Source organism: Talpa europaea, assembly GCF_964194135.1.
Source record: "Talpa europaea genome assembly, chromosome: 9".
Taxonomy (NCBI): Eukaryota; Metazoa; Chordata; class Mammalia; order Eulipotyphla; family Talpidae; genus Talpa; species Talpa europaea.
Window position 1 is genome coordinate 114,315,596 of NC_140076.1, and position 70,391 is coordinate 114,385,986.

The 70,391-nt window shown below is 52.7% G+C and overlaps 3 protein-coding genes across 3 annotated transcripts; 2 read left to right on the forward strand and 1 right to left on the reverse strand.

The window, feature by feature from the left end:
• Nucleotides 1-589: 589 nt before the first annotated feature.
• LOC311176369 (uncharacterized protein) lies at nucleotides 590-793 on the forward strand (the record flags this gene model as incomplete). The annotated part of the gene is made up of 1 exon (XM_084241830.1): nucleotides 590-793. The coding sequence occupies one exon, from the start codon at nucleotides 590-592 to the stop codon at nucleotides 791-793; it is 204 nt and encodes a 67-aa protein (XP_084097956.1).
• Nucleotides 794-833: 40 nt separating this feature from the next.
• Nucleotides 834-13,043, forward strand: BCL9 (BCL9 transcription coactivator; the record flags this gene model as incomplete). The annotated part of the gene is made up of 7 exons (XM_084243981.1): nucleotides 834-886; nucleotides 1,783-2,099; nucleotides 3,201-3,390; nucleotides 4,267-4,366; nucleotides 6,868-9,112; nucleotides 10,349-10,609; nucleotides 11,926-13,043. The coding sequence occupies 7 exons, from the start codon at nucleotides 834-836 to the stop codon at nucleotides 13,041-13,043; spliced, it is 4,284 nt and encodes a 1,427-aa protein (XP_084100107.1).
• A 15,634-nt stretch (nucleotides 13,044-28,677) lies between these two features.
• On the reverse strand, nucleotides 28,678-44,849 carry ACP6 (acid phosphatase 6, lysophosphatidic; the record flags this gene model as incomplete). The annotated part of the gene is made up of 10 exons (XM_084243373.1): nucleotides 28,678-28,821; nucleotides 29,286-29,451; nucleotides 30,550-30,645; nucleotides 32,559-32,659; nucleotides 33,605-33,737; nucleotides 34,540-34,627; nucleotides 37,376-37,452; nucleotides 37,784-37,914; nucleotides 38,002-38,130; nucleotides 44,652-44,849. 10 exons carry the CDS (start codon nucleotides 44,847-44,849, stop codon nucleotides 28,678-28,680), a joined length of 1,263 nt encoding a protein of 420 aa, XP_084099499.1.
• Nucleotides 44,850-70,391: the final 25,542 nt, after the last annotated feature.

The following is a 70,391-nucleotide window of genomic DNA, read 5'->3' on the forward strand; positions in this document are numbered from 1 at the left end:
TGCATGCGCGCTTGGCGTAATTTAATAGGAAGATCATGGAAATTGGGGCAGGACCAATTCTGTCTGGTGTGGACTCAGTTGATTTCAGAAGTGCTTCCTTTAATGTCTCCCCACCCCACGTCCCTGCAAATACAAACATAGATGAATTGGATGCATGGTTTGAAATGAGAAGGGTTTGTCACACGAGTGTGCCCTTGTTTGCAATCAGAGGTGGAGCCCCACACAGTTGCTGTGGATTTGGAGACCCCAGTGGTTTCAGAGCATTGTTCTGAAAAAAGAAACACCCAGGTTTTCGAGGAGTTTGTGTTTAGGCGTAGAGAACTGGGAGAGTCGATGGCTGAAGATAAGAACGTCTGTCTCTTCTGCTTACACACGCCTGGGACGGGATGCCTGGGTGGGAGGCTGTGCCTGGGCAGAAAGTCTTAGTCACTCTTCAGCTGCTTTAGCACCAGAGCCCTTGGCCAGCATGTGGACGCCGAGGACGGCGCTCGCTGCCGGTGCCTGGACGCTGGCGGGGCTGTAAGGGCGTCCCGTCTCTGATCTCGCTCCCGGCCCCTCTGGGCGGCCTGTTCCGCAGTGTGCCCTGGAGATGCGAGATCTTCCTTCGGCGGCAGGAGGCGCACACCCGGAGGATGCTGGAGCTGCGAGGAGAAAGGACCCACTCCCACAGCAGAGAAAAACAAAGAGGAAAAAGGCGCACCGGCGGCCAGCGCTAAGGGACGCGCCCAGCGCGGTGGGCCCCACCGCTGCCCTCAGCAGCTGCCTCTGCTGCTGCCCGAGAGGAACTCGGTGAGCCCGTCCCGTCTGTGACTGCAAGCTCAGGATTCCAATCAATGCATTCCAGTAACCCTAAAGTGAGGAACTCTCCGTCGGGAAACACACAGAGGTGAGGAAGGGTCTGGCCCGGGGCTGCCCGCGGGGGTCCTGGGTGCACCGGCAACGCTTCTGGGTGGAACAGTCCCATGGATCAGCAGCAGAGGAGACCCCGGTGGGGAAAAGAAGCAAAGCAGACGATAGGAGCACGATGGTGAACAGCTGTGGAGCCCGGGCGGCGTTTCCACCAGGCTCGCCTGTGCTCCTCCTCGGCCCCCGCTCCCCGGCCCGCCCTGCCATGCCCCTCCTCGCCGGTGCACAGGGATGGGGCCTGGGCGACCCCTGGCCAGTGTGCTGGCCTTGGCAGGGGAGGACGCTGAGCCCCGAGGACTCCCGCCGGGAGCTCTCCCCTGCTGCACGTGCTTCAGGTGATATTTGGAGAGAAGTTCTCCTGTGCCCCCGGGCAGTGGCTGGCGTGGCTGGCGTGGCTGCCGTGACGCACCTGCTGGAGGCCTGGCCTCCTGGAGGGCGCCCTGGACCTGCCCGTCTGCAGGGGCCTCCCCCCTCCCCTGTGCCCGCTCGGTTTCCCAGCCCGAGCCGGGCTCTGTCACAGCTGTTCCTCCAGCAGTGGGGCCGAGGGGGGTGGCCAGGATTTTGATCTTAACGATGCCTGTTTGTTTACTCTGAGCTAGTCTGAGTGTGAGAGTTGCTTCTCTGTGTACATAGAAACCGTTGTCCTTTATTGACAGAAGCCCTAGAGATGGGTCCCCATGTGACTCTAGGGTTCCTGGCCTTGGCGGCCGCTCTGCCGGAGCCTCCTCCCTGCCGAGGGCGAGGGCATGTGAGCGGGGCGGGGGACAGGCCGGGGCGGAGGTGAAATGTGGGGAGTCACTCAGTCCTCACGGGCTCCTCCCCCCCGTGCTGGCCGCGTCCACTGCCTGAGCTGCCCTTGTTGTCTGTCTCTTCCAGTAGCCCCAAGTCAAAGCAGGAGGTGATGGTCCGTCCCCCCACAGTGATGTCCCCATCTGGAAACCCCCAGCTGGATTCCAAATTCTCCAATCAGGGTAAACAGGGGGGCTCAGCCAGCCAATCCCAGCCCTCCCCCTGTGACTCCAAGAGCGGGGGCCACACCCCTAAAGCCCTCCCTGGCCCAGGTGGGAGCATGGGGCTGAAGAATGGGGCTGGAAATGGTGCCAAGGGCAAGGGGAAAAGGGAGCGAAGTATTTCCGCCGACTCCTTTGAGCAGAGAGACCCCGGGACTCCCAACGATGACTCTGACCTGAAAGGTATGTCCGCGCGATCGCCGAGACTCGGAGGGCAGTGGTGTCCCCGCGGGGAGGCCTTGGGCATGCGGTGGCCGCCGCGGCACCCGGCAGCGGCCGCGTGGGGGCGCAGGCGGCGGTTTGGGCTGGAGTGAGTTCTCTCCCCCTTCCGCTAGCTGAGCGTGCTGGGGACCCCTGCTCGTGGAGCTCCTGCTCTCGGGGGCGCCTTAGGGGTTGAGGTGGCCGCGCTGCCTCGTGGGTGTTTCTGGCCTCCGCGCTGTTCACACTTCAGCCAGTAGGTCCAGGTTGCCTGTGCCAGGCTCGAGCAGTTTTTCTGGCATCTTCTCCTCTCCATCTGATTCATCCTCCAAGGCCTGGGTTTTGTGCCCCCTGGCTGCCCCTTCGCAAAAGCCATAGACACAGACACCGCCTGGCTCTAGGCCAGGGTTGTCACGGCTGATGTCAGTGGCAGCGGTGACTCCGTGGGGTGAGATGGGTCGGGCACCAACATGGAGCACGCCAGGAAGAGGAGGGGCCGGTGGCTGTGGTTTGGGGCTTTTTCCTTTCTAGTATAAAACCAACAATCGTATCGCTGGCCCAGAACCTGAAGTTAGTACTCAGGGGGTGCAAGTGGCGTCCCCAGCACAATTAGAGCCGGAAACCCTATGATGGGTCCCACCGGCTCTGCCTCCCGGGCGCTGGCAGAGGCTGCCCTGAGTGCCAGCGCCGTGCTGGCTGCTCAGGGCCATGGTCAGCAAGAGGACACGGTGCTGTCCTCGAGGACTTGGGCGCACCTGGGCAGCACAGAACAGCTACAATAAAATTTGATAAATGCTAAACTAGGAGAAGTCGGGGCTGTGCTTTCCAGTTAGCTGGGGCACTGGTCCAGTCCGAAGGTTCCAGAAAGGTTTCCATGCAGGAGGGCGTGTGCTGCAGTATCTGGGATGCACGCTAGAGCAGTAAGGAGGCAGGCAGCGCTGTGTAACTGGCCACTTAGGGACAAGCATGTCTGCATGTTTGTGCTTCCTTGAGATTCTCAAGGTGGGTCTGTGTTGTGACACTGTCAGTGCTGGCAGAAGAAACAGTCATGTTCTTTCTGTGATGTGAGCCTTCTCATTCTTTTAGAATGTAATTCTGCTGACCACATAAAGTCCCAGGATTCCCAGCACACGCCACACTCGATGACCCCATCAAATGCTACAGTCCCCAGGCCTGCCACGCCCCCACACGGCCAGACTGCTGCCCCTGAGCCCCCGCCTGCTCAGAAGACCCCCGCCAAAGTGGTTTATGTGTTTTCTACTGAGATGGCCAACAAGTAAGTTGGGGGCGTGTCTTGCCGTTGACCTGTGTTTGGGCTCCTGTGTGGTCATCTCCTTGGAGACTGACCCTTCTGTCGCCCACTCGTGTTAGCGTCACTGGAACTGAACAGCACCGAGAGGTGAAATAAAATAAGATGCCTTCCCACCCCCACGCCCCAGAACCAGCCACGCACACCACTTCCTTGACTTTCCTTCCAGAGGTTTCTTGTGCTTCTGCAAATACACATGCGTATCTCTTTTACACACAGAAGGGATTGGGAACTCAGCACACACTCATCTGCCACTTAGTCGTCTTAATGACCTAAGCGATCCATGTCCATTTTCGAATAATGGTAATTATAAGATATAAATCACTAAAAAGAAAGACTCTGGAATCCAGCAGTGACTACTGTGAATCTTTTGGTATATATGTTTCTAAGTGGATGGATGAATTAATGGAGTTTTACTTATTTATCAAGAAGTGTGATAAATATACCTTCACACAGTTTCCTGACTCTTTTTTCACATATTTTACTTAAGATTCAAAGTGGATCCCGACAAGCCTCTGACTGTCAGTGGGTGTTGTGAGACTCCATGTTTTCTCTCCTGGGGTTGGGATTTCGAGCTGGGATTGGTTAGAGGGAGAAGGTCTTGTTTTAATGCCTCTTTGGGGTTTGCTGCTGGCTCTCGTGATTTCCGAAGTGTGCTGGTACAGGACAGACATAACCAATGCAGACCTGTTCCTCTTCCTTCCTTCCTTCCATTCTCCATTGCTGGTGGCTCTTTCTGCTTCTCCTTTTCTCATGTACGTTCACCCTGGGGCTAAAGTGCTTTGGAACCACTCCTCGTGGGGCAGGACGAGCCCATTTGTGTGCCCTCTCTTGTCTCGGCAGGGCTGCAGAAGCTGTGTTGAAGGGCCAGGTTGAAACGATTGTCTCTTTCCACATCCAGAACATCTCCAACAGCAAGGCTGAGAGAAGCACAGCCCCTCTGGTACGTGGTTCTGCAAATCGTGGTTTCGTGGCTCTGTGGTACTTGTGGAGGCGGGAGGTGGGGGACTATGTGGACAGGAGCAGTCTTGGTATTCCGAGTTGCATTCTAGGCATTTTCCTAGTTCTGGCATTGCGCGGTTTTAGATCCATCACACTTTTCCACTAGAGTGTTGGCAGACTGATGATGTCCTGGGGTAGGGGCAAAGGTACAAAATAAAAGAACTCTACAGACAACCAGCTCAGGGAAACTCTGAATTCAGATCCTGTCGACAGAGCAGGTTTTTCAAAATACTCTTGAGTTAGTTGAAGAGAAAAAAAGCACCAACTAAAAGCACAGCGCTGAAGTACATACTGGTACCACCGTGAGTGGTAGTGTGACCCTCTAGTGGCAGAGTCAGTGACCCTCAGAATTAGTCTTTCCAAAGTGAGAAGACCATTGAGTGCTTTTAATGGCTTACTATTCCAAAAATTCTAATAAACTCAGGTCTTTTCCTGTCTGGAATTTAAGCTTCTATAATAAAACTACACTAGAAAAAAATAGACATTGCTTTAAGACATGTCATGAACCAGATTGAATCAGAAGGTGTTTGTCGTGTGTAGTGTTGTCAAGGCCGTGTCCCAGATGCTGTGGGGGAACAACTCAGGCTCAGGGTACAGTCCCTGCTTCCAGGAAGCATAAAATCTAATGTCGGGCTGAGCCTTAAACATGGGAAAGTTTAATAACAATAAATGGCCAAAGTAACAGTCCACGATAAAACAGATGGTCCTTGGTCTGCTTTGTTTATCAATGAAGTTCATTTCCGTTGACGCAGTAGAGAGAGCTTTGCGCCCCTAGACGTAGAGACGGGATTTCTCATTCCTCATGTATTTCTACTGCTCATGGGGAGAGGATGGATGGCTCTAATATTTAACAGTGTGTGTTTATTTTAAACATCTACATGTTGAAAATGTATGTCGTCCTGGAATGTGCAGGGCACTTTGCAACTCAGACCAACAGTTTGTTGACTCACTGACAGCTCACGGTACAGTTGTCACCTCTGCCTTCTCTGGCTCTAAAATAAAATCCACACGGAGTTAAGGAGGGAACTGGGGCAGTCAAATCACAGTCGCTGCAAACCTAATGTCAAAGGGTGGCGCCGAACTGTTCCTTCCGTTGCAGGTACCTTGTGTGAAATCCACGCCCACCCCCAGCAAAACACACAAACCTGAACAACAAAACTGTGTTTTAAACAGCACTACAAAAAAAAAGTAAGATGACCTGCGTGCCCCAGTTAAGGAGGCTGGGACGTGGAAAGCACTGGCCATGTGCCACCACCCAGGTCGCTCGCTCTCAGCCACCCCCTTCTGTCCACAGACACGTGCTTAGAGGCCTCCTAGAGCAGCAAAGTGGGGCACTCAGAGGTACCCCCGGGGCTTATGCAGCATAGGCTGCTCCCATCAGAGCCCACGCAACGCCCCTCGCAGGTTTGCACGCAGACGGACATTCCTGAGCAGGCGGGGAGTTAGTGATTACATTGTAGGAGCAAGTGAGCACCCCGAAGGGACCCCGCAGTTCACTGGAGGCTCGAGAAAGATCTCTGGGAAGGAATTTGCAGATCAGGCTCCTGGGCCCTATAGTCCTCTCTGTTCCTCAGTATCAGCCGAGTTTAGATCCAGAACACAGAACATCGCCCTTCAAACACTCGCCGTGTTCTCGTCACCTGGTATAGGTGAGTGTGCTTTTCCCCAAGATCTGGTATAGCATCGGTTCTTAATAAATCATAAGACCCTCCACCAGCCCATAGAAAGGGCAGATCAAGAGACACCACGCGCTAGGTAGCCTCAGACTTCTCCACCGCGCTTCCTGCCCGCAGATTATCTTAGTATAGTTAATGCACAGGCTCTTATCTAATACGGAATCAGTGCACACATGGAAAACAGAAACCAGAGGGGTGTCAGGCCCCCTGGAAACTCAAGGACGGGTGCTCGGTGGTCCCCGTGCCAGAGCAGACCCCGCGGAGCCACCTGGCCTGCTGCTCGGCTGGCAGAGCCGCTAGTAACAGGCCTTTCTCTTGCGGTGGAAGACATCAGGCCTCTGACTGACAATGAGAAGTCTACGTACCTAGTTGTACATTCAGGGAAAAGAAAGAGGTGTTAGGCACAGCCTCCCACATAACAAGAAACTAATCTCTCCCTGAAGCAGAAACACATAGTAGACATGTGATAGCAAACCTGTTCCTCGAAATAGACACTCAGCTGCAGTCGCTCTGGCAGAGCGGCAGTCCCCTGGCACGCTACACGGCGTTGAAACCTGACCTCCTGTGAGGGAGAGGCAGCCATCTGACAGGACCGTGGAAGAGAGCTCAAGATGTCCGTGTGTCCACAGCGGGGCTGGCACCGGTGCTGCCTGCAGCAGGTGTCGGGCAGAGCTGCGACGGGACAGGCCCCTTGTAACACACCTTGCTCCCTTTCTCATCCCTCTGTTCAGTTTACCGATGACCTTCTCAATCTCGTTTTTCTCAGAACACACAGATACCTGCCCTGCGGAACGACCCCAAGCCTCTCCCGCAGCCGCCCCCAGCTGCCGCCAGCCAGGACCAGAATTCCGCCCAGAACACCAGGCTGCAGCCCACTCCACCCATTCCGGCACCAGCACCCAAGGCTGCCGCGCCCCCCCGGCCACTGGACCAGGACAGTCCCGGGGTAGAAAGCAAGCTGATCGCCTCGGTGGGCAGTCCTGCCAGCTCCACCCCGCTGCCCCCCGACGGTACAGGGCCCAACTCGACGCCCAACAACCGAGCGGTGACCCCTGTCTCCCAGGGGAGCAGCAGCTCTTCAGCAGATCCCAAAGCCCCCCCGCCTCCACCGGTGCCCAGCGGAGAGCCCCCCACGCTGGGCGAAAACCCCGACGGGCTCTCCCAGGAGCAGTTGGAGCACCGGGAGCGCTCCCTGCAGACGCTGCGGGATATCCAGCGCATGCTCTTCCCTGACGAGAAGGAGTTCACGGGAGGGCAAAGCGGGGGGCCCCAACAGAATCCTGGGGTGTTAGATGGACCGCAGAAAAAAACAGAAGGGCCGATACAGGCCATGATGGCTCAATCCCAAAGCCTCGGGAAGGGACCTGGGCCCCGGACAGACGTGGGAGCCCCGTTCGGCCCGCAAGGACACAGAGACGTGCCCTTCTCTCCAGACGAGATGGTTCCGCCTTCCTTGAACTCCCAGCCTGGGCCCATCGGCCCTGACCACCTGGACCACATGACCCCGGAGCAGATCGCCTGGCTGAAGCTGCAGCAGGAGTTCTATGAGGAGAAGCGGAGGAAGCAGGAGCAGGTGGTCGTGCAGCAGTGCGCCCTCCAGGACATGATGGTGCATCAGCACGGGCCCCGCGGCATGGTCCGGGGGCCGCCCCCGCCCTACCAGATGACCCCCAGTGAGGGCTGGGGGCCCGGGGGTGCAGAGCCGTTTGCCGATGGGCTCAACATGCCACACGCTTTGCCCCCGAGGGGCATGGCTCCTCACCCCAACATGCCGGGGAGCCAGATGCGCCTCCCGGGATTTGCGGGGATGATGAACTCTGACCTGGAGGGGCCGAACGTCCCCAACCCAGCGTCTAGACCAGGTCTTTCTGGAGTCAGTTGGCCAGACGATGTGCCAAAAATCCCAGATGGCCGAAGCTTCCCACCTGGCCAGGGTGTGTTCAGCGGCCCCGGCCGAGGGGAGCGCTTCCCCAACCCCCAAGGGCTGTCTGAAGAGATGTTCCAGCAGCAGCTGGCGGAGAAGCAGCTTGGGCTGCCCCCGGGGGTGAGCATGGAAGGGATCAGGCCCAGCCTGGAGATGAACAGGATGATCCCAGGGGCCCAGCGGCACCTGGAGCCCGGGAATAACCCCATCTTCCCGCGGGTACCAGTGGAGGGCCCTCTGAGTCCTTCCAGGGGCGACTTTCCTAAAGGGATGCCCCCCCAGATGGGCCCTGGTCGGGAGCTTGAGTTTGGGATGGTTCCCAGCGGGATGAAGGGGGAGGTCGGCCTCAACGTCAACATGGGGGCCAACTCTCAGATGATACCTCAGAAGATGAGAGAGGCCGGGGCGGGCCCTGAGGACATGATGAAGCTGCGCCCGGGTGGCGCGGACCTGCTGCCCACCCAGCAGAAGATGGTGCCCCTGCCGTTCGGAGAGCACCCTCAGCAGGAGTACAGCATGGGCCCCCGGCCGTTCCTCCCCATGTCTCAGGGCCCAGGCAGCGGCGGCGGCGGCGTGCGGAACCTCAGAGAGCCCTTGGGGCCCGACCAAAGGACTAACAGCCGGCTCAGTCATATGCCACCACTACCTCTCAACCCTTCCAGCAACCCCACCAGCCTCAACACAGCTCCTCCGGTGCAGCGGGGCCTGGGGCGCAAGCCCCTGGATATATCCGTGGCCGGCAGCCAGGTGCACTCCCCAGGCATCAACCCTCTGAAGTCTCCCACGATGCGCCAGGTCCAGTCGCCCATGCTGGGCTCGCCCTCGGGGAACCTCAAGTCCCCCCAGACTCCATCGCAGCTGGCAGGCATGCTGGCAGGCCCAGCTGCTGCTGCTTCCATTAAGTCCCCTCCTGTTTTGGGGTCTGCTGCTGCTTCGCCTGTTCACCTCAAGTCTCCATCACTTCCTGCCCCGTCACCTGGATGGACCTCCTCTCCAAAACCTCCTCTCCAGAGTCCCGGGATCCCTCCAAACCATAAAGCACCCCTTCCCATGGCCTCCCCAGCCATGCTGGGGAGTGTGGAGTCAGGTCAGTATGTGGGTCCTCACGGGCGGATTTGACAGCTGGAGAGCGCAGAGTTGGGTTTCCTTGCTCTAAGGAAACAGGCGTCCTAGCGGGTCAGGTACCCAGAGGGGCTGGCCTTGGCGGAGATAGACATGCTTGTGACAGGGTGCGCGCTCGTGCTTCCGTGGGGTCAGCACAAGCGTCCACTCCTGGCAGGCATCCCCTCCTGAGACGCAGGGACTCAGTGCAGAATGTGATTGTCAGATCGGGCTGTTAGGAGGAGGCAGAAGAGTGAGAAACGTGTCATTTCGCGGAATAATTTACATTTGCACAGTGAACTCATATTGGGGGAAGTAAAAGATCTTAAGAGTGAATAAACGTGCCGTCTTTAAACCCTAGACCCACCCATGGCAAGGAGCTGCCCTCGCGTCCAGAGATTCTGAGTGTGACCCTCAGTGACGGGGGGTGTGGGGACTGCTGAGCCTTGAGTGGGTCTCGTAATACATGTGGGTCGTAAACAGTCACCAAACCTCCTCCTCGGTAGACTGCTGTTCTCACAGATCAGCTCCAATTTATTAGTATTTTCTACCTAGGAGTAGCTCTTGCTGATGATGGTGGTTTTGTAAATAGGACCAGAGGTGGCCGGTGGAAGATGAGCACTGAGGTGTAAATACCAGGTCTGCGCTGTCTCCACTTCAGAAAGACTAGAATCAGAATAAAAAGGAGACTCATCCCACCCAGCTGAAGTGCCCGCTCTGTCGGGTAGCAGCTCACGAAGGCAGTTCAGCAGATCAGCCCCCTCAGACCATGTCAGAGCAGACCTTGCTGGTGGAAATTCATCCAGGCATGTGTGGGGTGACCCGGGAGCAGCTGGGCCTGGGCCCTAGTGGGGCTTGCTGGCATCCGCACTCCAGGCTCGTAGTCTAACTTGTGGTTGGCGTGGGAGTGACCCACTCAGTTCGCATTATTTTCAGCAAAATAATTGTTGGTAAACCCCGTTTTTCCCAAGCCTGGACTAAACATTTCCAACGCGTTCTTGGCGTGTTGTCTTCCCACCGGCTGATCCGTCACCCCCGGTCAGTCCGCCATCTCCCTCTGCTGGGCTGGGAGACTGACGGCGCATGGCCTGGGCCTCAGGACACTGTCCTGTTACCTGGCTCCTTCCTGGCCTTGCTACTTCATAATCGAGGGCCCGTCGCCTTCAAGAGCAATCTCATTTGCTGCCTGTTTTTTTTTTCTAATTTTGCTGTCTTCTCCTAGGTGGCCCCCCGCCGCCTACCGCCAGCCAGTCTGCCTCTGTGAATATCCCCGGAAGTCTTCCCTCCAGTACGCCGTACACCATGCCTCCAGAGCCGACCCTCTCCCAGAACCCGCTCTCTATCATGATGTCTCGAATGTCCAAGTTTGCGATGCCCAGTTCCACCCCATTGTACCACGATGCCATCAAGACTGTGGCCAGCTCCGATGACGACTCCCCGCCAGCTCGTTCTCCCAACTTGCCATCGATGAATAATATGCCAGGTAAGAGGTCAGACGTGGACGTGGGGGGCAGGACGTGGGGCTGGTGCTGCGGGCGAGGACTGGCGCGTGTCTCTGACTGCACCTGCGTGGACGGAAGCCCCGCGCCGGACATGTGCTAACTAGGGGGAAATAAGGGTTTTTATTACCTTGATTTATTCATAGTATTTGTGTATAAGGAAACCGGTTTCCTTATAGAAATTTTTAGCCAGGATGGGGGGTCTTCCTGGAGCCATACTGAAAGCAATTTCTTTTTAAACACACTGACTGGAATGTCTTCAGTTTTCAAGTATTTTTCTGGAAGGGCAGCCTCAAACCACGGGCAGCCACAGGATTTCAGACCGTGGAAAGCGCCTGTTTCCTAGAGAAGCTTTCTTTTTTATTTTTTAAATTTTTTATTTTTATATTCCCCATACATTTGCACCCCCCTTACTTTGACCCCAATCCCTTTTTTCCCCCACCCCCCATAGTGTGTCTCTGGTTTATAGTTGTTTGTTGATTTTGATTTTTTCTTTCTTATAGTTATTCTTTTTTTAGAGAAGCTTTCTTAGGACTAGAAAGATAATAAAATTCCCCCCTTCCCTTCAGAGGACTCTTGCACGCCTGTACTCACCTCCTCCCCCAGGTGAGTGGGTCCTCGCAGCCGCAGGTGTGTCCCAGCGCCGCCCTGACCATCAGGGACGCTCTGCGCCGAGCAGACATGACGCGCTCCGTGACAGCACCGCGCCCTGCGCGTGCCCAGGGCGTCCGCAGAGACCGGCCAGCTGAATGCCCCAGAGACGAGTCCCGCGTGCTCTTTCCCATCACCAGTCACCGGCGCTCGTGGTCGTGCAGCCTGGGGTCTGAGGCGCTGTCTCTGCTGGCAGCATGAACGGGTGATGCTGACTGCCAGCTGCAGGCAGCCTGCCTGTCTTCCTCTTTACTCTTCCTGATTCTTGGGTGTGCCGGACTACGAGTTCCGTCCCCTTTCTCCAAAAGGACCATGCTTGGGTCACTCCCTTGCTTTCCTGTATGTTAAATGTCCCCAGTGAAGAAAACTAAACTCATTTTTGCGTGAACTTTGACTTTTCACACAGGAGCCTTAGCTGTCTCCTGTGCGCTCCTGTCACGCAGCTCACCACTCTCTAGCGTATTAGCTCATAGAGCTGTCGGATCATGGGCCCCAAAATGTTCCATGCTCCTGTTGAGGACGGGGAGTGTGTGCGCCACTCTTCCCAGCGTAATACCTGCACGTTTGGTGCAGTTTCTGCGTTAATTTAACTTACTACGGTTTCTTTGAGTGCTTTTGGTTGATTCCTTTGATATCTTTATTTTTCCAGGAATGGGCATTAATACACAGAATCCTCGAATTTCAGGTCCAAACCCCGTGGTTCCGATGCCAACCCTCAGCCCAATGGGAATGACCCAGCCTCTTTCACACTCCAATCAGATGCCCTCTCCGAATGCCATGGGACCCAACATCCCTCCGCATGGCGTCCCGATGGGGCCTGGCTTGATGTCACACAATCCTCTCCTAGGGCACGGCTCCCAGGAGCCTCCGATGGCACCTCAAGGACGGATGGGCTTCCCCCAGGGCTTCCCTCCCGTGCAGTCTCCTCCGCAGCAGGTTCCATTTCCTCACAATGGCCCCAGTGGGGGACAGGGCAACTTCCCAGGAGCCATGGGTTTCCCAGGAGAAGGCCCGCTTGGCCGCCCCAGCAACCTGCCCCAAAGTTCAGCAGATGCAGCACTTTGCAAGCCTGGAGGCCCCGGGGGTCCCGAATCCTTCGCTGTCTTGGGGAACAGCATGCCTTCGGTGTTTACAGACCCAGATCTGCAGGAGGTCATCCGACCTGGAGCCACCGGGATTCCCGAGTTTGATCTGTCTCGCATCATCCCGTCAGAGAAGCCTAGCCAGACACTGCAATATTTCCCTCGGGGGGAAGTCCCGGGCCGGAAACAGCCCCAGGGGCCTGGGCCTGGGTTTCCGCACATGCAGGGGATGATGGGCGAACAGGCCCCCAGGATGGGACTAGCACTGCCCGGCATGGGAGGGCCAGGGTCAGTGGGCACTCCGGACATACCTCTCGGTACAGCGCCATCCATGCCGGGTCACAATCCAATGAGACCACCAGCCTTTCTCCAGCAAGGCATGATGGGCCCTCACCATCGGATGATGTCACCAGCACAGTCCGCAGTGCCCGGCCAGCCCGCCCTGATGAGCAATCCGGCCGCGGCCGTGGGCATGATCCCTGGCAAGGATCGGGGGCCTGCGGGGCTCTACACCCACCCGGGCCCGGTGGGCTCCCCGGGCATGATGATGTCCATGCAGGGCATGATGGGCCCCCAACAGAACATCATGATGCCCCCGCAGATGAGGCCCCGGGGCCTGGCCACCGACGTGGGCATGGGTGGGTTCAGCCAAGGGCCTGGCAACCCAGGAAACATGATGTTTTAAGCTGCTAAGAGTGGATGTGCCGATCAGCCTCGTCGCGAAGAGATTCCAGGCCCCGCGAGCCGCCGGGAGGGCTCGGCGCGGTCACGCAATAGGAGGACGGAGACCGAGGGCGGCTTCGGGGGAGGGGACTCGAGAATGTATGGATTTACCTGAAAGCAGATATTCATTTAATCAACAGGTGTGTTTTTTTTAAGATTTATTTTTTAAAGATTATTTTTGTGGACTCGGGCACCCGCGAAGGCGCTCCCTGTATGTTTACGTCCCGGACTGGCTTCTCCCAGGATTCGGTTCTGGTTTCGTTCTTTGCTTTGGGCTTTATTTTTGTGTGTACTGTACTATATTGTAAAAGGGATTTTAGCAGAGACTTTAGTCTTTGGGACAAGAGGAGGACAGGAATGCTGGGCTGTTTACTTTAGGTGGAGAATCCATCTTCAGACCTTTGGACTATTTTCTTTCGACTCCAGTGTATAGAAAAACCAAACTACGACCTCAGAGCAGAGTATTAATGAAAAGCACAAAAAAGGAACTAAGTTCAGCGAGGGGGTGGGGGGCGGGGGATTTTTCTTTCTAAAATGATGACACTTAGGACGTTTGTTTTCAGTTCAGGCCTCCTCGGCGCCTGCTCCCAGCCCCACAGCCACCGCCACGTTTTCTCTCATTTTCCCTCCCCCGCCCCTTGGTCACGCGTGTTTCTCCCCTGGTGCCCCACACTGGTGACCCCCCAACCCGACTCCCCCCTCCTTTTCTTTTTGGCAGCTGCAATACACGGTGTCACGTTGGGGAGCTGAGTCTGCGGGAGCCTCGCCCTGCCCCGAGCCATGTGCGCTTCCCCGTCTCTCCCCGACGCCCTTCCCGGCCCGCCTTGTTTTCTGTTCTTTAATTAGGAATTCCCAAGTGGACTTTATTAATGTGGGAGTGGAACAGACGCTAAAAGCTATCCAGGATTTTGTTTTCGTTTTTAATTTTGTGGTTCCTCCCCTCTCCTCCCCCCCATGCGTAAAACGTTCTGTGTAACCTCCATTAAATTTGGTACAAAACCACTCACCAGAAAGCTGTGGTGTCAGAAAAATAAAATATATTGTTTCTTACAAAACTGAACCGCCTCTCTCGTTCGTGCGGATTCCCGTTTGCTTAGTGCTGGGCCTTGCAGCCGCCACGTGACCCAGAAAACGCGTCTCAGCCATGGAGTTGATCGTCGGGAGGGCAGGAGGGGGAACCCATGAAAGCGCCTTTGCAGGTGAAACGGCCCCTCTGCTGAGGAGTCGCCACGGTGCCGACTTGCCCAGCGCTGCCCCCGACTCAGTCCTGGAGTCAGAGCCGTCGGTAGGAAAGCAGTCCTGGCCCGCTGCTTCAGGGGCAGCTAATGGTCTTAGCTCGGACTTTCTGTGAGAGTCAGTTTAATGGTGTGAAGTTAGAAGACCAACAGTACAGTTTTAGTGCCTCGGATAAACTATGAAATGTCCCTGGATCTTGTTAAAGTAAAATCTCGTGAAATCGTGGTTTGCCACTCTGATGGGTCGGGCCGGCTCCGCGGGGCCTGCCCCTGTCCCGTCCACATCCCCTGTGTGTGTCCGCCAGCAGGTGTGCACAGGACTAGCTGTGTCTTTGTGCAGTTAAACTTGCCCGTGTGTGTGTGGGGGGGGGGGCAGGTGTTGTAGCTGAGCGAGGGGGTGTCTGTGGGCACGTTGTCCTCAGGAGAGAGAAGGGAAACCAGGAGCTCAGGTAGGTGCAGAGTCATCTGGACGCAGACTTGCACGAAGCCGGCTCCACCATCAGTCTCAACCTGCGACTCCCAGTGAGAGGTGTTCTTGGGAGCTGCTTTCTCCACCCCCAGCAGCCCAGGCTTCCGGTAACAGCACCGTGAGAAAACTGAGCCCCTTTAGGACTTCTGGGTCGTGGAGAAATTAAGAGAATAAAATGAGGATTTTGTTTCACAAACTTAGCCACGTGCCTGGGTTCTCTGAAGCCTACAGAGAGCAGGGGCTGAGCCCTGGCATTTGCCCACAGCTCTAGTCCCAGTGTTGTGGGCCCGTCTCGTTGCGTCTGCCCCAAGTGTGGAGCCCAGGCAAGAAAGCTCAGAGCAGGTGCCCAGTTCCAGGTGGCTGAAGACCCTGCTGGGGGAGCCGAGACTGGGAGCCGGGAGCCGCCAGGGTTCAGGGCCCTGGGCACGGTGAGCCCCGGCAGTGGCGCCTCGCCCAGGACACCTGCTGGAGAGCGAGTAGCGTTGCAACCGGCCTACCTGTTCAGAGTCTTGAGTTTTGACAAGTTCCTTTCTTTTGTCTTCGCTTATTTACATACCAGCACGTGCCGTCACGATGATAGCTGCGACATCGAGTTTATGTGGGGTTTAAACACAACTTTCTAATTTACAAAGGTTGCTAGGAAGTCACATTTGGAGAGACTGGCTATTACCATAGCCTGGAGATAGTAATGCAAGATTTTTAAAGATCAAGATAAGGTTACGATAAAGACGTTTTGTGTCAACATCATCCTGTGGAAACCCTGGCAGTCCCCACCCCCGAAATTTTGGGATCGAATGGTGGAGGTGCAATAATGACGTGTTAGTTCCAGGGGTAATGGTGGGGTGTGGGTCAGAGCATCCCCACCCCCGAAATTTTGGGATCGAATGGCGGAGGTGCAATAATGACGTGTTAGTTCCAGGGGTAATGGTGGGGTGTGGGTCAGAGCATCCCCACCCCCGAAATTTTGGGATCGAATGGCGGAGGTGCAATAATGACGTGTTAGTTCCAGGGGTAATGGTGGGGTGTGGGTCAGAGCAGTATTTCTTAAGGACTAATGAGGAGTATGTGGTATTTCCCCTAAATCAATAGGAAATAAGATCATTTACTGTTTAAAGGAACTGGCACATAGGAATGGAAAAAATCATAATTGTTGGGGTTTTATGGCGGGCAAGGCATGAGAAAATACAGCTTTTAAGACAAGTTTATATATCTGAAAGCTACTCCTTAAAAACTTCCATCCAAAATCCACCCTAGCCCGCTGCCCTCTGCGCCTCTCATAATCACAAGACAACCGTGGTCTTCAGGGCGGCCTCAGAGGCGGGGCAGCCTGTGTGTTTGTAGGGGGAAGGGGCTGCATTTCTGTTTTGTACTGCACCCCAGAAATGACAGAGCCAGTCCTGTGTGAACAAGAAAAATCACAGCAGCTCCACAGTGGACCTGGAGTCGTGGTCTCTCGCTTTAGTCTTAACTTTCTCCTTGGCCAGCAGGGACCTCAGACAAGGTGATGGCTGTGTTCTTTTAAACTACCTGCACTTGAGTCATTTTCCTTCCCTTTTCTTTTCCAGTCTTTCAAGGTGCTGGCAGGAGAGGGGAGCTGTATTCAACCCCAGGACTCATTTATTCAGTAGCCATTTAGAGCGCAGCCCTGTGTGTGAAGCCTGAGCTCGGGCTGGGTGGGGAAGTGCACTTGGAAGTGGGGCACTTGCTGGACAAAGGGGTGTTGCTCAGTGAGGCTGGGACAGCCAGAGGCGAGGGCAGCAGCCTCAACAGACAGGTGAGTTGTGAATTTAGGCTTGGAGGGAGGAGCCCCCGGCTGGAGGGTGGCGGTAGGTGTCTGAACAGGGGAAGTGGGAGCAGGGAAGGCCTCTTGAAGTGCGGTGAGCACTTTGAAGGCGGTGGAAGAAGGAAATGAGGCAAGAGGGTAGGTCCTGGAGAACTGGGTGTGGCCCACGGAAGAGTCTGAACTTCAAAGTTTTAGGCAAGGGAATCAGGGGATCAAATTTCCTCTTCAAAAAGATTCCAGGGGTGAAGGCAGGAGGATGAGAGCCCCACAGGAAGACAGCCTGCAAACAGGGGCTTGTAGTCTGCCAAACCCTTACACTCAGCTCAGCTCTTCTGCTTAAAAAAAGCGTCAAGTTTCACTTACAACAGGAATACAGGGGAAGCAACTACGACATCAGTGTAACAAAATAATAATAACAGTACAAAACACGGCAAAGCAAAAACAGACAATTACAAACCAGAGACATGCTGCAGGGGAGGGAGGGAGGCGCACAGGGGACTGAGGTGATGGTGCACGGGCGCCTGGGGAAGGAAACTCTATGGGGTTTTCTTTTTTTTTTTTTTTTTTTGTTTATACATGCACTGGGTACAGTCAGAAGCGCGGGAGGGTGAGAGAATTCACCAGAGCCAGAGCGGGGAGCAGAGCAGGCAGAAGGACCGAAGTACACTGCTGAGGGGAGCAGCGGGCAGCAGGAGAGGTCTGCGCACCGTGTGGGACCCTCCTCCGGTGGCCGGGGAGCAGCCGGGGATCGAACCGGTGCTGCAGAGGCTGCGGGCAGCTTCGCAACCCAGCGCTCAACCGCTGCGCCACCGGGGAGGCCCTCTATGGGGTTTTCTATTGAGGAAACTCAATCTGAGGGGGTGGGGGGAGGCAAATAATGTCTAAACAAATTTTTAAAATGATAAATGTTAAAATGAAAACAAATAAATAAATTATAACAATAAAATAAAATTCCTTTTGTAATTTGACAAACAAAAAAAAAGGCAAGTTGTATTCTATTGCCCAGGCTATTTAAATGACCACAGGCTCGCTGCCACCTTCTCTCCTCTGGCACTAATCAGTCATTATTTTCAAAGTCACCCACACTTATATTTAAGGAAAGTCCTGGAATCTTAATTTGGTGGTAAAATCTTAATGACACACCTTACAGCAAACAGTTTAGAAAGTACAAAATCCAGTCTGTGGCCAAACACTTGAGACTGGCGGGAGACCTATCACAAGTCAGGCTGCCTCTGCGCTTGGCTGACACGTCACGGTCACCGTGCCCAGCCTGTGGCAGGGGATAAAGCCCACGCTCCTGGTCAACTCCACGGGGGCTGCGGGGCGTGAGGTGGCACCTGTGGTAAAGCTGGCGGCAGGACACGGGGAGGAACAGCACCCAGGAGGAAACAGAGGTTGTGGGGAGCAGGTGAAACAGCCAGGCTGGAGCACAGGAGCACCCCTAGGGGGACAGCTTCCCACACAGAGCACAGAACAGCAGCATGCAAAATTGCAAAGAGGGAAAGAAGAAAATCGCCAAAAGTCAAGAAAGAGAATTCTGGTTTGGGGCTTCGGAAGTATTTTACAGGTGAATCTGGAAGGGGCTGCAGAATGGACTGCAGCAAGGGGCAGGCAAAGCCGGGAGCGCTGACCTGTGGTGTGGACGGTCCCCCGCAGCCCAGGAGGCCAGGCCACGGTGCGAGGGGGAGTGGGGGGCTGGGAGCACCACAACCGTGAAGGAAGAACCGCCAAGACGCCGTTTGACTTGGAGAGCAGGACCGGGAAGCCTCAGCTGGTGCGAGGAGAAGCTGACGGAAAGTAAAAGTGTGGTGGACAGAACCAACCGGCCGCCGAACCCTGTGCTCAGGCCGCCATAACAGGAGCCCATCCTATCTATTTCTGTCGTTAAGTTCGAATATTTAGAAAACAAGAAAACGCTGGCTCACAATGAACCAGGCCTTGCTGAGTTATGTTGTCGACCGCACTTGTGCCCTTCAGATAAGCACAGAAGGGCCGCCCTGCTTCACAGTCAGCCTCCAGACAGAAGACAGCATGGCGCTGCTCCTGATTCCCTCCGCGCTGGGCTAAAGCCTCTGCTCCCTCCCTTGGACCTGGTTGTGGGTTCCCGAACCACCCTCGGAGTTCTTACCTGTTCTATGTCAGTTTATCCCTACCTTGAATGTTGGTCACCACAGAGCACAGCAAGTCTGAACACAGCTCCATTAGCAGGTGAAATTTTACTTGTTTTTTCTGCTGTGGGGTTATATTAGAATTTTAGGAAATAGAAACCCCAAAGATAATAAAGTGGTATTATAATGATCAGACTTGCTAAGAGACTAGATCTTAATTATAGCAACTGAAAAAGAAATAATTATGTGATGTGATGGAGGTGCTAATTATCACTACAATGGCAGTCATATTATAATAGATAAATGGATCCTATCAACATGTCATATACCTTAAATTTACACAGTGTTATATGGCAATAAAAATGTGTCAATACACAATGTTATATTTCAATTTTAAAAAAAGAAAGCACCAAGATCTTTTTATGTGAAATGAGTCATTGTCCCTAATCCCATAGTTTTTATTTTTTATCTTGAACTCAGAATTTTATAGTTACCCCTATTTAATCTCAATGTTAGTGTTGATCTGTTGTTTCAAAACCTTAAAGTCCTTAGAAATTTGTTCGAAATTCCTTGGTATTAGCTCCAGTGGGAGACAGTGAGGGACTTGGGTGCTCTGCGGTGGTGGTCATGAAGAGTCACGAAGTTTTTCTCCTATGTATTCTCCTATGAGGTTTATAGCTGGAGTTAATCTGTAGACTGGCCTCTATTTGGTAATTTATTAATTTTTAAATATACTTTCCCAATGACTTCTAAATCTATTATCATCCAGCCCTTAGTTTCCATTTACCTAGCAATTCTTCTAATTACCCTTTTTTATCAGTAACTATAAGATAGTCCCATCCTGCCTTCACCTGGCTACGGTCTATGGAAACAGACGCTGAACATATAAGCACAGACATAAGATGAAAGAAGAATTGTTGACCTGCAGGACTGAGAGATGTAACCTAGCCAGTAGGATTTTTCTAAATTTCTTGGGAATCTTTGATCTATTAGTCTATTCACTCAAACAGAAATTGTTCCGATAACTCCTGATTCTTAGTGGTGGTGACTGCTTTCTTTCTTAATTGCTCAGATTTTTATTTTTCTACTTTTACTAGTCTACTTAAGACTTAAGTAGACTATTAAATCTTAAGACTTTGGGAAAGTCTTAAGATTTTTAATAGTCTACTTCAGGGGACCAAGGAGCTCTTGATCTTCAGATTCTGGAGTCTATCATTTCTGTGTTTTCAAAAGCGAGGACCACGTATAGATTGGCCTTTGTATTTTGCCTCTCTGAGACGGAAACCCGAGAGTGATTTCTCATAGATGACTGTCTATAACTTCTGACTCTACCTCAGGGTTTTATTCATCTGAATATGAAGATGTGAACTCATTAACAGCAGCCAGGTACTATATGCTCCCCTCTCCAAGGTATTGATCCCTCCCAACAACATTTGGCCATTTTTGACTTGAACATTCGCTCCCTTGTTAGAACAGAGTTATTAGGAAAGAGGAGGATTTGGATTTAAATGGTTATATTTTGTCTCTCTCCTTGATTAAATCCTTTCCCCAGGTACTAGGCCTATTTTTACTTCTTCATTATTTTTCTCAGAATATAGCCTAAAAACCCTAAGCTCCCTCTCCCCACCCCACCTCACCCAAGCCTCTGGTTTTGTAGCTAAAAACTGGGGGAGTTGGGAGAATCCTGGTAGGGCTGGAGGGAGTGCAGAGCCGAGCATAAGGTAATGGTGAAGGCTCTGCATGCAGATGTTGGAGAAGGGACAGGGGGCAGGAGTGATAGAGCAACGGAGAGGGGCGTGGTGACCTCACCTGGGAGAGCAGAGTCGAGTGCAGGCCAAGAACCAAGTCCTGGGGGGCTGGCAGAGAAAGGGTGAAGTTCCAGCAGAAGAAACTGAAATCGTAAGACAGGAAGAAACCTTAGAAATGGTCTAGCCACACACCCCCGTCACGTGACTGATGAAGAGATGGCTGTCCAAATAATTCTCAATAAAACTGGAGGACTGAAAATGAATCAGAGTCTGGGGTGACTCTGAAAGCATAGAGTTGCCTCAGTCCCAGGGGGTTAGGAGAGGGGCTCTCAAGAATTAGGAGGTGGTCCAGTGGGAGACCCCGGGAGGGAGGACCCTGAGATGCGTCTCGAGTTTGGTCGATGGATCTTGGGTCCTCCCAGAGCACAGATCTGGTCAAGCAGAGACGTGGAAGCCAGATGGTAAGGCAGCGTCAGGGGGAGGGGTTCGGGCGTGACAGGCAGGGGAGGACTGAGCTCCGTGCTCGGGAGTTTCACAGAGCCAGAGAGGCCGGGGGAGAGGCAGCCGGACAGCAGAAATCAGAGGAGCTTGGGATAAGGGGGATATTACTATTTCAAGACAGGAAGGAAGGAGCCAGTTGAGCGATCGGGACTGAGGCTACGTCCTCCGCAGGACGATCACAAGAAGCAGAAAAGGAGGCAGAGCACAGGTGGGGATCAGCGTGGGGTGGGAGGACACCTGAGAGCACAAAGAAGAAGGTGCCACGTGCCGTGGAGGAGACGACCACGGGAAGACGTGCCCCAGAGAATAAATGTCGGGCTTTGGGGAGAAAGCCAAGCCAACCCCAAGGTCCAAGATGGAGTCTGGGCCCCGCCTCCACCTCCCCCTGCGATGGGGCTTCACCTCCCCGCCAGCTGCTTTCCACCCGATGTCAGCGTGTGGCTGTCCCTGCTAACAATGTGCACCTGCCCAGTACCAGCGGGGTCAGGGGGACATTTCTGAGCTCACCCCAGGGCTCAGTGCAAAGGCCTCTGACCTGATTGCTCTGGTGAGTCCACCTGAGCACTCACAAGACATGCTGGCTGGGCAGCAAGAAGGTTCTAGCTAGAGCTGGAAATTGTGTTTCTTCTTTCAGGGGTGGGGGAGACCTAGGGAGCCTTCCTGCTGCCCCCGGGAGGTCACAAGCTGAAGGTCATGCAGGGTGGAGGTCACGAGCTGCGATGGCAGTGGCAGCAAGGAGGCCTTTTCGGGAGCTGGCAGCCTGGGACAGGGCTACTCTGAGGTCACCAGGTTCTCAAGTGCTTCCCTCCCCCTTCTTTAAAGTTCAGGATCATCAAATGAAAAGACCAGGCCCCACTCCAACCACATGAAATGCAAAATGGGACCTGCTGCGACTCAGCGCTCAGAGAGGCTGGAGGGTGCTGTGGAGTCACACAACCGCAGAGGCCCAGGTGGGGGGACTTTAAAGGACGTGATGGCAGCCACCGGCCCATGTGTGAGCCTTTACATCCCGGCCAAGTGCCAGCGTGAGTCCAAATCCTCTGGGACAGCCACCCCTGAGGTCATCGGTTCATGGTCCACTCCGATGATGACAAAGATTTTCCTTGTGTTTCTCTGAAGCCCAGAAACCCCTGTTGCTTACCTCGTGGTCTGAGCGTGGTCCTCAGAACCCACATAAAGTATCCACTGCCCTTCCCCTTCACAGACCTCCCCCGGCTGACTATCTCTCTCGCGGCCGAGACCAGCTCAGGTGACACAGGCCTCGGGTGCTGAGCTGGGTGAGGTGGGACAGACCATCACCCCCTTTGCCCCGTTCCAGGGCAGCCGCAGCAGCTCAAATGTTGGGGAGCCCACCAGCCGGACAAGCTGCTCGCCACAACCCGTCACCTGCGGTGGGCAACCAACTTGGAGATCGACGGCTCCATCTTCACCCCGTGAGGTTTTATCTTTTAATGTCTGCCCAGGACCAAGGGGCTACCACGTGCTCATCCACCCAAAAGCTGCCCCCGCCCCCAGCCCCGGTCTCTGTCTTCAGTGAGAGTAGCCAGCCTGCCCTTTGTCTTTCCTAAACTCCATCTTCATACACACCCTCGGAAACCATGCCCCAGAGGCCGAGGTCGCCGCATGAACTGCTCCCTCAGAGAACAGTTAGGTGCTGAATTAGTTGCCTTATTCATTCATCAAATTTATTCAATACGTGTTGGTCCTACTATGTGCCGGGTTGTGAGCTACGCATCAGAGAAACACAGAGCAGAGACCAAGCCAGAGGTCACCGCGGATGACAGAGGCGAGACAGAGATCACAGAGACAGAGAGGGGAGAGAGCAGTGAGTGAGAATTTAAACAGTAAGAGCAGAAAACACCCACGAGCTCGTCCAGGCGCTGGGTATTGTTCTGGACACTTTACATGTTTGGTCTTCACAAAATCGTATGAAGCATGAGTACCGCTGCCGTTACCTTTTATACTTTTAGTGTGTCGAGGCCAGAGGCGCTAAGGCACTTGCTCAAGGTCAGCTCAAGGTTGGAGCGTTGACCTAGACAGCCGGGCTCCGTGCTGGCTCTGGACTTCTGTTTGTCTCTGTGAAAATAAGCACTAAGCTAAACGTAAGGAAACAGCCGCGCTGAAGCTGAGGTCTGAGTGACGAGGAGCCGACGCCCCAAGCTCTGAGCTGGGACAGCAGGTGGGAGAGTGACAGGCTGTGGGGATGGAGGCCGGGCAGGCCCATCGCCCAGCACCATCTTACCAGGGAGCGCTGAGGGCTGGGGTCTGAGCAACTCCGCCAACGTGAGCTGTCTCACCACGGGGAGTTGTTCCAGGGTCCAGCCTGCACAGACCCGCCCTGTCCACAGAGAAACAGAACGACCCCCTCCCCGGGCCCCAACACGTGTGCCCCCGGCACGCACAGTCAGGACTCAGAGTCCGTCATCCCCCTTGTGCTGTGCGGTTTTCGGCCACGCCACAGCCTCCTGGCTTCGGCCCCCGGGTTCCCTGCAGCGTCCACATCACCTCACTCCGAGGCATGGACTGCTAAGTTCAAGCGTTTGGAGACACTTTGATCTAGGGAGCCATCACTCTCCAGACCTTTCCCCTCTGGTCCCGTCCATTTTCCTCTCCACGAGCCCAGGAAGCTCTAACTCGATGCATCTGGCTTCAGTTACTAACAGCTCCAGGGACGGCTCTTTCATCTCCCAGAAGCCCTGCTGGTTTGACCCCATCAAGTTCTACTTACCCAAGTGTTATACAGCCCTCCCCTTAATTACACACTCAATCAGTTCCTCCCCAGCTCAGCAATTTGTGGTCTCTGGGCTTCCCTCTACCGCTCTTCTGTTGGTGGCGCCCAGCCTGGGCCTTGGCAAGCCTCTGAAGCTTGCCTGGGTTTCTGAGGCCACAGTACCCAGACTTGAAAGCCTCGCTGCTATTTCACACTCTATTTCCTTCCAAATTAATTCTCTGATGAATACTGTCCTTTGCAGTGATTCAGCGCGGGCTATTTCTTTACATCTTCCCTTTACCTTTGAGACTTTTAATCTTTCTCGAATGCAGACTGGCCTCTGTGGAAAGGCTGCCTCAGAGAAAAATGCCCCGATTCCCCACGGTACGCAGCCCTGCGGCACCGGCCCGGCCTCGGGCTGCTTCCTTGGGGCTGCCCCGGCCACACCTCTGATTCAAAGCACACACCTGCCTTCTTAAGAAGTCTTTGCACCCCAAGAAGCAACTCCAACTTGGGGGCATCTAGAGGGCTTCGGAATTCTAGTTTCAGCCCCCAGTATGTGAAAACACAGAATCAAACTCTGAGCAGCGACCACGTTTCTGGCGCCCTCCTGGCTGCCTGCACCCTCAGCCACTTGTCCCGCCCACCTCCAGACACAGGTGCGGCTCTGCAACATTATGGGACGTGATGTGGGTTCTCCCATAAAGGTGACAGGGTTGATGGTGGTGGGAAGGCCAGAACTCAAGTCCCCAGTGCCTTACTCCATGGCAGGTGCTTCTTTCACCATCCCTCAGTGGCTTAAGCACCTCTAAGACAGCGCACCCTCCGGTCACCCTGTTACCACCTACATCAGTGCCCAAGGTTGCCTGACTCCGTCCCAGCTGCCTGGGGGACATTCAGAAGGAAAAGCCATTTCAAAGAGGCTTCTTGAACAACAACAGAGGCAATGCCTTAGGAAACCCATGAAGTGCTTTACACGTCTGTGGGATCCCTGGGGTGATTCTGTGAGGGAGACCCATCTCAGAGTCCCGAGTCACACATGATACGGGCTTGTAACAGGAAGTCAGCTGTGAACTTGCCCAAAGCCCCACGGGGAGCAGAGGCAGGGCTGGGCTCACAGCTGGTGACCCTGGCATCAGTGCTCTCGCAAGTCCGCAGACATTAGTTTGGATCTTTGCTTAAGACATCTTGAATGTAGGCCTAACTACAGGCCCCGTCCACCCAGGTGGAGAGAAAGGAGTCCTGGGAAGACCAGGTTTTGGGGGGAAAGTGTTTCCAGAGCTCTCTCTCTCCCATACTTAAGCACCAGGTTCCTGGAGGCTGGCAGGGTAACGTGGGGTGGACTGGGGGAGGCAGGCGAGGGCTGTGTGGCCAGTCCGCTCGGCCACTAGGGGGCAGGATGTGAGCAGCGCTTCATCCCGGAGAACCCCCAGCAGCAGGCAGGAGGGACTCACACTTGGCCACTCGTCTCTAGCCAGCCACAGCTCTAGCCCCAACGCCAAAGAATGACACTTCCTGGCATAGAGGAAAAGAGGACTTGCTCTTCGCCCCTCTCAGCCCCCTATGTGGGTGGAGGGCAGCAACCTAGAGGGTTCCAGCTGAGCGGGGGCGCCAAGCTTCTTGCAAAGAACTGAGTGTCACACACTAAATGCAAACAGATGAGGGTGGCAGGTCCCAGTGTTCTGAAGAACGAGGGTGGGGTGGGGACCCTCTTCTTCCACTTGAGATGGGCCCTTTCTAGTTCGGTTCCCTTTGCTGTCTTTTAAACTACCTGCATGAAACTTGTCCGAGGGGGTAGCACCAGCAGGCACGGGGCAAGTTCACTAAGGATTCGGACAGATAAAGGAGAGTTCTGGAGCCCTCAGTGAATTTGTCAGGCTTCCCAGCTCCCCACGAATCCCCACTCTTTCTCTGGGCTCTCTCTGGCCTGTGATCTCCCCTCTTCTGTAGTCATACAACCCCTCCTAGTTGCCTGCGTCTCCTCGCCATTGGCGCCAAGTGATGCCGTCCTTATAGCTCCGCCTCTAGGCTCAGGTGTGCACACTTGTGCACGCCCACACCATGCTCCAGGTGTCCACAGTCAGGCACACGTGCCCCGCGCCCAAGCTCCCAAGTGCCTCCTGCATAAGCACAATCAAGGCCACAGGTGACAGCCGTAGAGGCCAGTGGCGCAAAAAGCCTGGGGAATCCATTTTCCCTACAGGGGACATATTGAATGAGTTATTTTGTCCAACGCCTGCCCAAGCCCAGGGCACCATGAGAAAAGCCAGGAGGGCCTCGGGAGGGTGTCAGATGAGCCCCCGTGAAGTCGGCCTGCTCCAGCAGCCCGGGGAGAGGCCAGGTCTCACCCTGCTCTATCCTGAGAGGGCCTTTATTTTGTTATCCATGGGTGAGAGTCTCTGGAAACTCTTTTAACCCTAATAGCACCCATTTTAAAGCTTTAATTAAGAGAAACAGTCAAGATCAAAGACAGCTTAGGAGTTTATGAAGTGTTTTCACACCCATCCCAGGACAAGTTGTCAGACGGGCAAACACAGCCGCCCCTGCTGCAGAGTCGGGACCACTCAGCTCCACGAAGTCAACGACTCGCCCGGAGTCACAGGTTGGTGAGCGAGGGAGGCAGGGCCCTGCCGGTGCCTGTGCACACGGGCGCCCGCTCCTCAGTAAGGGTGGCAGCTGCGCAGTGTTCTGAGTTCCCTAGAGACTGAAGAAAACCCATCACAGCTAAGAAGCAAGTGGGGTAGAAACAGCAAAAGGGCAAAAAAAAGGCCACTGAAGACACATTTACTCAATTAATGCTCACAACCCAACAGTCAGCACAACTGCCTCCACTTCACACGAGAAAACAGGCCCTGAGAGAAGCCAGCCTAAGGGCAGGATTTGAACCCAGGGAGCCCTCGCTTGCCTCTGTTCCATGCTGCCCCCAAGTGGTGAGCGTGCACTCTGCAGGACGCCCCCTGGGTGCCAGGCAGCAAGGTCAGGAAAGTTCTAGCACCCAGCATCCTCCCAGTAAGTCTGCAGAGACCCGCTCTGCCAGGGCCTGTAGTTGGCTTTAGGGGCGCGCTGATGGCCGAAGCAGGCATCTTCCTGTTGCAGAACAGCTGCCTGGAAGAAGGCAGGGCAGGCAGGAAGGGTGGGGAGAACAAGGTGTGCGAGGGGTCTGCGAGGTCAGCGACGGGATTCCTTTCCCAAACAGGTCGGTCCTGGGTGTGCACGTGAGGCAGCGGGAGGAGCGCTGGAGAGGGTGCAGGGCCAGGTCTCAAAGGGCAACAGAGGCAGCCAGGGAGTGACCTGCTGAAGCCAGCGAGCGCCCAGGAGGTGACGGGCCCACAGAGCCGGGGGGGAGGGTATCTCCCAGGCAGCAGCTCAGGGCTCCTCCCAGGCTGGGGACGCCCCTGAACAACGTGGAGGGTGTGTTGGGGAGCTTGCATTCTAGCCAGGGAGATAAGCAAACCAACACCAGGTAGGGCCAGGTGAATAGTAGGGCCAGGAGTATGGCTGCCAGAGCCCCTAACACCATCCTGCAGCCTGGGGGGCTGAAGCCACGACCTCTGGAGACTGGAAATCCGAGGCCATTGTCAGCAGAGGTGGGGGGTAGGGGGCCTTCCTTGAGGCCTCGCTCCTCGCTCAAGGAGACCAGCTCTGTGTATCTCCCCCTCGAAGGGCACCAGGTGTACTGGGTTAGCCCCGCCTTAAGACCTCTTTTTACCTTAGTTACGGCTTTTGGGCCTTATCTCCACAGACTCTCAGAGCAGAGGTGCTGGGGTTGGGACTTCACACGGGAACTTTGCGGGGACAGGACACCTCTCAGGATGAAAGCAGTGGGAAGGGCAGGGTGTGGAGTGTTTCAGGGGGCTGGCAAGTGGGGTGTGGTGCCAGCAGGCACAGGGCAGGTTCACTTTGGATTCGACCAAATGGCTGCAGGAGTGTCCTAGAGCCCTCAGTGGATTCTTCAGGCTTCAAGGCTCTCAGGGAGCCCAATGCACAGGCACGCCAGGCAGGGAGGCCGCCCTGATGGGCAGGGGACTCAGAGGCAGGCAGGCAGCTGAGCCTCCCAGACCCCACAGATCTTCGCGCTCCTCCTCTGGGCTCCCCTCTTCCATAGTCTCGCTGCTCCTCCTCCTGCTGCTGCACTTTTATCCCCGCCTCCGGGCTCAGGTGTGCACAGGTACACGTGCCCACACCATGCCCAGGTGTCCCCAGTCAGGCAGGCGTGCCCCGCGCCCACGCTCCCCAGGGCCTTCTGCATCCACACAATCAAGGCCGCAGGTGACAGCTAGAGGCCAGTGGCGCAAAAGCCTGACTCATTCACTTACCCTAGAGAGCCTCTCCAAGAGGACAGTGAGTGGAGAGCTCGGTGCACAGCACCCGGGGAGAGGGCAGAGCCGCCAAGAAGCAGAGCGTCCCCCGCAGCCTCCTGCAGGTCACCACCCAGCCATGGCCTCGGGGCGTCAAGCCTGCCTCACCCACACACAAGGCCTCCCTCCCTCCCTGCTTACCTGGTCACTCCCACTCACCTTTCCACTCAGACCAGGACAGACGCCCCCCAGGAGCCCCTGTACCGCCCTCGCCAGCCCTGCCCGGTGGAACTCGGGGTTCTCTGGACCCAGAGAGCCCGAGATGCCCCATCACAGCATGAGATGCTGCAGTCACCAGGTTTCCTCACCCGCCACCGGAGACGGGGCCTCTTGGCCCTTGTCAAGGCAGCCGTCAGCAGGCGCTCGCGTGCACGCTGAGAAGGAAACAACCGCGGGCCAGAACCGAGGCAGCACTTTCCAGACCTCGGTCTCCGCCTCGTCGCAGGTGGCGCTTCTGACGCTGGGGATCGAGGCGTGAAGCAGGGAGCTCCTAAAGGTGCCTGTGGTTTTGACATTACCCCTCTTTTCCCTCCAAGAAGAGCTGTCAATGTGCCCACAGGAAAGACACGCCTTTACCCATGTGACGTCCATTAATACCTGCCCCCACCCCCAACACGACATCTGGAGTCATTGTGTAAAGATGTTTTATTTAAAAAATCAATACATCCCGCTTGTACGGATCAGTCACTCTCCATTTCCACGTTCCATCTGCTGGGCTTCCGAGCAGAGCGTGTGGTACTTTTCTGGGCTTAAGGTGTAAAGTGACATGGTGTTCAGGAACTTGTCCAGTGGGCAGAGTGGGTCGGAGCAACCTCTGGGCACCTGCTCCTGAGGAGAGACACGACTCAGCCGGGCCCCAAGGACCCGACCCCCGCCCTGCCCCAGCCGTGCCCCCAGGTCTGAGGAGCCTGGACCCATGGCATGTGCGTGTGTGCAGGTGACGGCCGAGGCCCACTGCCCGTCAGCTCCCGGAACAGCGCAACAGGCCCCTCCTGTCACTCTACCGAGCTAGGAGTGCTAAGGGTTGTGTCCTCGTGGCTCTGACCCCACCCTGGGCGCAGTCAGGACACAGGGGTGCTGTGTCTTGGTAACTTTCAAAACAGGCCTCCTAGTCAGGACGTGGCGTCCTGGCAGAGGCACTTGGAGGAGGCTCACTGCTCCAGCATGTAGGACTGGACCAGAGCCCAAGCCCCAGCGGGCTGTCAGCCCCAGGCCCTGCCCTGGGCCTGAGCGGGGGAACTGGGGGCTGAGCAGGGGGAGGGTGCTGCACCGCCCAGGCCTCCAGGCCTTACCTGCCCCCCGTAGGAGAGCTGCACGAACCACTCCTTGGTCTCCCGGTGCTGGTACAGCTCCAGGGTCAGGTCAACGGCGAAGGGGGGCCACTTGTTGTCAAAAATCCCCAAGGCCAGTAAGAGCGGCATGAGGGTCACGTCGTGAGCCGCGTACAGGTACAGTTTTCTGCAACGCGGAAGTGTTTTCCTGTAATCCTTTAGCTCAGGTCTCTGGGGACCAGGCACTGCTGGCCCCTTTTGAGGAGGAACAGCACTTGCCTCAGAAACCAGGTGACACCTCGAGATTAGTAAAACTCCTTCTAAGCTCAGGGTGTGGCGAGCCCTATTCCCACGCCCCAGGTTCTCATGAGGAGGCCCCCAGCCCCCCAGCCCTGGCCACTGCAGTAGCTCCCTGGCCTCTGCTGAGGCCCACCCCCTCCTCCCTGGCGAGTCTCAAAGAAGGCGCAGCATCGTGGCTCCCGCCCCAGCGGCCCCCTCCCCGGGCCGCGGCCCGGACACACGGCCCCTCTCCGCGGATGCACAGAGCTCTCCCCCTTGTTGGGGAAACTTGCATTTGGGGAAATGAAGCTCACATCAAAGGACTATTAATAAGCCTGATTGGCCCTCAACACATTCTCCACATGGCCTTAATTAGTAATAAAGAGTCCATTTTATTCTGTATGTGCCTGACCCCTGTAATCTCTCTCTTGGGGAACACCAAGGATATTATTTGTTGGTCCCCAGCCTTGGAGGCCAGCGTAGCAGCTTGAGTCTCTGCCAGACGCGAGCCCGGGGTGGGGGCAAGGTGGCAAAGGCCGGGGACGAGCACTCTCCACGCAGCTAACGGAGGGGCAGGGAAGGGCAGGATTTGCTATTCCACAGCTCGACCCGGACCCCCAGACCATTCCTTTCCCAAACTCGCTTGCGTCTCCATCTGTCTCAAGAAGGCAAATGGGGCGCTTTTCTAGTGTCAGGTGACTGACCCCCGAGGATCTTGCTGGAATGCAGATTCTGCCTCTGACCCGCCTAGCGGAGATCACGTCTGCAGGAGACGCCGGCAAGCAACCACCCGCCGGGGGCTGTGACATCATCAAGCCAGGGTGTCCAGCCTGCCCCCCGACACGTGCTCAATTAGTTAAAAAAGAGAAAATTAATTTAGGACTCTTTTTAGTGAAAATAAAATTTCAGAACATGGCAGCCGGGGCATCAGAGGGAAGGTGAAAATGTCATGAACACCCAGAAGCCCCCCCAACCCCCAGCCGCAAAGTGGGGCTGTGTGAGGTACCTGGTCATGCCGGGTGGGGTGGCAGGGTCCACGGACCTGAGCAGGTTGCCCTCTAGCAGGTGCAGGAACGGGCCCACCGACATCTGCAGATTCTCCCTAAGAAAAATGCAAGATCAGTGAGGTTAGCGGACGGGGCACACAGGACAGACGTAGGCTGCTGCTTCTGCTCTGCAGGACCTCGGGCTGAGCAGAGAAAAGACAAGCGAAGGCCAAGGGATGGCCACAGGCGGGCAGGGAGAGCCCTGGGGCTCCTGCCTGCAGCAGGAGGGCTGCCCATGCACAGACTCCACTGGGACAGACCTGCAACCGGAGGCCCCCAGCTGGGATGGGAGGGGCCGCAAGATGGGGGTGTGGTCACTAAACTGAGAATTAGGCCTCTAGGGGTAAAGGACAAAGTTGGGGGACAGGATGTAATGATTTCCAGGGATTCCAAAAGGCCCTTATAAGCATGACCCAAAGGAACAATGTTCTAAACGCATTCCCCGTGTGCCAGGGAACAGTCGGGAACCCAGGAACTCCGCCTCCTCCCTGGTGCTTGGATGAAAAGAACATTCCTTATACGAGTGGCCTAAGAAGTCCAGGCAGTGCCCTCAGGGCGGGCGTCCCAGCTCCACCACTGCAGTCTCAGGCTTGTCCCACCAGGAGGCCACCACAACTCAGGGCGCCCCTGGCAGCGGGAAGCAGAGCAGGGAGATGGGGCAGTGAGCAGAGAAAGGGCTGGTCTTCATGCCGCTGACATTTTCTCAGACAGAAGAAAGGCGTCCAGGTTTCCAGAACACAGCCCTAGCAAAGGGAAGCGGGTCGCCACGACAGCTCAGACCCACCGTCAGCCCTCCTGCTGGACTGGGTAAGTGGCCACCCTCACAGTCAAGGGCTGTAGGCGCAAGGACGAGGGCAGCAGTGGATACTTTCCACAAGGCTGCGTGCAGGCCAGGCCAGGCGGGACAGCACTGGGAGGCTGTGACCATCTGTCCTTAAGGAAAGTCAGTTTTATGAGCCCAGGGCTAACTGGAATGGAAAGAAGGCTGGACCGGGACTTGTTAAAATGCTTTACACCTGGAGAAAGCAAAGGATGGCCTCGGCCAGTCCAACCTGCTGACCTGCCTGTTTTTGTAAATTAAGTTTCACCGGAACGCGGCCAGCGCGGCCATGCCCACTGGCGTGCAGGCCTCTGGCTGCTTTCACGTCACTCGGGCAGAGAGGAGCACTGCAGCAGAGAAGGCGCAGGCTACAAGCTGCAAATGTTTATTAAATGTGGGTGTGTGTATGTGGGGGGAGGGGTAAACCCTTGTGACCAGGGAGTGGTCACAAGCTGAGAGGCACAGCCGAGCCCTCCAGATGCCCCAGGCTCTCACTCTGAACTAGAGCACAGCAGCCAGAGACTCTAGCTCATAAGCAGCAGACCTCGGCATCCCTTGCCCCCTCTGCCAAGTCACTTACCCCAAGGGCACTCTGGATAATCTAAACCGACCAGAAAAGGGGTTATTTTAACTTTGGGGAGGGAACCTCTCCAGGCCGTAGTCAGGAACGGGCTTTCTGAAGCCCCCAGGATAGGGATGCAGTGAGGATGCAGGGCCGAGCATCAGCTCGATCGTGAGCTGAGCTGGGCCACGTGGCCCACATCCCTCAGGCCCAATTTCTCCATCGATACAGCCAGGATTTGGGCCTTATCAGGGATAATGACACCTCTCCCAGCAAGCTTGTGAACATGGTTTGTTGAGTTGCAACAAGAAGGGTCAAGTGAGCAATAATTCTTCTTCCATCAGCTCACCCCACCCAAACCCTCTGAAACTCTGAACAAAAGGAAACGGTGGTTCAGAGGCACCCTACAGCGCGGAGGCTGGTGGGAAGCGCTGGGTCACCAGCCCAAGCTCCAGGAGTGTGAGCAATCGGGTCTGAGCTCCACCGGCCGGCAGGATGGGGAGGTTTTGGCAGGCCAGACGAACCCTCTTGCCCGCAAACCGGAGGCCTGACAGAAGGCTTCATGCCAGCACCGAGGCGGCCCTCACCGGTCTTCCCTTTGCAGGATGTACAAGGCCGTGTCCACCGCTCTCCTCTCGATCATCTGCGCAAACCGCCTCAGCGCGGGGCAGCTGGGGAGGCTGTGCACCTGCAGGGAGACAGGGCGGTGAGACACACTCCCACCAGCTTGGCCAGGCCGCTGGTCAGACGCCTGCCTTCTTGGTGGGGTGGGCCTGACCCCTCAAGGATCTATGTCCCAAGTCTGCTTGAAGCTATTCCTAGAGAGCTGAAAGCCCAGGGGGAAGTCTGTCCTCCCTTTCTGAGGATGCCCCATCTATCGCAAACAAAAAACATTTGTGTGTTTTTTTGAACCTTTGAAAAAAAGATGAGTAAAATACCTGGCCAGGAATTCATAAATGTCTGTCTGGTCTTCCTTTTCCCCCAAATGATCTACAAGAAGGATGCCACGGAAGCACTTTCCAGAGATGCTGGTCTGATAGCCTTAAACATATTTACACATGAAAAGAGGCCCTCCCTGCCCTCAGGGCACAGGGCAGCTTCACTGGCACCTTCACGGAGAAACAGCACCTACAAGAGCCGGTTTGACCACCTCTGGGTGCCTGACTTTCCAATCTAGAATTTCCATTGTGTGGTCTTTAGTATGCATTAGATTTAAAAAGATTTTATGGCTAAATAAATTTGGGGATAAAGCTGACCTAGAGATTAACCAGCTTTCCTCTCTAGAGGTTCCTCAGATTCCTTAATAGACTGCTGTGCAGAGAGATGCATCAATCCCCCTCCCGTCACCTGCCCAGAGCACACTCCCGTGGCGGGTGTTCTGGGGAGCGCCTCCAGGAGACTCTGATCTAGCGTTAAATGCCCGCGCTTTTAGCAGGTGCGGCAGCCTCCCTGATGGCGCCACTACTTAACTTCCACATCAACTCCATCTGCAGGCTCCACAGCTGCCTCCAAACCAGGTCTCCATGACTGCTCTCCACATCTAACTCAACAGCCTGCCGCCCAGGACCCTCCCCCAGGTCCTGAACCCCCCCCAGGTCCCCGGCCCCCAGCCCAAGGAGAACAGTCATCACACCTGCTCAGCAGCCATGTTGTCAAGGAGGTTGAAGAAATCGATTCCATCACTGCTGGTGATACCCAATCCTTCCTTCACCTTTTTCAAATCTTCTGAGATGCCTGGCTGCAAGGAGGCAGCCTGTTTCCGGCCTCTGACAAAGAAAAAGCAGTCCCTTATACTGTAGTGTGACTAGCAGTTTGTGTATCTCATCCATCATCTCCAGATGATGGGATTAAATGGGATTAAATCCCATTTAATCCTCAATTACTCATTAGCATTGTGGTATTATTCCCATTTTACAGATGAGCCAACTAAGGCCCTAGGTGGTCAAATGACTTATAAAAGTAAGTTAGTGAGCACCAGGGCTAGGGTAAAAGCTTGGATTATCTGAATCCCACTCTAGCATCTTCTTCTATTACATCAGAAACAAAGCCGAGCAGCCCAGGGAACCTGGGAACGCTGTTCTCTTCTGCCTGTGGCGCCACACCACACAGTCTCATGCAGCCCAGAAATGACTGAGAATTGGAAGTGCCATCCGCCCAAACCAACCTATCCTACGAGGCAGCGTGTAAGAGAAGGAAAGTCTGTCTCCTGCCTGCACATCTGGGTCTGCAGGTTGATGCCTGGCTCAAGCACCCTTTAGGCAACCTGTCCAGATCACCACCTGCCTCCGCTGAGAGCCCAGGATGAAGAGGATAATGCCCTGCGATGGCAGAGCCTGCACGCTGGCTCTCCAGCTCAGCAAGTGGCTCCTCCCTGGCTTCCTGGCCTGCCACCTTGAGGGGGGCCTCCCTGCTCCCTGGGCAGCGATGTCAGACCTGAGGGTACTGCACTCCCATGCCCCCTCCAGCACAGTGACCTGAGCTGGCCCTTAGTTCAGGTTAAGTCCTGCCAGCAAGGGTGGGAGGAGGCTCTCTGCCCCCACGGGCAAGCCAGAACGCAGAGCCAGTTACCTGTTTCTTTCCCGCAGACTCCTGCAGTTCAGGTAATTGGGGTACAAGACCTCAGAATTTGCTTCATCGGTGTGGATGACGATGGGCCCTGGAGGGGAGGCAGGGAGACAGGCAGGAGGCGGCTCAGCGAGCTCTTCCCAGTACTCGCCACTTCCCCATTGGCACAGTCGAGTCCTCCAGGAACAGGGCACAAGGCCACCCCTTAGGACAGCGCCCATCAACGTGGTGTCCCGCACAGCCCCATGGGCAGCATCGGACGAGAACAGGTACGATCTGGACCTGCTGTGCCTGTCCCTGACCCAGTCGGAAGCATCCCCGCCCCAGGGCGTGGCCAGCACTGGGCATCCGAACAAAACGGGCTGTCCCTGACTTCATCAGAACTGGCTGACTTGCTTCCCGAAGTCCAATCCTACAGGCCCATATGGTGGCTGCCAGGACAATCTGGGAAAGTAGCGCGAGGCCACTCAGAACTCACCACCGTTCCCAAATTGAAAGCCAGCCTTCTAGACGAGCCTCCAGAAACCAAGGATTACAGTTTCCCACACCTGTAGCGGCCACGGCGGAGCCCTCACGCCCGCCCCTCCCAGCAGTGTGCAGAGAAGGTGCTGCACCGGCTTCCTGTGCTTTGCTCTCGCAGGGACAGCGAAGGCTGCGGGGATCCAGGTCCACAGGGCTCACGCCTGCCCTTCTGATGGCAAAAAAAACAGCCTCCACCAGCAGTTCCTTGGAATTCAGAGGTGGCTCACTGGACTGCTTCGGTGAGCTCAAGTCAGAAGAGCTACTATTCCCAAACAAACTGATGGTCAGAACCCTGGGACATTTTTTTAGTCTATGGCAACTTTACTGGAATGTAAGAACCCAGACACGCTTCCTTGGTCTGTCAGGAGAGGAAATCAGGCTAAAAGGCCTAAGGACAACGCTGAGAAGTCACTTCTTTCTCTGGGGTTCAAGCGACGCTGTATAAATCGAAGGGGTAGGAGAAATATTGGCAATTTTCAAGGGCTTCTAAGGCAGTGTGGCCCCCCAGACCCTCCCAACATTAAATAAGGTAATAAAAGATACTGGAGGCTTCCAGAGAAGTCCAGAGCACACTCCACCTGCATGCCCTACCCCCTCCTTCTCTGCAGTTCCTTGGGCCCCTCTGAAGAATCCTGGGGTTCTGCAGAACACAATGTAAAGAGCAGCCTGGGTGATCAGAGGCCCTCCAGACAGACATGTCCTCTGAGGAGCAGCAGAGCATAAAGGTGAAGAGCATGGGTTGTGAAATCAGAGGCCAGAGTTTGAATCCCAGCTCTGCCACTTAACAGCGTTGTGTCCTTGGGAAATTCACTTAGGCCTCAGTTCTCTTATCTATAAAATGTCACTACTCACAGGACTTGAACATGGTAATATATGCCAAGCTCTTATAACAGTGTTCAGTGCATAGAGAGTCTCTAAATGTTAAAATAATAACAACTATGATTTAAGCCTCTAAAATAACACAAGATGACTCCTATCTGGTGTCTGCCATTGGTGTCTGGACACTGGGCCTACACTCCCATTTACATTGAATGACTGACAGACCCAATGGGGGAGAGCAGCTTTCCCGTTTCTGCAGCTTTCACATAACCCTCTAGACTTCTCTAGGGTTTTACTCCTGAAACAATATCCCAGAATCCCCCACTTCCATGAACGGGAGCACCGCTGGAGTTCTCTGCAAGTCCACTGGTGAAGGCATGAAGTGACAGATGTCACACTGGAGTCCCAAGACATCCGGGGGCAGGGCACGGAGCTGCAAGCCAAGCAGCCCTGCCAGCTGCTGGCGGTGGCACCTCCCCTCCTTGCTGGAGAGCTGGGGCAGTGCCTGCGGCCTCCCTGCAGACCAGCCTGCCGGCAGGAAACACCCTCTGACGTCAGCCATGCATCTGGTGTTTCTGAGGACACTGATTTTCAGAAGCTAAACAAGTATCAGGTTTTCACAGGTCAGGCGCTGTGCATGATCCCTAAGCACGGGGCTCCCAAGAAGGGGTGCCTACCCGGTTTGCTGTATGTAGTTTCGCCACACACTGTTTATATTTAGCAGAAACTCCAGCCAGAATTAGCAGCAGGACCCATGCCAGCTGAGGTGAAGGCCAGCCTCCTCTGGCCCAGCAGTTCTGTTCTTTTACAGGATTTTTTAAAAACCTGGGGGCACCATGTCTCTATTTGAGACACCGCGAGGGCGGCTGGCAGCAGCGACAGCCTTTGCCGCGCGGCAGCACTTTACTGTGTGAACACTGGCGAGTCCCGAAGATCTGAAACTCAGATCAGCAATTAAATGCAAATTTGAGTCAATTATTACTGACAAAATGCAGCCGCCTTTGAGAGCCGAAGGTCCTCCGTACAGGGGGCCCACGAGGGAACATATTCCCCACGGTCCTCGGCGACGAGAGGTCGGGCCCCGGGGCGGTCGCCGGCTGAGCACGCCAGAGTCAGATCGACTGACCTCAGCCAGGAAAGCCGAGCAGAACACGCCAGTGCCCGCCGCGTGATGCAGGGAGTCCCCGCGGCCAGGGCAGCAGCGGCCGGTGGGGTGTCCCTGCCCCCTTTCTTTTTAGCAGTAGCTCCCCTAAGCAAAAAGCCGCAAGACTTGGGGGGGGGGCATGCGGCAGGCTGATGCCCTGCTGTCCACGTAGAGGTCAGGCGGCGAGGGCAGCAGAAGGCCAGGGAGGGCCGTTCCAGCAGATGCCACAGAGGCCAGGTGCGCGGGCGAAGGGAGACCCGGGGGGGAGGCAGCAAGAGAGGAGAGAGGGGACCTTGGGAGGTGAGGTGGAAAAGCTCCTCAGCAAGGGGCTGACTTTTGCACCCCAAATCTAACCTTTCTGATGTTGGAAAAGGCCAGCCAGCAAACACCGAGTGGACTCCAGATTCCGATATATGTTAGTGGAACGGACGCTGGAGGGAAAAGGCAGAGATACTCGTGAAAGGAAAACGTAATTATTTGCACCCCGTTTTATTCCACAGAGCGGCAGAGAGGTTTTCCAGGCTCCAGGAGGGAGCAACGGGCTGGGAAGAAGCTGCTCTACCTGCGGGAGGCTGCCTTGAGGGACCCGAAGGTCACGGAGGGTGAGCCTCAGTGACCGCCTGCTCAGAGGACCCTACCACACAGGGCAACTGCCCCAACCACCTCGGGGACAGGGGAACCATCTGGGGCGCGGGGGACAGGATAGGTTTTCCAGGCTCAAGACCTTAAATTGGGCACGACAAGCACCCCTGGGACACTCACAAGACCTCCAGGGGGTTGTAGGTTGGTGACAGAAAGGGGACGTCCTCCACATAGCTCTTCCTCAGCCTCTGTCCCAGGGCAAACATCTGCTGCATACCCACCTTGGTCAGCTGCCCAGCAAATATGCCCCCCTGAGGTGGGGCAGAGAAGAAGAAGAATGACAAGGCCGCTCGGCCTGCCCAACTGCCCGGGGGAGGCCGCGCGGCCCGAGCGCTCACCTTCAGGACAGTCCCCTCGTACTGGGCATCGAAAGGCGAATGTGGTTTCGGGCCACCCGTGAGACTGGTCACTGTGTAGTCAAACCGAGTTTCGGGGGGGACGTCTAACAGCTGGGGGGTCCACTCTACCTGTTTTGACCACAAAAAAACAAAAAACATTGTTTAGAAAGGTTCAGGGAACTTACAGCATTAATACCAACTGCGCTAATGAACGCAGCCCCTCCCGCGCCCTCCTGCGGGCCCCCACCAGGAGGGCTTTAGACTGCGGCAGGCTCCCGGGCCTCAGTGGTCCCGCTTTGGGCCACCCTGTTTGGCTGCGCATGCACCCACCAGGGGACGGGTGACTTTGGGTGTTTTGTGTGAAAACGACTTTATCTAGTCTTTCTCTCCCCTCTAGTATACACTAATTGTATTCAAGTCCCTTTCACTAAAGGTCTTACACGCTAGAGTACGATTTCTCTTGATGCAGCGGATGGCAGAACCTACTTCGAGAAAGCAGGTTTGGGGGTCCTGAGGTCCCCCTCACCCTGCCCTGTAACAAGGGCAATGGGATGGAGGACAGAATTTAGTGGTGAACTTAATGTAATGTATACACACGCTGATTCTCAGGGATGCATTAGACTGGTGTAACACGACGTTATTTCAATTTAAAAAGAAAAAGTGAGAAAAATGATTACTACTAGGAAGGCAAGGTGGATGAGGAGACCCTGCTACAATGGCGCCCCACCAGGGGACACTCATCCCAGCCAGTGTTCCTACTCTCTGTGGGGATCCAGGATGCCGGGGGGAGCCTTCTGGCCTGGACCTTTGTCCTCTGCTGCATGGGGGCAGGAAATCAGAGTCCAGGAGAATGTCAACAAAGTATTATTTGCATTTGTTCACCTGGGCTTCTCCTTTATAAAGGTCTTTGCCTACCACTATTAAAATTTAAATTTTAAAATTCAAAAAAATAAGTCTTCTAATTCCACAGACCAGCTTCTCTTCCTAACTTGCTGTGTCTCTCTTGATGCTACTACAATCCCCTTAGGCCCCAAACTCAAACGCCTGACTCTCCCCATTGCGCTTTCTATCCCTGCACCAAACGCTGTTGACTCTGGCTACGAAAACAGTCACTCCCAAAGGTGGTTCTCTTATCTCACTATCACAGTGTAAAACCTATTAGCTTAGGCAAAAGCCTGTGACAGACTCGCTCCCTTCTACTCCCACAGGCCACACGCACATGCCCACCCCATTAATCATTAATTGAGCCAAACCACTTTCATCACGTCAATAGCTTTTCCTAATGTGCCAGGTAAGCATCTGTCCTTCCACTCCACCTGGCTCAGGTGTACAGCCCCAGGCCTCTCTCCTCCTCCCCCACCAGACCCCGCACACCCCTCCTCTGGGCTCCCTCGCTGGGGTAGGCTGCCGCTCCTACCTGCCCATCTACCCTCTCTCCAAGATTAATGACAGCGATGGCTGATCTGAATCCCTGCAGCACTGCAATCAAAGTAACAGTTCACTCAACTTCCAATGGCTTCATTTTGTTTTAAAACTAGCACTTGAAAATCCCTGCAGTGTTGATGACACCCCCTGGTGCAAATTTCCTACAGGGGTGCGGCTTCCCCACCAACAGGCAACTCCTGCACTCCTGGGGCATCCAAAATTGAGATCCATTCTGACCCTGCCTCCCCGGGACAGACTGTGGTTCCACAGGCAAAGGGCTCAATCTTCCAGGACCAACCTCCACCACACACTAGTCACAGGCCCAGGCAAGACCATGCGTCTGAATAACCGGCTGCAGATCAGAGGCCCCCAAGAAGACACCTTCACCCCACACTCACACCTCAGGTCCTCACAAACCCCAGATATTCACCATGATTTTGAGCAAGGCTCCTACTGAAGCCAGATTCTCACCATTTTGCAACAGAAGACACCACTAGGCTACAAATTAGGAATAAGTGGAATTAAACTCTAACCACTGAGTGGCTTTGCCTCTCTAGGAGTGACTGTGAATGCCCTGGATTGTGTCCTGTAGTCCCTCATGATTAACCATTAACTGGCTCTGCCTGTTCCTGGGACCTTGGAGAGCTCTCCTGTCTGTCCGTGAGACCTTGGCAAAGCAAACAAAGGCCTGCAGATTGCAGGGAAAACACCCTGCTGGGAAAGGCAAACCCTTGACCAGGTCACGTGGACTTCCACACCTCCTGGGAACTGGAGGCGGGACTCCTCGAACTCCTTCACACCCCTTCACCCCTTCCAAAGTCCCAGCACTCCAGCCACGAGGGGAGCCAGTTGTTTGGGGGAGCCTATCTCGCCACATGTTCATTAAAACTACTTCATGGGCCTCCCCAGTGGTGCAGCGGTTGAGCGCTGGGCTGCGAAGCTGCCCGCAGCCTCTGCAGCGCGGGTTTGATCCCCGGCCAGCTGGCGAGGGTCCCACATGGCGCGCAGACCTCTCCTGCCTCCCGCTGCTCCCCTTGGCAGTGTATTTCGTTCCGTCTGCCTGTTCTGCTCCCCGCTCTGGCTCTGGTGAATCCTCTCACCCTCCCGTGCTTCTGACTGTACCCATCTTAAAATAAATAAATAAATAAAGCTACTTCACGTAAAGACAATTCTTGTGATTCAGAGTTTGACTTTCTGGCACGAGCAAAAGACCCAGTTTGTTTGGTGACACCAGGACACCCCATTCGGGTTCAATCATTTGCTAGTGAGGTTTGGAGAACTCAGGAAAGCCATTTGCTCCGTGGGCCACTGAGGGTTCTGTAGGATACTAATCACAGTCAGAAGAGCTGCCTGGGGTAGGTGAGGTGTAAAGCAGAGCACCACCGCCCCCCCCCCCAGATCTTCACCTGTTCACCAGCCCCTCACTCTCTGCAGCCTCTTCCTCTTGGGCTATTAAGGGGCACGGGAGCACTTCACTGCGTGATTAAGCTGGCCCTGGGCCCCTCCGCTCCCAGGAAAGCAGGGAAGGAGACTGAAATTCCCACCCTGTAGTCAGTTGGTTTCCCAGACAACCAGTCCCAACTAGAGGGGTTTTCCAAAAGTTACCTTCATTAACACAAGAGACACCTTTAACACTGTCAACACGAGAAACTCCAAGGGGAGCTATTAGTCATGAACTGTGGATCCAGACCAAATGTCTGTGAGAAATAAATTTTGGTCATAAATTTCCTATAAATTACAATATCTCACCCACTATGTCCTATTCCACTGTATTTATCTTAGCCCCTCTCAGGAACACCCCAGGAGAGTGCCACTGAGAGCCCCAGCTGCCCTTTACACAGAAACCCCCCCTCCCCGACCACTTCCACAAGGTGTTGTCTCTGTCCCACTTGCAGTTTCTAAAACCTGAGCTGCTCCCCACTGGTGCTGCAGCAATGTTAGCAGGTGGGGTGTTCAGAACAGAGACTCCCTACGATCTTTTATTTTTTTTTAAGATTTATTTATTTATGCATACAAGAACTGGGGTACAGGCCAGAGGTGTGGGGGGTGAGAGGATTCACCAGAGACAGAGTGGGGAGCAGAACAGGCTGACTGACTGAAATATACTGCTGAGGGGAGCAGTGGGCGAGTCGGGAGAGGTCTGCTGCGCCATGTGGGTAGTTCCCTGGCTGGCCAGGGGATCAAACTCATGCTGCAGAGGCTGCAGACAGCTTCATAGGTTGCGTCTTAACCCCTTGCGCCACCAGGAAGGCCCCCTACTATCTTTTAATCATTGCTCCTTTCGAAGTTCTGACCCTATAAGCTCCCAGCATAAAATCCTTCCAGGGCTCTCAGCTGCCCCATGGCCCCAGCCTCCTCTCCACAACCCCTCTGACCACTCCTGACCGCCCCCCACCACCCTCTCAGGCCACACACTGTTTCCCGTAACATCCACCAAAACGTACACCATGGGGATCCTTGTACTTCTTGTAGGTGGCCGCAGACTCGCACTAAGCTTTCTGGCTTTTATGTAAAAGGGGAAACTTGATCAGCTCGACAAGCTTAAAGATAAAAGCAAGCCAACTGTTGAGAAGCACACCATTTCTAACGCTCACAGACAAATTCCTCCCAAGGGTCCTCATAAAGAGGATGGAGCAAGATAATGAACGTCTCTGCAGTCGTCACAGCAGTGAGTTCTGTGGGGCTGTTTCTCATCAGTTTCTCAACACAGAATGATAGCGTCTCACCAAAGTACATTTCTGTGAAGACAGCACTATATATAACCGGGATAGATATCTGCGTTCCAAGCAAAAGGAAAAAATCTACATAAAAATAAACAAAAGCCGTTCAGGTGTGGGTTGTACAATGAAGCAGTAGCCCCGCCGCACACTGGCCTCACTGGGCATTTTCTTAACGCCCAAGGCCTGCCTTGGGCTGGTCACCTCCGATCTCCTGGGTTGGGACCTCAACTCTTCAAATGCTCTCCAACCCAGGTGATTCTACAGCTCCGCCAGAGAAGTTTTAATCATGTTTGGATGCTCTGGGCCAATTAAATCAGCATTTTTTTAAAGCTCCTGGTTGAGCTCAGTGTCCTACTGAGGTTAAGAACCAGCGCTCCAGCTCCAGAGGAACGCACAGATTGACTAACCTGTTCCTCCATGCACTGCCTCCTTAATGCTGCTTCTCTTAACTGAGCTTGGGATAAGTATTATTCAACAATGAGCTGGGGGGGAGGGAGGAGGTGCATGAATGGGAGGGGGCGATTTTGCCACTGTCTAGAGGGGAGCTGAGGGAAATCCAAAAGCAGCCCCATATTTATCTTTTGAAAGTACGCTTGGAGCTAATCTAATGATTAGGAAAAAATGGCCAAACTAGTTCCAGAGTTTTATTCCTAGAAAACAGCTATAATGCTTGTAAGGAAGACAGGTTAAGTCACCAGTCATTCAAACTATTAAAAAGCAACTCAATAAAACATTCAGTTTTAAACAATGTTACTTTCTGATGATTTGTGAACTAACCGAATGACTTATCACAGATGTTTATCTATAAATCAGTCAAAACTCTGGAAACATCTACCAAGGGTAACTTGTTTCAGAACCATTTCCAGGGTGTCTCTTCTGACCATAATTAAATGCACCCACCTAAAGTCTAGAGAAGGTGAGCAGGTGGGAGAGGTGATGTGCCTGCCTGAATTGCAAAATGAAGCCCTAGACTCAGATGCTCCATATGTTGTGGCCACACAGAAGGTATGTTGTGGCTACACGGACAGGAGATAAATGAAACGAGTCTTCTACAAGAACTACAACCTCCCAGGCCAACGTAAAGGCAGAAGATAACCATCGCACTCACTGGTCAGGAGAAAGGTCCTACAAGAATCCAGATCCTTTCCCAGGCCCTTCAGGGAGTACATATACTGTACATCCAGGCCTGGGTCTTGGAGCCTCTGCTACCGCTAATAGCTTTTCCTTAAACATGAGTCTTTTATTCCTCTGTCACTTTCCAGTCTTTCTGTAACAAGAATAAATGGAGAAGGGGGTGACACAAGAGACAGCCTATGTCCAAAATCTTAAGGAAAATCTAGAGATCTAATAAAAAAAAAAGGCAGAGATGGGAAAAAAAAAAATCAAAACAGAAAGTGGTTCCAGTAACAGATACAAAATGGCATAGTCATATTGACGACTAATTATTACAGAAATGGGATAATGAAACCAAGCGGTTCCCAAAGTTATTTATGTATGACCGGCCTTAGAGGTTTGATTTCACGTGTGACCAGCTTAAAAACTGGTTTTCCAGCTGTACAGTGTGAGGACACAACCTAAAGGTTTCCCAAGAGCACCTATGTGGCCTGATGAGTGTGCCTGACATCAGGCTTGGACATCCTGCTGAAGCGGCTCCAACCTGGAGCTGAGCACGGAGGCCAACCACGCAAAAGCTCCACAGGTAAGCCTGAGCGCAGGCGGGGCATCTGGTGATTTCCAGCTGCCCACTGGTCATCACAAGGACTCAGTTCTTCAACCACAGGCCTTGCATGGAAGGCCGGAGCTCTCCACCGGCTGTCTCCAGGAATCAACCCCAGGAAGCATAACCGTTCAAGCAAAATCTAACTTCTGTGCTTTAATCATAATTATCCTGACCAAAACAGGTTGATTTCAAATCATTACAGACACAAGCCTGGTCAATCTTTAACTTTTATCCTACCTCAAATCCCCTCCACCAAAACAGAAAAGAGCACCAAGACACAGCACTTGTTACCCCAAAGCCCTCAAAGGCCCCCCAGTCTCCTGTAAACCCCCAGAGAGAGCTGCTAGGCGGCGTGATCCCAGCTCCAGTGGTTTCTGTCTCAAAGGTCCCCGCAACTCTCCACGAGCTTCACAACGGTCATGCAGAAGAACACGGCAGCCCTGTACCCAAGTTCACCCCAACTCATAGCTAGAAACGCAGAGTCTCAGGCCCTGCCCAGAATTTGAATTTTCACAAGATGCCCAGAGGATTCACAAGCCCCTAAAGCGCGCCCTGCCGCGGGCTCGCTGCTCGCCGTCCCCGGGGGCGCTCCTGCAGTTCGGGGCTGCCCCACTCTGCGGGCGCCCCAGTGGGTGCGCTGGAGTGGGTGGGGGGAGCCGGGCCAGCACCTCGGCTCAAAAGTGGGGGCGGCACCGCTCCCGCGAGCTCTCGGCTCCGGGAGCCCAGCCCGAAGCCCGCCCCGGGGGGCGCGATCCCCAAGGGGTGCGCCGGCCCGCGCCGCTCACCTGCTCCCGCCCGGGCAGCGGCTTGAGCGGGCTGCGCGCCCCGTGTCGGAACACGACCTGCACCATCTTCAGCTCCAGCGGGCCGCGCGGCCCCCCGGGCTCGGCGCGCGCCTCCCGCCGCCGGGGCAGGCAGAGGGCCAGCGAGGCCAGCGCGCCCAGCGGCGCCCACGCGCGCGCGCCCAGGGCGCAGGGGGCCATGGCGCCCCGCGGGCTCCGGGGGCTCCGGGCGCGCCCTCCGCGCGCGCCGAGCTCAGCGGGCGCCCCGAGGTGCCCGGAGACCCGCGGGCGCGCACATGCAGCCCCCCGCGGCCCCGGCGCGGAGGGGGGACACGGGGGGCGCGCAGGTGCCGGGGGGTCCCGCCGGGCCCGGCCGGTCCCGCGCCGACGCCCCCTGCGCCCCTGAAACTTGTCCTCCGAGTTTGGCCTCCAGAACTCGGGAGGAGACAGGAACCAGCCCCGATGCCCAGACGCAGGGACTCCTCCGACCCCGGCGACCGGATCCCAGTTTTCTGCAAGAAGGCGCCCCACCTCCTCGCCCACTCAGGACCCGTCCCAAGCGGGGGCGCGCGGGGCAGCACGGGAAAGCGAGTCCTGCGGGGACGCCTGTCCGCAGGAGCTGAGCAGCGGGAACTACAACTCCCACAAGGCTCCGCGGCGCGGGGCCCCTTGCTCTGGGCGCTCTGTCCCCGACCCGGCCCTGCGCCCCACCCTCGGTCCAGCTGCTGGGCGCACCCCAGGCTGAGGTGCCCGAGCCCTAAGAGGAAATTAGCACGTTTGCCGGGGTGCCGGGGTGCCGGGGTGGGAAGGTGAGGACAGGGGTAGGATTGGGTAGTGGAGACACAACTGGGAGGGTTTTGTGTTTTTTTAATCTGGGGAGTATAGAAACTTCCTTCAAGTTCTGGGAGCTGGAGGGGGTGGGGATGGGATTGCTGAATCGAATAGCCAAGTCAAGTATTAAGTACTGAGTAGGTGCTTTAGTTTAACCTTAACCCGCTCTTTCTTATGTTTAGAGAGGTGCAACTCGTCGCAAACACTGTGGGTGTGGATTAGCATCCAGAATATTTCTTGTGGAAAAATCCAGGTCTTTCCTAGTGACTAGGCATTTATAAAGAATGTGATCCCTAACCACCTGCTGGTCTTGTTTCTCTTCAATATGCAGCTACTCCAAGCCTGTGTTCCAGATCCTTCTACCAAGTGCAAGCCAATCATGTGTCCACCTCAAGACAAGATCAATCTGAGAGGCATCAAGCTGAATATAGGACATCTAAACCGGCTCTTCTTCTAAATCCTATCTTTGGATCAAACTAGACTAAGAGTGAGGACAACGTACTTGCCAAGTTTGGCTTCTGATCTAAGTCTAAACTTGCTCATCTAGCAAGGAGATTCTGAATGTCCTGGGGGGAAGGAGGGTTTAGAAACAATGCACTTTGTCCCAGTTTAACCCCTGGCCTTGGATGTGGATGCAGTTTTCAGAGTTTTATTGTGTGTGCTGATGTGATTCAAAACTTAAAACCATTGTTCTATACCCCAAGTGAGGTATTGGGAGGACCAGACAATCCTGCTTTGGAAACTACTTTGGGAACGACTGATAGAGAATCAGGAAGAGATTATTTTAGAATGGGAGAATTTTTTACAAAATGGAAGAAAATTGCCCACGGCGAGGAGATGATGAAGATGATGAGTAATTGACAGGGCAGAATCCAGAAAGAGGTGGGAGAAGGGGCAGTAAGAAAGAAGGCAGGCTCCAGATTGGGCAGGGGTCACATCTCTCACTGAGAGTCCCCTTGTCTGTGAAGATGGGCGAGGAGAGGTGAAGAGAGACACTGAGGCTGGAAACATTGGTACTTTCACTGCCAACAGATGATTTCCCTAGTGATAGGGTGATATTTCCAGCAAGCTGGGAAAAGACAAAACACATCCATAGTAATAGTAATAATAATAACTTATTATTATTTATTCTGGCACCTTGCTGAACCTTCTATACACAATGTGCCACCACGTCCTCACAGTAACTCAAGTGGTAGTTTCAGTCATTATTCCATAGAGAAAGAAACTGAGGTGAGAGGACAAGAGAAATTAATTCACCCACGAATGCCCAGATCTTGGGCCTCCCTGGTGGCCCAGCGGCTGAGCGCTGGGTTGCCAAGCTGCCCGCAGCCTCTGCAGCGCCAGTTCGATCCCCGGCCCTGGGTGAGGGTCCCACATGGCACGCAGACTTCTTCTGCCGCCTGCTGCTCCCCTCAGCAGTGTACTTCATCAGTCTGCCTGCTCTGCTCTCTGCTCTGACTCTGGTGAATTCTCTCACCCTTCTGCACTTCTGACTGTACCCAGTGCTTGTATAAATAAATAAATAAATAAATAAATAAATAAATAAATAAATAAATAAATAAATAAAATCTTAAAAAAAAAAAAGAATGCCCAGATCTTAAGTGGCAGAGCTGGATGATCTGAACTGGGACCCAGGTGCAACTGACATCTGAGTCATAGCTAAGATGTGTAAACGTGTAAACATATACATAGAATACACTCCTACCAGCCAGTGTTTAGATTGGGGAGAGAGTAGTGATTTGTGTGACATTTAGCTTGGACAACACCCCTCTAACATGTGAGATTGAAACTCTGTTTTTCCTCAACCCAAATGTCCCAAAATGGATGAGTGGATCAGGATGTGGTCCATATACACAATGGAATGCTATTCAGCCATCAAAAAGATAAGTTCATGCTATTTGTGGCAACATGGATGGAGCTGGAAGGGATAATGCTCAGTGAAATAGTCAGAAGGAGAAAGGTAAATAGGGATGGTTTCACCTAGAGGTGGGATATAGAGGCACCAAACAAAGGATCAGGAAGACAAAACCCTGCAAGCTGACCATAGATCTGAGGCAACCAGCAGCAGGAGAGAGGGGGAGGGGTCAGAACAGGGGAGGGAAGCACACCAGGGACTATGGCGATGACCACAGGGCTGTGGTGGTGGAAGAACTACGCGGTCCGCACATGAGGGGAGAAATCAAATATTGTCCAAAAATGAACAATGATGTAAGAAAATAAATAAATTTATTTTTTAAAAAAGGGAAACTTTTTTCCTTCATTACTTCTCACTGGTAAGTTTCATTCTTCCTACTGTCTCCTCAGTCCTGATCGATGACTTTGAGGTGTTTTTTTCTGCAGCATCATTTGGAACGCTTTCTGTTGCAAGTGGCAGGAGACTTGACTTAAGCTGGTTTAACTGGGGGAAAAAAGCATTGACTTGGCTGTATAATTAGAAACTTCAGGAGAATTGCCTCAGCTTTAGCAGGGTGGAAGCCCAGACGACACCCATCCCTGGCTTCTTCGGCAGCCCCCCTCCATCTCCTTCTCATCTGGCTGTTTCCTCACATGCCCGGTGACTCTGGCTTGCCCCCGGGCGGCCAATGTCAGGAGAAATTTCACCCTCTTCTGGACACAAAGACCTTCTCTCCTCCTCCCCATCCCAGACAAACGAAAATCCTGGGGCTCAGAATCATTTGCCAGATTTGGGACACATGTTTAGCTCCTGAACAAATCGTTTCCAAAGATCCTTGGAGTTTGGGGGAATAGAGGGTCAGATCCATCCAAACCACATGAGCTACAATTCTTTAAAGCAAGCTCAGAGAACTGCTCTTACTAAAGCGAGGACCAGGTGGATAGATGATTAGCTGCAGCAACAGATGTCTTCCATGCCTTTCTCCTGTTCCCACCCCTCATTAATCAACTTGCTCTGTGCTGTGGCAGGAGTCGCACTGAAGCCCCTGACCTTTGGACCGAGAGGTGGGCTTGATACTCTCCATAGCTCTCGGGCACGCACGACTCGAGCAGGATGTGCCTGTGTCCACGTCTATACATCTTTGTCGTCTCCTCATTTAAACATCTTTATTGACTCCCATTGCCTGCAGAAGAATGATTTATAATATCAGAGCGCAGAAGCCCCTGACTCTGGCCATGCTTGTTGTTTTAATGTCCTGGAGGACTGATTGAATTTGGGAGTTTTAAAATCTGAAGCATTTATGTCTCGAAACATACCAGAGATGTGCTTCATTACAATTCCGAATCAAATATATGTGAACTTGTTTAGAAAGTCATCTTCTACGCTGCCATAATCCTCACGTAAAAACAGAAAAATGAAACCACCAAAGCAAAACTTCTAAAGCAAGAATAATCCTTGTCCATTACAAAGACTGTCCAACAAATGGGATAGGAACAGAACACTATTGGTATTAATACGGTTTCTGCAGGGCCTCGCTGGTGGCGCAAGGGGTTAAGTCTCAGCACCATAAAGCTTTCAGCAGCCACTGCGACATGAGTTTGATCCCTGGGCAGGGAGCTGACCCACATGGCACAGCAGACCCCTCCTACCTCGACTGCTGCTCCCCTCAGCAGTGTGTATCAGTAGCTCTGCCTGTTCTGCTCCCCACTCTGTCTCTGGGGAATCCTCTCATTCCCCCGCCATACACACACACCTTTGGCCTATACCCCAGTTCTTGTATACATAAATACATAAAATAAATCTTTAACAATAAATAAACAATATGGTTTCTGCATTAGAATTCTTATTTGTGTGCAATGAGTTAGGAAGATGAAGACAGATAGCATCTTTGAACCCAAAATAATACTAATACTAACGCTACTATGGGTAATACTGCTTATTGTCAGTTAAAGTTGTCCCTGCAAAGAAATAAAACATTGCCCTCCCCCACAATCTCAGTTATCAATCAAGTGTAGAAGTGTTTGAAGAGAATGGGCTAGAGAAAAATAATTAAGAGCAATTTATAACTATTTCCTAATCACTCCCTTAACCAGCATAGATTCAGAAAAAAGTATTCAGCAGCTGAAAGTTGTTCACAGTTCAGCGATGGCTGATAAACTCGCTTTTCAAAAAATTCATAATTTTACTTCATTTCCAGTCCCAATTAAACTTTATGGAGTCCTTACTTCAAGCACGATTTTCTTTTCCTATTAAAATGATACATTCAGTATGCATTTCAGCATTTTTACATTTTACTTATGCTTAGGGTTTTATCTATTTGGAGTATAGTAAGTAATTCATTTTACTGGTCTCCAGTACTTAAACTGTATTATGTGAAATAAATACTGAAATTTTACTCCAGTATTTAAAGGACGCTCTCATTTGGAACGGGGCGTCCAGTAAGAGCAGCTCTGGTCCAGCCGGGTTTGGGTTCAAAAGAAAAGAGAAAAACTCATGGTGATTTCAAAGTCACACGGTCAGGTTTAAACCTGGCTGGGGCCATTGGGGTGTAACCTTCCAGCACCGCCTCACAGAGGGATCTGGTCCGGCACTCGGCGCTACCCAGCCTGGCATTGCCACACTGTGGCCACCCCCCTGCCACTCCAGGTGGGCCCTGGCCCAACAGTCCCCGCTGTGCCACCCATCCCTGCTCTCATCGGAGGGATAGCGCTGTCTTGCACGAGCGGCCTGTGGTCCAGGCTGCTGGACACTGTGACACTGGCTGCAACTCTTTCCTTTTCCTGCTAATTACCCCTTCATGAGTGAACCCCCTGTAATTGCACCCTGAGACCAAGCATGTCTTGCAATCATGAGAGCACAGTTGAGAACCCACAAACCGTGAGACCGCTCCAAACTGTTCTTTCTCAGTCCTGCCAATCAGCACCCCCAACACACACACACACACACACACACGCACACACACACACGCGCACACACACACACGCGCGCGCGCGCGCACACACACACACACACACACACACAGTCTTCAGCCTCCCTCCCACTCTCCCCGCCTGGGACTGGACATATTTATATTTCTTTGTCCAAACAAAGCTAGATCACCCAGATCAGACTATGTCTGTGCCTTATGTTGGAGAAGCCCCCACCTTCTCTTGTTTCTACCTGTGATGCTTACACTGAACAAGCACAACTCGTAGAATGTAACCTTAAAGCAAATTCCTTTTCTGACTCCTACTGGCTTTACATCTACTGAGTGTGCTTGTGCTCCAGAGGGAATAGAGGTACCCGGTCACTATTGCACACGTCTTGTAATCTGCTTTTCATGCAATGGTATACTGTGACTCTTTCCCCAGGCGCTTACATATCTTACAACATTGTTTTTCACCACCTGATCTTCCTCCCTCTTTGCCCTTGACATCAGGAGGCTTGTTTATTTTATTAGAGTCCGCTGATTGCTATAGGTATTTGTCTTTGTTGAAATGTTCACGATGTAAGTGTCCGTATTTGTCTGTCATGCTGATTTGCTTTATTCCACAGAAGTCCCTCAAACTCCTTCTATTTTGCTGTAAATGGCAATGTTTCCTCTTCCCTTAGACTAAATGATATTTTGTCATGTGGATGCACCATATCTTCTTAATCCAGTCCTCTGTTAGTGGTGATTATGTTGTTTCCATGTCCTAGCTATTGTGACTAATGCTTCAATAAACTTTGTAAAGCATATCATTTTTTTGAGCTGATGGTTTCATGTTTTTTGGGGAGATGCTTGGGGTAGGACTACTGGGTCACACAGTTTTTCCATGTTTAGTCTTTCAAGGTAAATCCAGATCATTTTCCAAAATGGCTGCCCCAGTTTGCGTTCCCACCAACAGTGTAACAGGGTCTCTCTTTCTCTGTATCTTCCCCAGAACTTGTTTTCAGGTTCTTTTTCATATGTGCCGTTCTCTTAGGAGTGAGATAATATCTCATTGTGGTTTTGACATGCTTCTCCCTTATTAAAACGGCTGATAAACATTTTTCCACCACTGTCCTTCTAGATAGCTTCTTTGGTGAATTGTCAATTCAGATCTGCTGCCCATTAATTCAGTAGGACAGTTTTTTAGCCAGCTATATTTTCTTTCACTGTATAAAAGTCTTTTTAATTTGCGGTAGTCCCAATTATTTGTTTTGGATTTTATTTCCCTTGCCATAGAAGTCAGGTCTCCAAAAACATGTTTAGCTTTGATGTTGTAAACAAGTCACCAATGTTTTGGCCTATATATTTTATTGTTGCAGTTCTTATACCTAAGTCTTTACTCCAATTTGAATTTATTTTTGTGCATGGTGTTAGAGAGGGATCCAACTTCATTCTCTTGTATATGGCCATCCAGTTTCCCCAGCACCATTTGTTAAAACAACTCTCCTGGGCCTCCCCGGTGGCGCAAGGGGTTAAGTATCACACTATGAAGAAATCCACAGCCTCTGCAGCACAAGTTCGATCCCTGGCCGGCCAAGGAGCAACCCACATGGCTCAGCAGACCTCTCCTGTCTCCCCGCTGCTCCCCTCAGCAGTGTATTTCAGTCGATCTGCCTGTTCTGTTCCCCACTCTGTCTCTGGTGAATCCTCTCACCCCCCGCATCTCTGCCCTGTACCCCAGCTCTTGTAGGCATAAATAAATCAACCTTTTAAAAAAATAAATACATAAACGAAATGACTCTCTTTTCCCTGCTAGATGGCCATGGCCCCTTTATCATGAATTAAGCATTGATATATATGTGTGAATTCAATATTGATTTATCATGAATTAAGCATTGATATATATGTGTGAATTCAATATTGATAAATACGTTAATTTGTTACGTTATTTGTTGTTTAGCTTGTTGCTCAAAAAGCACAAAGATTGCACCATGAGGATTTCTGCAAAGTTTCATACTGGGTCACACCACCACGGGCAGCAGGACAGAGATAACCTTCCAAAGGACCATGGCCTGTGCCACCATTTTAACAAATACATAAAGAGGAGACTCCGAGAGCCTTCAACTGTCCACGTCTCCCTCCTGCAATGTTTCTTTGTTCTGGACGTGTACCTTAATCACCTGCAGGTGGCTTCTATGTGCCTCAGATGTTGCAACTCACCTTGAAAGAAAATCAGAAGCCATCCAAGAATTACATGTCATGACTGTCTTGGCAAGCTTCCACTATGGGCTTTAAAAGAACAGTTTAGCAACCCCACCTTTAAATTTATGGATTTATTTCTGGGCTTTGATTCTGTTCCATTGACCTGTGTGTCTATTTTAATGCCAATGTCATATTGTTTTAATTACTATTGGTTTATAATCCAGTTTAAAGTCAGGTAATTCCTTCCTTAATCTTTACAGTCTACATGGCTTGTCAACAAATCCCCCTGCTCGTTTTTCTTGTCCTTTACTTCTTCCATCTTTGTTCATTATCCAGGGTCAGTAACTGGAACTTTACATGCTATTCCAGAGGCCACATGTCATTCCTTGCTCCCTTTTTGACGATGACCGGTATTTTGTTTTTCTTTTAAAAGGCAAAGCAGTATATGGAAATGAGCCATAGAGGATAACTCCCAATAGTTCTGGAAGCTGTTCTTGGGCAATATCAAATACCCCCTGAAGCGTCTGGTGCTTGGGGAAGGAGATAGAGAGAGGAATTAACAAAAATCCTTAATGAATGTATGCTGTGGAGGTGACCGAGCTGGTGAGCTCTGGTAGATGTTTAAACCAATTGCTCTCTTGTGCCACTTTCAAGGGTTGCTGGGAGACCTTTCTTTCCCCCAACCTCCTGTAGCCCTAGGTATCCAACAAAAGTTTGTCTCCAACTATCATCTATCGAGGCCCTTCCCCTGCAGAAGAAGGTCATTTTGAGCAGGGTTGAGCAACAAACACCACCCGTTCCCTCACAGCCTCCTCTAGTCCAAAGGAAACAGTGCGGCCAGGCACACTCTGGGGGTGCAACTGTGTCCCCGCACCCCTGCCCTCTGGATTTAGATTTCTCAAGTGTGACTCTGTCAGTAGCTTTGCATTCCTCAGGCCGTGGGAGACACACTGTAAGCTTTGCTGCGTTTCCCTCAATTTTCATCCTTTGGGTTGAAGTGAGGCGCAGCTGTCCTGCCTCGTTCCCTTTCACCCCCACCAGAAAGGTAGAATTCTTTACTCCCAATAGTTTTCTCCAAAAAAATCCTTTTCAAAAAGTTTCCTACCTTCTATTCCATCTCCCTTTGTGGGTGACAAGTTAAAAGTGACCTGCCTCTCCCCTCCTCCTCCCTCCTCTTACCACCTACTTTGAAAGAGTTTGCATTTTGTTCCAGTGCCCAACTCTGGACTATGCCTCAGCTGAAGCTTCTGTTTTGACGTCTTATGACATCCCCAAAGGTCGCTTTCATGCCTCTCCCTCCGAAAATCTTGTATGCATAAAGAAATGAAATAAATCTTTAAAAAAGAATCCCCCATCACCCCCAAGGCAGAAAGTCTTCTCTTTGCTGAACTGTTAGGTGTGGATCTCTACTCCATTCACAGAACACTTATGTTCTGCCTTGTGTTGGAGCTATTTAAATATACTTGTTTCCATCAACAATTTGTAAGTTTCTCAAAGGTAGAGCTGATGTATGTATCTTTGCATCATGTGACCAAAGTCTTATGCACAGTATGGACATGATATTTACCACATCCCCCCAACAGAGATTGCTCAGTACTCCTGTGTATTGTAAAGTCTTGGAAAGTAGGCAGTCTCTCCAGTTCTACCTCTATTTATTGAACATGTGCTCAGTTGCAAACACTGAACCCAGTAGAGAACAGAGGTGTAGACAAGACATGTCCTGGCTTGGAGGACTCACACTCATCAGAGAAGGTCGGTGCATCACAAACAGTGCACTTCAACCCATGATCCAGTGTGGTTTGCAGGTTGTGCACGGAAGGAGTAGTTAATTGTAACCAGAAGGCTAAGGATGTTTTCATGAAGTTAGAACTATCTGAATTTTTAATTGAGATATAATTTACATTAATGAAATCTACCCCTTTGAAATGTAAAATTCAGTAATTTTGGGTAGGTTCAGAGTTGTACAACCATCACCCCTTTAGAATTCTAGAACACATTTATTACCCCCCAAAGAAGCCTCAAACTCATTAGCAGTCATTTTCTATTCCTGCATCCCCACCCCTTGCAACTACTAATCCACCTCCTGTCTCTATGGATCAATTCTAGATATTTCACATAAATGGAATCATACAATGTGTGGCCTTTAGTGTCTGGTTTATTTCACCCAGCCCTCTGATGATTGAGAACCACGATGTATATGAATTCCCTTCCTTTCGAGGTTAATTTTATACTCTACATATACACCCCCTTCATCCATTGAGAGGCATTTGGGCTATTTCCATGTTTTGACTATTGGGAAAACTCTTCTACGAGCATGGAGCATGGGTATACAAATATCTATTTGAATCACTGCTTTCAGTTCTTTTGGGCAGACACCCAGAAAAGGAATTGCTGGATCCTATGGTGATTTGATGTTTAACTTTTTGAGGAACTGCCATAACATTTTCTATAGCAGCTACATTATTTTACACTCCTACCAGCAATACACAAAGGTTCTGGTTCCTCCACCTCCTTGCCAACACTTATTTTCTATTTTGTGCCTTTTTTTAAATATGTAATAGCCATCCTAATGAGTGTGAAGTAGTCTCTCACTGTGGTTTGGGTTTACCTTCCTCAGTGACTGGTGACATTGAGCATTTTTCCATACGTTCACGGACTACTCAACTACTCTTGTGAATTTTTTAAGTCAAAAAATCTCATTTCTGAATTAGGTCATCTGGCGTTTTGTTGTTTGAGTTGGTAGGAGTCTTGGGGAATGCTGGGTGTCAGCCCCCTAACGCGTGTATGATGGTCACATGTTCCCTTCCATTCTGTGGGTTATGTTCTCACTGTGTGGATAATATCCTTTGATACACTAAAGACATTCATTTTGATGAAGGCCAATTTATTTTTTTCTTTTGTTGCTTGTGCTTTTGGCATATCCGGGACCATTTTTGCAATGCAGGGAAGTTTGGAAAAACAGTGCTTTGTCGTTAGTCATTAGAACATGTGTGCCTAAAATATGGGTCATTTTTTTCCCAACATTTTAGTTGTAGAAAAGAACGAGGGAGCAACCTGCAGGCGGCTGGGGCAGGATGTCACCATCGCGAAGGGCTGTTAGCCAGCGTTAAAGCAACAGCAACCTGCCAGGGAAGGGCAGGAGAGCGGCTTGCAGGAGTGGTGCATTGAGAAGAAGCACTAACATCACTATTTCACAATTTCAGCTGCTCTTAGATGAAATGGTCTTGCTGAAATGCAATAAAAGCAAATGTCAAGAAGAAGCTGCGCAGTGCTTTCAAGGAGTATCCCTCAGAGTCTTGTCCTTGGCCCAGTTCTATGCATTAGGAAGCACGCCATAAGCAGAAGCATTATAAAAGTGCTATCTAAGATTGTATGGTAGTTATTAATACAGTTGTTCAATAAATAAGCATGTGAAATAGCATAAGTTGGACTTAGCAGGTTTCGAAATAGATATAGAAATAGACCATCAAGACTCCCTTCCAAGACTTATGAGCGGCAAGGGGTGTAAGCAACAGAATCTCCAGTCATCAGGTCCTGATTCTACCTGAGAGACCCAGAGACCAGGTAGGTCCACCTGGTTTCCATAGTGCTGTCCTATATATGTGGCTGTAAGGAACTGAATCGGAGCAGAAAACTTGGGGCATCCGCACTATGCTGTTATTTCGCTTTACAGAATGGTGACATTCATAGACCATAGCCCCCTCCTTTTACTTAACCGATCATAAAATTTCCACACATTCAGTGTCTATGATTTGAATAATTTGCGTTTTGCTAAATAAGGTATATAGATTCTGAAAGAGACACAAATATTTTAGAGAAATTGATGTGATAAAGTTTTAAAACTTTCCCAGGTCGCACAACTGGTAGAGAATTTGCTCACAGAAATCCAACCCTTCCCACTGGAATCCCAAGCCCAGGATTTTCCCGTTACACCACGTTCACCCTCAAGGCATAAAAAATTAAGTCCAACACCAACCTTATTCTTTTGATATTTGGCAGAAGCTCTGGGGAGCAGAATATCTGTGAAGAGGTAGAAATGAGCCTCAGACCACCGTCCACCTGACAATTTCCTGTTAGTTTTCAATTAACAAGCTTGCTGCAATTTAAATTCCGTGCAGGCGCTGGGAACACCAAGATAAACAGGCAGGCCAGTTTAAACAGCTGTGTCTGCTTCAACTCGTCGCAAAAGCAGGGCTTCAAAAGGGGACAGGAGGGGGCCTGTGTGCCTGGACCCCACCCGGGAGTCACAGCCGGCCGCCCCCGCAGGTGCTGCTCCTGCCTGAGAGATGTGGCCTAAATAGGGCAGCGACATTTGCTCCCACGTTCGATTCTTCTTGAAACCAAAGGAAACCTTTCCTTCAGGTTTCTAGTAGTGAAGATGGCGCTTGAGATGCTTTTGACTTTGTGTGTGGACCTCACGCACCTCAGCGCGCCGGTTCGGACAGGTGAGATGTCCCTCCCCAGCAGTGCCGCGGGCTGCCGCTAGGGGGCACTCGCGGCGGCGCCCCGGCAGAGCCACCCCTGGGGGACCTGGAAGCGCCCCTGTGACCAGCAGCTGTCAGATCCACAAAAGCTGGGAACTGTGTGGGGACTATAAACAAGATGAAAATGCATACATTGGACAAAAATGAAAAATAATGTGAAAAACAAAATATATATATATGTGTGTGTGTGTGTGTGTGTGTGTGTGTGTGTGTGTGTATATGATATAAAGCTCAGGAGCTTGGTTGCCTGGCTCTAGGGAATGGCTGGAGAGTTTGCTTCCCTGGCCAGCGGGGAGAGGAGGAGAAAGAGGCAGCAGGACTCCCTCCCTTCCCTCCAGGACCCAACTCCAGGGCAGCAGCCTCCAGCCACACCCCTGCACGGAGCCACCAGGACCCCCAAGTCTGGAGGCACACATTAACCCAGGAGGGGTGGTGAGAATTCCCAACTGAGAACGCAAAGGAGAGAACGGAACAGGAGATGCAAAGATTTGCGAGGGAGAAAGACTCGTGGATGAAAAGGAAATTAGAAACCAAGCAAGCAGAGGATTCAAAAGACAACCACGCTCCGTGCATAACAATGACGGTTGGGCGACTCCCTTTGGTGCTGGTTGGTGCTGGTTGGTCTCCTTCACAAGGCACACGGCCCTCTCCTTCCCTACCAGGGGGGTGTGGAGGGTTGCAGTCTTCCTCTGCTCCTTTCACTGCCTCCAAAGGGCAGGTCTAGACCAGAGGTTTTCTTTCCCCTGTGGACGCAGAGGGAGACCAGGCTGCCAGCCTGAGACAAGGGCCGCTGTGACACCAGCCGGCAGACTCCCTCATGGGGCCACTTGGCCAAACGTGAGGTCCCTCAAGAGGATGGGCAGGGTGGAGGAGAGAGATCAGTCAACAGGAGGCAGGCACTGGACTGCCCTGGGTTCCTCTGGAAAATAACGCTGCAGAGACCTCACCTCTGCAGGGTCTCGCTGGGTGAATTTCCTGGGTGCTGTTTGTGTGCAGCCTGCCCTCTCCACGGCCCTCCTTTTAGAGGTCCAGGCTTCCTCTCCAACCCCGGGCTGGCAGCTGGCTTCACCCACCTTCACCCTCTCCCTTCCAGCTGAAACCAGAAATATCCTCCCAAAGCACCGGGATGGAAAACCCAGAAGTCACAAATAAGCCGTATCAGCAGCTCGGTCGGTGCTTTTGTTTGACTCATGAGATGTTTTAAACTTCTTTGAATCCATCTCTAACACTGAAAAAAAAAAAAAAAAAAGATTTTAGATAGAATCAGAATTTGTAGCTTTGGGGGGAAAATTCAAATATTTGGCAGTTTCAGACCTGCATTTCCTCGCTGCAGTCGACAGGGCAGAGTCGCACCTGCTGCCTTCACAGGTGTGTTCTCCAGTTCACCCCGTCTGGCCGAAGTCTCCCCTGACTGCTGACCTGCCGGGGTCCGCTCCACTGAGCTTATGATTCCAGTTTTAAGGCAAATCCTGGTCCAGAAAAGAGGGCCCAAACCAAGTCCTGCATCAGCATGACTGCGAGGACTCTGGCTGCAGAGCAAAAAAGAAGATGAAAAAGGAAGAAGAAGCCTCTGATTGCGTCAGGTCTCTTTGAAGCCTGCTAGGGAGGGTGGGGCACACAGAGTTCCCTTTGGGTGCCCCATCTGAGTCTGCAGCTCCGGGCTGTTCCTTGTATCTGCCGTTTCCTTCTTCTTTTTTTTTAATTTTAATTTTTTTAAAGATTTATTTTATTTATACAAGAACCAGGGTACAGACCAGATGCGCGGGAGGGTGAGAGGATTCACCAGAGGCAGAGCGGGGAACAGAACAGGCAGACTGACGAAGTACACTGCTGAGGGGAACAGCGGGCATGGCAGGAGAGGTCTGCGCGCCATGTGGGAATCTCCCTGGCCCACTGGGAATCAAATTGGCGCTTCAGAGGCTGTGGACACCTTCACAGCGCTTCCCTCAACCACCTGCGCCACCAGGGGAGGCCCCACTCATTTCACTTTATAAGAAATTGCTCAACTCTTTTCCAAGGTGGCTGGGCCATTTTACAAGCCCGCCAGCAATGTGCGTCGAGTGCGCCTGTGTCTCCCCAGTGCTCGCTGCTGTCTGTCTTCTTTTATTATAAACATTCTTGGGGTGCAAAGTGGTATCGCACTGTGGCTTTAATTTCCTCTCCCTAGTGACTAATGAAGTTGATCATCTTTTCATGTGATTTTTAGTAATTCATAAATCTTCTTTAGTGAAATATCTTAAGTAGATATTTCATTTTAACTTATTTATTAATTTAATTCATTTACTTGCAATTTAATATTTCACTTAAAGGGAATTAGATACTCCTCTGCCCATTAAAAACAAGAAGTAGTTTGTCTTCTTATTGAGTTGTCATAGTTCTTCTTTACTTCCTACTAGATGATTCCCATCCCCTGTTAGAGTTAATAAGTCTTTCTATTAATCTTCCTCTGTTCAAATTACTGTGTGGTATCTCTGTATTGCATTCGGGTTTACACAGTGGTGCTAATATTTATCCTCTGATAAGCCGGTAGAAAATACCTGGAACAGAAAAAGAGAGAAAAAGAAAAAGAGAAAACTATAGAATTAGACAGATTGGTATTTGGATCCCAGTTTCACCACTTACCTCCACCTGCTGTTGTAAGAGGCACTTTCTCAACTTGCATGTTAGCTAAAAAATGGGAAAATAACACCCAAGTCACAGGATTCTCTTAGAGAGTACAGTTAACATACATAAATAGCCTCACAGAAAGGGGCACTTAGTAGAAACTCAATAAATGACAGCCAACGGGGACAGCCGCCGGCGTCACGCACAACTTCCCACCACAGGCCTGTCAAATCCGAGGCAAAGAAAAAGTCTTAGTTTCTTTTTCTTCACCACAATATGGAGTTTGTTTTTATATGCAGATTTGCTAAATCTAGTGCTTTTCTTAGTTCATGTATATTTTTCCCTTCTAAGTCGTTAAACCTCTCCTCCCCCCAAATTACAGATCGCAGCACTGTGGACGTTGCAGGAGCTCACAGGATGCATGTGGTTGAATGATTGCAGCTGGATGGGTGAAAGGAGCAGAGCCCAGTCCAGGACAAATCCTGCTCTCTGCCTGAGGGCCACATGCGGTCAGTGAAACTCCTGGCAGGACCGTGTTCTGGAGATACCTAGAAAGAAGCGGGGGGGGGGGGGGGGGGGGGCAGGGGGAGAGAGAGAGAGAGAGAGAAGAGAAACTGTACGAAAGAAGGGGTGGGGATAGAAGGTAGAAAGAAGCTAGAATGGTCTATTTTCCCCCCTCACTCAACTTCAGTAAATAACTTAAATATTTAATAGCCCTATTTTCTCCATTCTTTAGCAATGCAATTGAAGGCTTTGGTAATGCACAATTGTTCGCAGAATAAAGATTTTTTTCTTAAATAAAGAGAAGCTTTGTGTTTGAATGAAAGTCACCCACAGAAGGAATCTTTTTTTCAGAAACCTCTTTATTGTAGAACAATTTTCAAACATGAGTCAAACACTTGCCCACCCCTTTCTCCAGCAACCTTCCCCAGCGCCACCTAAGGAGACCTGAAAACAATTCACCGGCTCAGGGAAAGCCAGCAGGCGCTTAACGTATTCTACACGGGTCTCAATAAAAAAGAAGGATCCTCCCCTCAGTTTAAGGGACAAAGGGGCTGTGGGAGGGTGCAGGGGGCGCTGAGGTGGCCTGCTGCTGCTGCTCTGTGGAGCTCAGGCCAGCGAGACACTCTGAGCACTGAGGCCACCGGCCTGGGGTTACTGCCAGGGAGGGGTCAGAACCAGTCAGCACTAAAGATGGGGCCCCGTTTTAATAACTGCAGCCAGGCAGAGGCTTCTTTTACCTTTTACTGTCCCAGACGGAAACATTTTACTGAAGGAAAGATACAGACGAGTGTATTGATCTGACGATGCTCTTTGGGGTCAGTGAGGGGCGGTGTGATGTGGAGTCTGGGGACCTGCCCCATAAAACCTCATGGGGTTCTGCCTTTGCCTGGTTCTAATTGTTAGGGGGAAAGGATGTCCTGCGCTAATCCCACGCAGGCTGTGTGGACGCCACCCCCACGCCAGACCAAAGCCGTCAGGACATGGGGAAAGACAAATCCTGTCACCACCAAAGGGAGGGTGGCGGGGACCTGAGGGTGGAGTTGGACAGCCAGGTTGGGTATAAAAACCAAACACATGGGCCTTGGAGGGCTCGCTATCGCTCGCCTCCCGGCTTCAGGGCTCCCGGCTCGCGGCCAGCTCTCAGAGTGCCAGTTTGGGATTCCTGATCGGCGGATCGGGTAGGACGCATTTAAAACTTTGTCTCCCACTTTTCTCCCTGAGCTGCACATTTCCTCATTTCTGCTGCCCTTGTCCATAGACCTTTTATGAACCTTCCACGTGTGCCTGCAGTGGAGCATTGACAAGTCCTTTCAAGCGCGCGGGTGAGGACCCACAGTCAGGCACCCCGTTTTGTGTCGGGGCTGCCCTGTAACATAATCATTCGGACACCTGAAGATGGACTTCAGCAGTCAGGGGAGGTCCGTGCAATCCAGAGGGACCATTTTTCTCTGTGACAAGACCCAAAACAATCTTTTTACCTTGGGACTTGATGAAGATAGAAGAATTCAGAACGACTAAGCTCGCGTTCTGATATTAGAAATTTTTACTTTTTACCACGTGGCTGACTCGCGCGTGAGCGCACGCATAACCCATCAAGGACGAAGCAGACTCACTAAGGACCTGGGGAAACTCTTTGGGTCTGGCCCGGAGAATGGCCCGTGTTCGTTTTGAATTCACGGCCCTTTTATTCTAGTTCTGTGAGTTCTCTTCACTCTGCCATGCCATTTCTCCCCTAAACAACAGGTTGTCTTTCCTCTGCTGGGGTCTTTATTCTCTGTTTTTATTATATACAGGCTCATTTTATGCACAGTGATTTATTGTACTGCCAAGAAAAAAATTCTTTGAGCAAGGAGAATGAATCAGACAAGGGCCGCGCAGCCTCCCAGCCCACCTACCCTCCACCTGCTCTGCCTTCTTGACCTGAATGACATTGAACCCAGCCCACCTACCCTCCACCTGCTCTGCCTTCTTGACCTGAATGACATTGAAGGAGGAAGCCAGGAAGGTGGGCAGTCGGGGCCAGGTAGAGGGGAGGGGCCTCAGCCTTGAAAACTCCCTGGAAACCAGGGAATGCCACGAGTTGTCCACCCCAGAGTAAACCCCTGTGCTGACCGAGATGGGCACCGTCTGCCTTCCACAAACCCAACACTGTCGGGTCAAGGAAACCCCAGCCCCGAAGTGATGCTGACAGCCCCGACCAACCAGACCCCCTCACTTGTTAATACAGCAAATAAGTCCCTGTTTCCTGCCCCGTGTGGCTACCCGCTCGGCCCCTGCTCTGGCCAGAGAGCTTTCCTGTCCTCCTTATCCGATAATAAATCTCTTTCTTTTCTAACTCTGGTCTCCATGTCGAATCCTGTCCTTGCCGAGACAGGACCCAGCTTTTGGGATCTGGCTCCCGGACCCCAGCCCGATTCCAGATGAGCTGTCTCCTCGGCAAGCCCCACTCCCCCACTTTGCTTCGACCCCATGGCTGCTCACTGCTCGAGCATATTGCTCGGGCAACCTGCCCTCTGTCCCCTACCTGTTGCCATGGATCCTTCTTAGCAGCACGCCCACACGCTGCCGAGAGTTGTCCACGCTACAAAATAAATCTTTTGCTGACCCCACTTTCTTCCGTAAAAACCTCCCATTTCTCTTTTCCCCTTTACAGCAAAACTCCTTGAAAGAGTCTCCGCTCCAATCCCTTCCTTCCATTATCTCATAAACCCACTGCCAGAGGGTGTTGCTCTCCCTTAGTTCCCGGATGCTGCTTTCATCAAGGGCAACCGTGACTCCCATGGGGCTAAATTCAGTGGTTGGGCCTCATTTCTCGGCATCAGCCACCCGGGGGGCCCCATTCAGAGCAGGAGGAAACACATATCTTCCCGAAGCTGGGGCCCTGGACCCCCTCTTGGTGCCGGTCCTCTGCCTTCACCCAGGGCTGCCCGTAGCACCTGTCACCTCCTGATGGACCCCGTCACCAACTGCCCAGATGTTTGTTTTCGGTCTCCCCAGGGTGACATAACCTCGTTGAGGCCGGTGACTTAGATGTTTGGGTTTTCTTTTTTATCAGTATCTCTAGTGTCTAGCACTGTGTCTGGCATACAGTAGTAAGCCCTAAAATATTTGCCAGATGAATAATTGAATATAAAGCTCTGTGCAATGCTGTCTGCTGCCCTGATTGTTATTCTGGAGCAGCTTCTCTTAAATTGCAAGGAGCGTCAGCTCAGCCGGCTCTTTACACTTCCCTGAGCATTCGGCGACCCGTCTTTGTTTCCTGACCCCATCTTTTTAGTGCCTTTGCTGGAGTGAATAACTTCCTGATTGAGAGCTGAGCTATAAACAGATTCCCCCCCAATGGAACCAGCCTCCCAACACTGCCACCACCAACATCCTCCCTCCACACACACACCCCACACACCACACACCACACACACACCGCACGCACACACACGCCACGCTGTGTTGGTTTTTTTTTTTTAACATGTCATGCCCAGTAGATATAAAAGTGGGAGGGCCCCATCCACAATGCCTTCTGACTCAGTGCGGCCTAAAGGCTAAGGCTAGGCCTAAAGGCTAAGGAGGGACTGAGGACAAATACAAGGAACATTTGTAGGAGAACCAAGGGGCACAGTGGTGTCCCCTCCTCCCCCTGTCGTCTAAGAGGAATTGTTAGCACCCTGGCGGCTCAGGGTGTGCTGAGGAGAGAGGCGGCACCTGTTACTCCTCGCCAGCCATGGGCAGTGCGGACCGTGGAGACGGTAGTGGACATACTCGGTGCCAGCGAAGGGGGATTGGGCTGGGAAGGCGGCAGGCAAGCCGTGGGGAAGGGTCCCTGGCTTTTCCTCCCCCAGCTCTCCCCTCTCCCTGTGCTCCCGGCCTGTCCTGCCTGTCCACACAGCCTCTGGGTTCCACCACTGCCCACCCCCACTTATTATCCTTCCTTTACCCGAGCTCCCCCACCCACCCACCCCCCGCACCTGCAACACGGCTGGCTCTCCCTATCCTGAAAAACTCTTCTCCTCGGACCACTTTTCTCAGGTCTTGGTCATTCCCCAAATAAAATGAACACACACAGCCACGGTCCTGGGCCATCTGGTCCTATGTCCAGCCAGTATTTGTCTTCCCCTTGTTAAATGCGCTGCTTGCAAGCCTGAGTCTTCCTCATTCATTTATTCACCATCCATTCCAGTGACGGTGGACCTACTGTGCGTGATGTGCTGGGGAAGGGGAAATGGATGATGGCTCTGACCTTCAAGGAGCTCTCTGCTCCGCAGGGGACACAGCGAGGTAAACAGATCATAACATGTGACAAGGACAACAAGGAACATGTGCCATGTCCGGCAGTGACGCAGGTGAGAGACGGTTAGAGGATTAGATTTGCCAAGACAGCACGTGAATGCAGGGGAAATCGGTCTTTGAGGAGCCGAAGAAGAGCTACCGGTCAACTTCACCAAGGACGGACGGAGAGGTGTAAAGGGGGAGTGGGCAGCACAAAGGTCACTGGGGGACCTGACTCAGTGGAGAAGGTTGCAGAGGGGTGGAAAGCAAACAAGGAGGGGGAATAAAGGTGGTTGGCGGAAGCCATGCTGAGAGGGGCCCCATGGCGGGGCAGCCGCTAGAGAAGAGGGTGAGGCTGGGAGAAACAGCAACCAGCAGCTGCGGCCTCTTGGGGTTGGTGTGGGAAGCCAGAGAGTGAGTCAGGGTGACACAGCACACAGCACACTAGCAGGTGGGAGGCCAGAATGCAGGCTCTGAACGAGAACCCTGAGGCACGATCTGCCCAGTCAGGAAGGCCTTGGGGAAGGTTTGCACCTTCAGAGAGTTGCTGGGTGATGGAGAGAGACAGGTGAGATGGGGGGGTGGTATGTGAGGCCACTCAGAGGTGTCGTTGTCCATTTGGGAGAAATGGCATCAAAGCACCCTTCAATGTTGACTCTCCCGACATGGCTTCTAGGCCTGTCTTCTTCCGAGAAGGATGCTCCGGGGGCAGACCTTATCTCCTGAAGGCCCCCAGAATGGCCCTGAGCTCCTCCGGCCACACATTTCAGGAGGGAGTTCTCCACAGTGGAGACGGCTGAGGGGGCTGAGATGGGCCAGCTAGTGTGGCCAGTGCGCCAGGAGCAGGGCGGACTGTTCTTCTCTGCAAGGACAACTGTGGTGGCTCCTGGGCGCCAACTGGGACTGTGGAACACCCCGACTGAAGGGAGCAGCAGATCCCTTTCAGGTGCTGGCCAAGCGCTGGTCTCTGATGAGGGTAAAAATAGCACACTTAGTTGAGGGTTTAAATATGCCACTCACAGGAAGGAAAAAAATACCCGTAATCATATCACCCAGAGATAGTTGCTGCCACCGTTTGAGGTAAGTTCTTCCAGACAACTTTCCTCGCTGGCTTTTTCTACCTAATTTGCAAACTTCATTTCAGGCTAATAAATATACTTCCAAATACATAATTTTTTCTTTAAGATTTATTTATTTATTTATACAAGCACTGGGTACAGTCAGAAGTGCAGGAGGCTGAGAGAATTCACCAGAGCCAGAGCGGGGAACAGAACAGGCAGACTGACAAAGTACACTGCTGAGGGGAGCAGCGGGCGCAGCAGGAGAGGTCTGCACTCCATGTGGGACCCTCACTGGCGGCCGGGGATCGAACCGGCACTGCAGAGGCTGCGGGCAGCTTCGCAGCCCAGTGCTCAACCGCTGCGCCACCAGGGAGGTCCCAAATACATAATTTTAAATGATCATATTATATTCCTGTGACTCAACAAGAGGGGTGTTTGGGTGATGAAAGATGTGGCTTATGTGATCTATGTTCCAGCTCACCAGACTCCCAGACAACACCCCCGCCTCTCTGTATATTTGAACCAGGGCCTTTGCCTCCCAGCCAGCCTCTCCTCCTGAAGTTCCTTCCTTCTAGTCACCTGAGAGTAATTTTTTCTTACTTGCACTAACGCCTGCTAGTCACCACATTGCATCAATTCTTCTTTTGCACCCGGCCCCCTTTTAATTTTTACTCTCAGTATCTGAAGCCAGAACATTATCAACTTATGCTTAATTATAAGATTCTCCAACTTCCTGCAACTGCTCCTTAATTTATGTCACTGCCTTCAACCTCTTTTTTCCCTCTAATTCACTCTGCAGGATGCTTCCAGACTTTAAATACTGCTCAAAAGCCTTCAATGGCTTCAAATTTCCTTTTTTAAAAAACTGGCATCCGTAGAGACCATCACATACCTTTCCTAGTTTTGAAGATAAAGCATGCCTGGTAACACAGGAATATCTACTTGTCACTAAAGGATGTCTGTCTGTATCTATAATTTAGAAATATCTGTTAAACACAATGGTTAGCCAATACTTGACAAATGGTAACTACTCAACAGATATAAATGGATGAATAAATAAATGGATGAAATGTATTCAATATTCTACTAATATTCCTCATAAAACTGGAGTGATGCCTCCCCTGAGTTAAAATTAGAAAGTTAATTCATGGGCAACCTTGGAAATCTTGGCAATGAAGAAACTAACATGGCGGCAGGCCTGCCAGTGAGCTGAGAGTGTTGTTGGTGGGAAGTTGCTATCTTGTTGGAGTTCTGCAGCAACACTTCACAGGATATCAAATCCTAGGCCTCCACTTCCCCTTGTTTCTCTTCTTTTTTTTTTTTTTTTTTTTAAGATTTATTTATTTATTTGTTTATTTTATTTATTTATTTATACAAGCACTGGGTACAGTCAGAAGCACAGGAGGGTGAGAGAATTCACCAGAGCCAGAGCGGGGAGCAGAGCAGGCAGAAGGACCGAAGTACACTGCTGAGGGGAGCAGCGGGCGGCAGGAGAGGTCTGCGCGCCATGTGGGACCCTCCTCCGGTGGCCGGGGAGCAGCCGGGGATCAAACTGGCAGTGCAGAGGCTGCGGGCAGCTTCGCAACTCAGCGCTCAACCGCTGTGCCACCGGGGAGGCCCTTGTTTCTCTTCTTCAGGCACCTGGAATATCTGTCGTAAGCAAATTGGGGGAAAAGGTAAATTTTCTTTTCTGGACATAATATGAGTGGTGCAGAGTGAGGAGGAGTAACCTCCAGGTGAGTGGGGGTTCAACGAGTCAACGAGTCCCATCATGACAAAACTCTGCAGGACCTTGGAATGAAAGTGCCTCCAGCTCTACTCCCACATGCCCGGCTGGTGGGTGCTGCTAGCCTGTGTCTAACCTCCGGCCCTGCCTCAGAGAGGCTCCAGCACCTCTTGGTTGTCATATCACTGCCTGCTGACGGACGCAGAGGGGCACTGCTGACCTGTGGCTGACCAGCCACCTCTAAGAGCTGTCCACTGCTTCTGATCTTGCCTCCAGGACAACCCAAGCCTCCTACTGCCGTGGCCTCTGGCACGTCCGCCAGCCTCGGGACAGGTGCCGCTGGCTGCTGCGGGGCCTCTGAGCAGCACCTGTGACCTGTGGTCACCCCCAGCCGCCACCAGGAGTCAGGGGCTGGTCCACCACTTATGGGTGAGCCGCGGGCTCCCAGCTCTCATCACAGGGAAAGCACCATCTCTCAGAGCAACTCTTGGTTTGGGCTAGTGGACAGTGTGGCCACCGTCTGGGGCAGGACAGACGGCTGTCTGCGGCCTTAGAAACTCCTTTTTTCCCAGTTTCCTCCTTGTAAATAAGCCCGTTGTCACCCCGAGTCTGCGTGGCGTCTTCCCCCGGTGAGCACCTGACCGAGACCTTCCTCCAGGTCTGCAGGTTTCAGACCCACCGCGGAGAGTAGTGACAAGGAGCAAGTGGGGTCAAGTGGTGAGCCGCGCGGTGACTGCCCGGCACCGCTCCAGAAATACCAGCTCCACCCTGACTCGGACTTCCCGTGTTCACAGGAGAGGGCACCCCGCCGGGGACCGCACGGCCCGAGGCCCCGGCCCCGGGAAGGCCTGTGCTGAGAGGAGCTGAGCCTCCTGGGCAACCGCAAGGCCTTCCTCACAAGCCGCCTGCACCAGCGCGTGGGCGCCCTGGGGACCCCGTGACTCAACAGTGGGGATGGACAGGACACTTATTTAAGTGGCAAAACTAAAAAAATTTACAAAGGAGCAAGCGGCCCATCAATGGCAAGTAGTTATGAAATATAGTTTAACTCACTGCAAGAGCCCCCGGGGGGAGAGGGCGGGACACAGGCGGACGAGCTAAGCCAGCGCACCTAACGGTCAGAGCCGCACCCAAGGCCAGAGCTTGTCCCAGAGGCCTCGGCTGAGGACTCCCGGCTCTCCAGTGCCTCAGACTGGAAGGCCCCAAGGAGCTCCAGGGCCACCCTGACCTGCCTCTGGGGTGTCCCTCGAGTTGTCCCCTGCAAGCGCGTCTCTCCTTTGGAGCTTGGAAGTCTTCTCTGGGAAGCTGGCCCTCCTGGCTCGGAGCAGAAGCGTAAGCGCTGCTGCCTGTGTAGAGAAACAGCCTTGGAGGGAAGGGGAAGGAAACAGGAGACAAGTGTTAAGAGGCCGCGCCACGAATGTCTCAGGCTGTTGGACCAGCAGGACCAGGGCCTCCTCTCCATTGTCCTGCCAGTGCGCTGCCTGGTCCCTGCGTCACTTTCTGCACCTCTAAGTGTGAACAGAGGAAAAAGGGCATCTGGGAGCTGAGGAAACAAAACAGCGTTTTGCAGTTTATAGAGTTTCCCTAAGCATGTCCTCGTCTGAACTCCCCCCCCACGCCACCCCCATAGCCCCAGTGGGGGGTGGGGGACAGGAGCTTCATTTAACAGGTAAATAAACTAACCCAGGTGAGAGCATTGGGCCTGGGCCCACAGCCTGGCGTGCTCACCCATTTTGTGTAACCACTGGCCGGTCACTTCACTTTTCAGCGTCAAATTCCTCCTCTATAAGAGGGGGTTGGATTAGCCGGCCATAAATGATCTTTTTGTTTTTGCCAGCTCATCTAATCAAGTATGTAGACTCTTCTTGGCTTACAAATCATACTCAGCGAATGGTCACTGCAAAAACAAATGGTCATTCCAGGCAAGGACACCCAGCTCTGAAGGAAGCACGTGAGCTACTCTCTGTTCCTTGCTGCTGGGGACTCACAAGCACCCGAGAAGCGTCAAAGACTCCCCCTCCTGGCCATTTACACTCACTGAAGCCACGGGAACTCAGACCCTGTGCTGCCGCAGCGGCGTGGCCAAGGACTGCACCCCACACCTCGGCTGGGCGTGCACTTGCCTGCCGTGGCACCCCAGTGGGATACAGAGGGACTTTTTAAAATGTCTGGAATCAGACCGTAAAGGCTGCTTGAGGCCTGTCGTGTTAGGCACTGCAGTTATCTTACGAGTTAAACCAGCACCTGTGGGATGGCCTGGAAGCCTCACTCTCCTGCTCATGGCTTCTGCCATGGAAGCGTGTTAGTTTCAACACAGGTGGGTGGGGAACACAAGCTCCCTGTAGGCTGCAGACCGTCTTAACCGGTACTGAATCGTCATCCTTAACCTTTCAGGAGTGGCCTTCCAGACTCTGGTTCAGAGCCCAGTGTAGACATGCTCAATAAATCCTCTCGGATGGCTGCCGTTTCTGTTAAATAGCCATCCTCCTTACTGGGAAGGCCTCTGTTCTCCCAGAGTCTCCACAGACTAAGCAACGTGTCAGCCTCAGATGATAGATCCAGGGTGGGAACAAAGGGACCAAAGCTGGCGGTGGATAACATCTCGCTGTTTTGATATTGACGCCATCCCCGTCCCTAAATCGCCAGCCTGGCTCCGCTCTTAGACACAACACCGGGCTGGGAGGGAGCGGGAGATTCTTGGCCTGTTCAGTGGCGTTTCTTATCGAGGGCTGACCTCGCCTGCCATAGAACAAGGAAATGTGTGGGTCTGGAAAGTCCAGAGTGTCCTGGGCTCAGGACGGCTGTCTTAGTTTCGAAATATCTGTACAACTCTTCCCGCCAAATTTTATGAACTCAGCGAGCCAATCCAATAAACTCTAGTATTTATTTTGTTGGCTCTGTTTTTGCTTTCTGAGAGCATACAGCATAGTATAGAAGCAGGTATTTATAAACAATTCCAATGCTAGACAGACACATAAGTGCCAGACGAGATACTCTAGCAACACGGACGCGCTGCCTTCAGGGACTATTTTGGACTAGAGGGTGTTCAAGGGGTTGTGAGGGACATGAGATTAGGACCAGGCCTTCAAGAAGAGCAGGGCTTCAGCAGGAGGCTCTGAGAGAAGGTAAGGGAGGCTGAAGAGGAGGAGAGTAGAGAGGATTAGCCAGAAAAAATGGGGAAGTGGGAAGCGTGTGGGCAGGTGCGGCGAAGGGCAAGGTTAGAAGGGAGGGCAGCGAGGACACTGGGCATGACTTAGAAGGTCAGGTTTGGGACTTGCTCAAGA